Below are 71,624 nucleotides of genomic sequence, written 5' to 3'. Positions count from 1 at the left end.
CCTATCAACAACTGCCCGTCGATGATGCCACTGCTGAAGCCCAGACGATCGTCACCCACCGGGGGGCATTCCGTTGCCGCCGGTTGCAGTTCGGGGTAAGTGTGGCTCCTGGCATCTTCCAAAGCCTTATGGAGCGTCTCCTGCAAGGGCTTCCGGGCGTGGTACCATATTTTGATGACGTCTTGGTGTCTGCAGACTCACACCAGCAGCTGTTTGAGCGCCTCCGTGCCGTGCTGACCAGGTTCCAAGAGGCCGGGCTCAAGGTAAAGAGGGAGAAGTGCCAGATCGCCGTTCCACAGGTAGAGTTCCTGGGCTATCTTATCGATGCCTCCGGCCTTCACCCGACCACATCCAAGATCCGCGCTATCCAGCAGGCCCCCACCCCAAAGAACAAGACAGAGTTGCAGGCATTCCTGGGGCTGCTGAACTTTTATAACATGTTCGTGCCCCACAAAGCCACAGTGGCTGAGCCTCTTCACCGACTCCTTAGCACTAAGACGCCTTGGGCCTGGGGTCATCGGGAGACGGCGGCCTTCAACGCGGTCAAGGCTCTCCTTTCATCAGACAGTGTGCTGGTACAGTACAGTGAATCCAGGCCGCTGGTCCTTGCCTGCGACGCCTCACCTTTTGGCATCGGTGCTGTCCTTAGTCACCATTTTCCAGATGAAAGAGAAGCACCGCTCGCCTACTTTTCCAGGACGCTATCTCCGACGGAACGGAATTACAGCCAGCTCGACAAGGAGGCACTGGCACTTGTGGCTGGAGTGAAGAGGTTCCATGAATACCTCTATGGCAGGACTTTTGACCTCATCACTGACCACAAGCCACTCCTGGGCCTCCTCGCCGGTGATCGTCCAACTCCACCGGTCCTCTCGCCACGCATGCTGCGATGGACTGTTTTCCTGGCTGCCTACCACTACCGGCTCATCCATCGCCCGGGGAAATCGATGGGCCATGCTGACGCCCTCAGCCGTTGCCCTCTTCCAGCATTTGTGGAAGACCCGGCTCCAGCTTCATCGCTCCTTCTGATTGAGGATCTTCCGGCAGCGCCTGTATCGGCTGCCACTGTGGCCTCCGCGTCTGCCCGGGATCGCACCATCAGCCGGGTGCTCAACTGGGTGTGGAGGGGGTGGCCACAAGGGCCTTTTGCATTGGAGTTCCAGCCCTTCGCAACCAGACAACATGAACTCTCAGCTCATCGCGGCTGTCTGCTGTGGGGAGACCGCGTCGTGATTCCCCAGGGACTCCGTCAGCGCGTCCTCGAGGCTCTGCACGTTGGCCACCCGGGAATTGTCAAAATGAAGGCGTTGGCTCGGTGTTACGTCTGGTGGCCTAATATGGACGATGCCATCACTGCCTGGGTGTCCGCCTGTCAAGCGTGCCAAGAGTCGAGGCCTGCACCACCGGCAGCTAAGGGACACACCTGGGAGACGCCAAAGACACCCTGGTCGAGGGTGCACATCGATCTGGCTGGCCCCTTTCATGGCCGGACCTTTATGGTAGTGGTGGACGCCTATTCCAAATGGCTGGAGGTCGCCCTGATGCCCTCCACCACTACCGAAGCAACGCATGGGTGTCCTGATGTCCTTGTCTCTGACAACAGACCGCAGTTCACGTCAGGTACGTTTGAGCGGTATCTTTTGGGACTGGGCATCCGCCATGCCCTAACGGCACCCTTTCATCCATCCAGCAACGGGCAAGCAGAAAGAATGGTGCGCTCGGCAAAAGAGGCACTGGCGCGCCTGGACCGGGGAGACTGGCATGAGCGGGTCGCCGAATACTTGTTCGTGCAACACATCACCTCTCATGCGGCCACAGGGCGGAGTCCTGCTGAACTGCTTATGGGCCGCCGCCTCAGGTCACCGCTCGACCGGCTACACCCGGACTTTGCCGTGGCTGAACCCCCAGGCTGTGCCAACACGCCACGGTCATTTGTCCCAGGAAACCAGGTCTTTGCCCGGAACTATGTGGGGGACATTCCTTGGGTGCCAGCCACAGTAGTGGGAGTCACTGGACCTCGCTCGTACCAGGTGGCACTCGAAGACGGACGCTTGTGGCGACGGCACATAGACCAGCTTAGGCGCAGGGTTGGGGACTTGGACACTACCGAGGTGCCCCCAACTATGCTTGCGGCTCCAGAAGAGACACGTACAGATGGCGAGGCCCCACCTACACCTCCCTCGCAAACTGCCAGCGTGGAGCCGAACCAAGCCGCTTCAGAGGGTCTGCCAGACTTACCACAGACTCAGACCACTCCACTTGCGGAGGCTCCACCCACAGCAGCGGATCCAGGGGAGTTGGTTCCAACGCCACCTAGGGTCGCACCACAGCCTCAGCAAGAACTGTGTGGCCCTCCGGACTTGGCTACCAGTCCCCGGCGGTCTGGCAGAGTTTCCAAGCGCCCAACTTATTTAAAGGACTATGTTGTTGGACATGTATCACTGTTGGTCTAAGTATGGGAAATGTAACCGATATGCTTTTGTGCCTAATTGAACCATTACGCGTAGTGCTGTATATAAGGAAACCATTACGATTGTAACTAACGCCTTATCTCGATGGGGAGGGGTGTTATGTAGTGAAGTTTCACCCTGGGCCAGCAGGGGGATACTGTATATAGTTTTCCCTCAGGTCCACGTCAGTTATTTTAGGCAGGAACTCTGGGCTGTTGTTGTTACAATGTTGACAGCTGGCTGCCTATAAAAGCAGGCCGGCTGAGCTGTTTGCAGGCAGTTCTATTCCAGCTTACAAAAATAAAGAGCTACTTGGAGAAATCGCTGTGTCGTCTGCTATGTCAACCCACAACTTAACATAACCCACAGCACCACCCTTGTAAATAAGTCCAACAGAGTTCAGTGGCTCTTCCTTCCAAACAAATATGGATCAGGGCCAAATACTGAAATTCTGGTATCGAAGAATGAAAGAATATTCAGCAGATGTTAAAGGCCTGGAGATTATTCACACCTGAAAATTACAAAGGAGAAGTTTGAGGAGAATTTGTGGGGGCAGTTTCGTTTCGTTTCAGTCTCTGGCTCACTAGAGTACTGTCATCCTGTTTAGCTTAGTGTGGCTGAAATAACTGCGTAAAGATCGGCTTCACTGGGGATGATCAAATGAAATAAGGAGGACGTGCTTTGCTAGCAAAGGCACATTTTCTGTTTCTACTCTGCCTGTTCCTAGTCACTTCCTGTTGTGACTCCTAGTCCCAAATATTTCAGCCCCCCAGCACCTGAACCCAGGAGACACACGTGACCTTGCTTCCCACCCTAACTAGTTCCACCTTGTGTTTCTAGCCAGCCTGGTGACAGAGCAGGACAAGTAAGTGCAAATCCACATTACAGAAAAAGAAGAATTTCTTGCTAGGGTGTCACTAAAGTCAAGTTATGAGAATGCCAGACACTTTGCAAATGGTTTACAAACAAGGAAAGAATGTATTATTTAGAAGGCAGCACCCATGACCTCAATACGTCATTAGAACGGGGCTAGGTAACATGCAGTCCTCTAGATGTTTGTATTTTTATTCAAAGCGTTTTTACTCGAGTAGACCCACTGAAATTAATGGGACAGATTTGACAATGTTCATTAACTTGTTTGTATTTTTATTTTATTTCATAAAACTTATACACTGCTTGATTGTTACAAAAAAAAAATCCTCAGAGGTTTACAAAAAGATAAAACCATAAAATGGGGGGGGGGGGGGCGGGGAGGGTTTACAATGCATTAAAACAAACAATAAGTTAAAATGCTAAAGCAGATTAAAGTTCACATCAGCATTTCTAAGCATCTGGGTAGGCTTGTCTAAACAATAATGTTCTTAAAGGTAAAGGTCCAGTCGTGACCGACTCTGGGGTTGTGGTGCTCATCTCGCTTTATTAGCCGAGGGAGCCAGCATGACTAAGCCGCTTCTGGCAAACCAGAACAGCGCACGGAAACGCCGTTTACTTTCCTGCTGGAGTGCTACCTATTTATCTACTTGCACTTTGACGTGCTTTTGAAATGCTAGGTTGGCAGGAGCTGGGACCGAGCAACGGGAGCTCACCCCGTCGCAGGTATTCGAACCGGGATCCTTCTGATCGGCAAGTCCTAGGCTCTGTGGTTTAACCCACAGCACCACCCGCGTCCCTTAAAAGGTAAAGGTAAAGGTACCCCTGCCCGTACGGGCCAGTCTTGACAGACTCTGGGGTTGTGCGCCCATCTCACTTAAGAGGCCAGGGGCCAGCGCTGTCCGGAGACACTTCCGGGTCACGTGGCCAGCGTGACATCGCTGCTCTGGCGAGCCAGAGCCGCACACGGAAACGCCGTTTACCTTCCCGCTGGTAAGCGGTCCCTATTTATCTACTTGCACCCGGAGGTGCTTTCGAACTGCTAGGTTGGCAGGCGCTGGGACCGAGCAGCGGGAGCGCACCCCGCCGCAGGGATTCGAACCGCCGACCTTTCGATCGGCAAGCCCTAGGCGCTGAGGCTTTAACCCACAGCGCCACCTGCGTCCCTAATGGTCAGGGGTCCATAATGGTCAGGGGTCCGCGTCCCTTAGCAGGCGCTAAATGCCAGTGGACCTACTCTGAACAAAATGTGGTTGAGTACTACTCAAAGGAATCAAATCCTACAAAGTCCTGGGAGAATAAGTGCATCGTCATTCCTCAGTGAAATCCTAACCATGTTATGGCTGTTTGTGCCTCAGGAGGAAGGGAATTCCATAGTCAGGGTGCCGCTACAGAGAAGGCCCTGTCATGCAGTGAGCTGTACCTGCCAGTGGGGCAAGGAGATTCCGCTGACCTCCCGCCTGCCTGACCTCACCACCTGAGCAGGCTGTTAGGGGCGTAGGAAGGGGGGCAGGGGGCGAGCCACCCCGGGTGCCATCATGGAGGGGGGTGACAAATTATCAACAAACAATTACTGCCCTACTAGGGCAGTTCATAAAAAACTTGCCTGCTCCAAAGGTCTTATCTTACTACACTAGGGATTATATAGCTATATCTGAAACTTCATGCTTATCAGTTAATATCTTGACCCTCCTCCACGAAAAAAAAAATGCTTACTTGGCCATTTTCATATGTCATGAAGGCTGAGATTTCAGTTCAGTGGTGCCAAAACACAATCCATCCTCTAGATTTAAGTATCTGTCCACAGTCGCCTCCTTGTTATCAGAGGCCCATAATCCACATTCCTTTGTAAGAAAATATGAAATAACGTAAAACTATTTTTGCAGGCAAAAAAAAAAAATCAATGTGGGGGGAGGGTGGCAAGAAACTTTCCACACCAGGTACCACCTGACCTTCCTATGCCTCTGCCATCATATACCTACATCCCAAGATATACAGGGCTGGCCATGTTAATGCCAACACCTTGAATTAGGTCTGGAAACATATAGACAGACAGTGCAAGTTCCACAGAACAGCTGTTACATTGGATACCGCAGAAATACCAGATATACCATGCTGGTTGTGTTCTCTGCTAGCTGCATTTTATGGACCACCTCCAGCCCTACATAAAGCACATGGCAGTAATCTAAACAAGAGGTCCTAGAGAATGCAAAATTGTGCCCATATTATCTTAGTCTTCCTTGGAGTACAACATACATGGTAAATGGACCCCTGACCATTAGATCCAGTCGTGGCCGACTCTGGGGTTGCGGCGCTCATCTCGCTTTATTGGCCGAGGGAGCCAGCGTACAGCTTCCGGGTCATGTGGCCAGCATAACTAAGCCGCTTCTGGAGAACCAGAGCAGTGCACCACAACGCCGTCTACCTTCCCACCAGAGTGGTACCTGTTTATCTACTTGCACTTTGACGTGCTTTTGAACTGCTAGGTTGGCAGGAGCAAGGACCAATCAACGGGAGCTCACCCCATCACAGGAATTCGAACCGCCAACCTTCTGATCGGCAAGTCCTAGGCTCTGTGGTTTAACCCACAGTGCCACCCACATCCCTTTTACAACATACATAAGCCCTGACTATTAGCTGTGCTGATAGTAGCTAAAGTCCCACAACAGCTGGAAGAGACCACATTGGTTACCAGTGTGATTGGCCTCTTCCCATCCCCTCTGTTTCCTCCATTTAGGTCCTGTCAATTCCCAAGATGCCATCCGTTTCCATGATACGGTCTGAAGACACAGGGCCTTCTCTGTAGTGGCACCCTGACTATGGAATTCCTTGTGAAGACCCACAAGGCTACCACTTTGCTGCATCTAAGCCTCCTGTATCTGGTCAGTGCCCAGCTGGGAGACCACCTGGGAACCACGTGTACAGTGCCTTGGATTCCATGGCATAAACATAAGAAAATAAGTAAATAAATATGTTCCTTAAGGCCAAGGGATTTTTAAAAAAACTATGTGTGTACACAATACTCAGAACAAACAGAACCACCACCACATCTAGCGTTATTCTGATTTCAGAGAATCATTGCATCAATAATTCTGTTTCGTTTATTCATGGATATTTCGGCATGGGACTGTGATCACAGCAAATTCTGGGATCTAGCACAAAGCCTGGTAAGAATGGAAATCCGGAACATTTTCCAAACCCTTACAAGATGTCAGCAGCGTAGCGTGGGTTGTCAGCACCCGGGGCAAGGCAAGTAATTTGCACCCCCTAACCCGGGGCAAGGCAAGTAATTTGTGCCCCCTAACCTGGGGCAAGGCAAGTAATTTGTGCCCCTAACCCCTAACCTGCAGCCGCTGCCAGCTTCTTCTTGCTGCTGCCTGGGCTGGGGTATTTACGGTAAGGTAGCCACGGCGGCGGCGGCGGGTCCGTGTCAGGTGATCTGAGGCGAGTTGCCGCTGGCGCTGGCGCCCAAACGACGCCGCTTGCCCGGAGGAGGAGGGCAGAGAGGCGAGGAAAATGCAACATGACCCAGCAGCTGCAGTAGCAGCGGCGGTGGCGGGGCTGTGAGGAGGGGCTGCCTGGCGCGCCCTCCATGGCCCTGACACGCGGGGACCACGGCGAGCGCTGAGAGCCGCTGCCTGCCAGACGCCTTCAGCCCGGACGCGCGCACAGCTCGTCGGTTCCGCGAGACATGGGGCTCTGCTACAGCCTGCGCCCGAGGCTCTTCGGTGACTCTGGAGGCGGCGAGCACCCCCCCCCAGATGTTGCGCCCGGTGCAGCCGGCCCCCCCTGCACCCCCCACGCTACGCCACTGCAAGATGTCACTTTCTGGTAACGAACAACTGCCTAAAATCTCTTCCTCAGCTACCCAGTAAGCATAGGTGTTTGCAGAAATAATGTTTTTAGGGGATGGGCAAGGTCTATGACGTGTAACTACAGCTTGTTGCCTTTATACGACTGAATTCCACACACCAATCCATTGTGTTGAAAGGAATCAACAAGATACAATGTTGGGCTGTGCCTGTTGGTACTGTATGGGATTATACATTTCAGAACTATCTTTTAACAAATGGCTTTATTTGTCCGTTTAACAATTGACAGAGCTGGGCCCTGGAATGACATAAAGCTTTAGTCTGTTCATTGAACAACAAGACTGTAAGACTCTAAGCCAAATATAAAACAACAACGTAAAGCTAAACATTTATACAGAAACTGCCTGGGCTGTGGTGAATGCCAGAAGTCTGAAACCAGCCAGACTTCTTTGTCAATGCTTGTCTCCCATTCACTTAAAGCAAAATATGATACAAAGTCGGTCATTCCCTAAATAAAAACTGGAGTCTTCCAGGGGCTCGGTCAAAGCAGTCAGTGACACCTCTTATAAATTTGTCCTTTGACTTTTCTCCCTGAGCAGTCAACAATCACAAGCCAGGCAACTAAACTTCACTTGTTGTGGAATGCAGCCATGTCTTCACCCTACACAAAGTGGCAAAAAGATCATTCAATTGTGTATGTTGTAACTGGGAGGGAAAGAGTTGTAAAAATGCCCATTGTAATAACAGAGTGTGGACTCCTCCACACTTAGCTCGGGTCCGTAACTTCTAGGCATGGGTCCAAGAGGTTTTTCTTTTGTCCCACCATGTTATGGGAAAATGTTCCGGTGGCTTTAATTATATAAACTGCACATCACTTACGTTGTTCAGGTCATTTCCACTGAGATTAAGGGCTTATCCACATTTAGCTTTCCTCCACTCTTTCCAGGCAGGGCTCACAATTTAAAGCTCCGTGTCCGAGTGCCCTTTTTTGAATTGACATTTGTTCTGGTTCAGCTTTAAAGAGCAGGTTTTCGGGGCCTAAAGCTCAGGGCAAAAAGAAAAACCACAGTCAGACACCAACAAGCATGGACCTCTGCCTGGAATCATAGAATCACAGAATTGTAGAGTTGGAAAGGATGCCATCTAGTCCAGCCCCCCTGAAATGCAGGAACCTCAACTAAAGCATCCATGGAAAAATCACTTAGCCGACTCCAGGGTGGGCAATGGTGGCAGCTCAGCATGAGGACCCCTGGGCAGAGGAAAACAGCCTCCTCACTGGCTGGCCATTAGCCTTGACCTCAGCCAGACTGCAGGGAATGGTGGGATAGCCCGCCAACATTCAAATTGTAGCCAGCCAATTGGGGCAGACAGTGGGGGCGGGGCCCTGGTGGTGGACCTGAATGAAGAAGTCTCCCCTCTGGTCCACCGCTGGAGGATTTCAGCTGGCTGCCTTTGAGGCCAGCATCACCCTGGCCTCAGGGAACCCTGGTAAAAGGCTCTGTGTGGAAGTTTCTGTCCTGAAGCCATATGGAAAGCAGACAGGCCATAGAACTTCCAGTGGCTGCCAGGGGAGGGCCGGCTTAGTTGACCTGCCTCTCGGGGGGGGGGCTATAACCAGGCAGCACCCTGTTCAAATTTCAGCCATTAGGCAATGACAGCTCCCCACATCAAATAGCGGGCGCCTTTTGTGTGGTCGTGCACAGCCCCCCAGATCCTAGGGCAGCTCCCAGTAGTATGGGCTGGCTTTGCCCTCCCCAGGCTGGATACCTGGAGGTCTCCGCCTACCTCAGCCCATCGCCCAATCCCGCCTGGGGAGGTGTTGCCAGGGCATTGGCCAGGTAGGGGGTGGGACCAGCCTGCCCACACAACAGAAGGTGAATCTTACTTGTGAAGCGTCAGTTGGCACCAGAGCTTCTCTCACCCTGCCCTCCCTCAGTTAAGCCGCCTTTTGCAGATTAACCTCTTCTCCACAGGTACGTGGGCGCTGCAACGTCATGGTCGCTGTTGAAGGGCCAGAAAGGAATTTTCCTCAATTGGCAGGTTTTGACTTCCCCGTAGCAAAACGTCACAACTTTGGTGGTTTCAGGCCTTGGGCAGAATCCTTTAGTCTATCTTCCTAAATGGGGGGGGGGCGTGAAGCAGTGACCCACGCCCCTCTTGTGGCAGTGATCCCACGGTTCCCCCTTAAAGGGGTCTTGAGGGGAGGCATTGACCATACACTGAGAGGTTGTCATTGCTCTCCCCTGTGACAGTGGCGAAATGGGGGGGTGGGCTCTCTGCTTGAACATATGTTCTCCAGAGCCAGCCCAATCCCCACACATTCTGGATAACCCTGATGTTCCCCAGATCCCCAGCCGGGGACTGGGAGGGATAAACACCCAATGCCTATGCCAAGGTCTCCCTACATCTGAAACTTAATAAAGCTGTGGCCAATTTTAATCCCAAAGCACGTTGTCTTGAGTCATCATTCCGCTCGGGGGTCGCCTGGGATTGGGGGGACTCCGCCTGTCCATGCAAAAACCTGATGTCGTATTCACACCCAGTGCCTGAGCCAAACCCTACCTACGCCTGTACTCAATAAAGTTGTGGCCAATTTTCAATTCCGGAAAGCTGTTGTGTCTTTTTGTTCCACCTGTCAGTTCCATATTCTTCAGCCCCCAAGGGGCACACTGCGTGTGGGTCTGCAAAAAGTGAGTCTAAAGGTTAAGTGTGTACAAATCCTAAGTCTTTAGGATGAGCAGATTTGTGCTTCATTTCTTGCCATAGTTGGTAAAGGTAAAGGGACCCCTGACCAACAGGTCCAGTCATGACCGACTCTAGGGTTGCACGCTCATCTCGCTCAAGAGGCCGGGAGCCGGCGCTTGTCCGAAGACAGCTTCCGGGTCACGTGGCCAGTGTGACGAAGCTGCAGCTCGTGAGCCAGCACCAGCGCAGCACACAGAAACGCCGTTTACCTTCCCGCTGGAGAGCGATCCCTATTTATCTACTCGCACTTTGAGGTGCTTTCGAACTGCTAGGTGGGCAGGAGCTGGGACCGAGCAACGGGAGCTCACCCTGTCGCGGGGATTCGAACCGCCGACCTTTCGATCAGCAAGTCCTAGGCTCTGTGGTTTAACCCACAGTGCCACCCAAAGGATGTGTCAGAAGTGGGATTTGAAGCCACGCCTCCATTCGGAGACCAGAACACCCGGAGCCTGGGAAGGATATGAGCCTTGAGTCTGGCACCTTATACCACTCGGCCATCCTGACACTGACTGCCATGGTTGAACAAGCATTAAATCCTTGTCTAACAAACATTGAGATCCGGTCCAAAATCAGAACAAACAGGTAAGATTGTGCTGGCTGTGCCTGCTGCAGTTTGTTCTGAAATTGAAATGAACTCAAGGAATTCCTTTTGTACAGATGCACTTCCATCATTTCCATCGACGAATCTTATACCTTGAGATGGTTCTGGGCCAGAAATATGGCACCTGCTGTTTCATCTGCTAAAACTGAGACTCTCATGGAAGCACATGCCCTCACAATAACCTCTTCCCTTGAAGTTGGGCCACACAACTTTATTCATGCATTCTGCAGTCTTGCAGATGTGCCTCAGCTTTCAAACTTAAAAAACGAACAAAAAACATTTCATCCCCTGCAAAAACATGAAACTCTAAAAGGTCTACCATGTTAGCTGTGAAACTAGTCTCATCACGGAGAACAAGTTGTGACTGATACTACCACAGCTTCTGTTTATTTACCTTGATATGCTCCTGTGTGTGACTTATTAAGATGCTATTCAGTTGAAACCTTTTTCCTGCTGGTGCCAGAAAGGAAATGAGAAGCATCTTCATGTGAACCCCTATGGCACAAACTTTGTGAATGCTTTCTTGCAGTGTCATTGAAAGCTTTGTACTTGTTACAAACCTTGGTAATGAATGTGCCCTGCATCCATTGTACTACTGGCTGGGGAAATGCAATGCAATAGTGAGATACAAGACCTTTCAAAACAGTAAAGTATGCTAACCACGGGAAATATTTAGAAAACCATGCAGGCCAAAATGTTATTGGTCCTGTACTAGCGTGCCTGAAGCAATAACTTTCTGTTTTGTTTTGTTTTTTAATGAATATTTATTGGCATTTTCAAAAAACATATACAAAACAAAAAACAAAAATTTAACAAAAATTAACAAAAAACATACAAAAATCCAAAACAATTAAAAACACATAAAGTATTGATTACTTATTTTCTTTTACCCTATTTCTCAGACCTCCTCACACCTCCCCTTCTAGTATTCCCATTTAAAATTATCAGCACAGCAAGTCCTTAACATATTCCTCCACTTTAGTTTAATAATTTAATCTAACATAATATTATTTTACTTTTCTTCTTTCTTCCATTTCCTCCATTTTATCTTTGCAAGCCTTATTTTTATTTAATTTAAACCCCAATTTTAACTTATCCAAATTTACACATGAATACTTATACCTCATTAATTAATCTTAAACCTTTTTCCTAAAGTCGACCAAAATTTCCCTTCCACGATTTTCCCAATTTCCATACAATTAGCCAAACAGAAAATAAAAACAAAACAAATTATATTATATTTATATACCCTTTGGATTCCCAAACTCCACCCACCCTTATCCCAGTTTCAGTCCCCAACAAATGTCCATCATTCTCTATATACTATTTAGCCTGGAGATCTCACATCCGAGGCTTTTAAATCTCTCTCAGTTCCTCTCTGCCGGTGTTTTTGATAGTCCTTAATATTAAACCCCAAATCTTGGAGAGGCTCCGACCCGACAGGATCCATGTTTCTTCCAGCCAGGCCTCCATATTTAAAAACAAAGCCTATGGGGTACTCCAAATTTTGTTTCATATACCTTTCCAATCCAATTAACCCCAAGGCTCCAACTTTCCCCTTGAGCAAATTTGTAATCCTCAGGTCTTCAGATCTCCACATAAGGAGATCTCTCCATTTATCAATCTCCAGTTCAGGCCAGGCCTTCCCCATCAATTTTTTGTTTCCCTTTTTTGTCATCATGTCAGGCTTCAAAATGCAGCTCTCCTTTGGCATCTGCGAAGTTTCAGCTCCTCCTTCCTTTTCTTCAGGAACAACATATGTCCCTTTTTCCATATTGTCCAAACTTTCAGTTTCTTCTATTTTTTCAGTTGAATGAGCTTCCTGTTCCAAATCCTTATCAAGTTCAACAATGTTATTTACTGTCAAGGCTAGGGCTGTAGCATTTTTAGCCAAAGCATTGAATTGACCTTGTAACTTTCCCAAGAGAACAAATGCTCTATCCAGTTCAGCTTGGATTTTACCTCCTCCAGCCATTCCTGTAATGTCACTAAACCCCTCTAGGCGGATTTTAGTTCCTTAAAGATTCCTTTCAGCTCAAATCCAAAAGTCAAGTTATTTTGTATCAGTCCTTCCTTATTTTCAACAAATTATAACAAATGTAACCAGCAGAAGCACAAAAACAAAGTTTCCTTTCCGTCTTGACAGCTAATTTGACAGCTGTCAAAACTCTTCAATATTTCATCAATAGGCTTTCTCACGGGACGCTCCCGGGTCTGGGGGGGTGAACTTCAGCTCCCCGGATTAATCCTTTATCCTCCAGCATTACAATGTCGAAATCGTGAAGTTAAAGTCTTTTACTAAAAAGCAAGAAAAAATTCTCTCGACCTTAGCTGACAGGTCCTTTGCTTTAGATTGTTTACAAAGGGGGGGGGTGGACTTCCTTTTTAACCCTTCCCCGCTCGTTCCTAATCCAGCAAAATTTTATTTTAAAAGGTTCCAATTTCCGTATTACTCACGGGTTAATGATTTAAAGTCCGATTGTTCCAAGGAAAAAGTCAGCGCTCTCCGATCATGGGTTGCGGCTTCACTCCGTAGATCAAGGAGTACTCTCAGCACTGCGCCGCACCCCGTCCCCGTTCCAGAGCCTCTAAAAGGGCTCCTTTACGGATTGGGGGGGGCGCAGATGGTGCCTGCCGAGTCTCTATGCTCACAGGCTTTCGCACCTGTGATTTTAAGGGTCCCCGCGTTGCCGCAGCGGCAAGACCCAGACTCTACAGAGCCGATTCCCTCCTGAGCTCGGAGGGAATCCGCCATTAATCGCTGGCGCCAACCCGGAAGTCCTGAAGCCATAACTTTCTGTCTGCATCCAGCATTGCGTAAGCAGCTCAAATTTTCACTCATCTGGTAAAGGATGTGCTTTCAGTGTGTACTTCAGCTGCCATTCAGCTTGTCCTGTACTGGTAGCTGCCTCAGTATCTCTAGTTGGGATATTTGCATGCCTTCCTCTGGTACCTGGCTATTTTTTCTCTCTTTCAATGCACACACATTGAGTGCTACATGCACAGAATAAAGTGCCATCTGAATGCAGCCTAGATCAAAGCCAGAAGCATTCCCCTGAGCTGCCTGCTCACCTCCATAAAAATGCAAAGAGTTTGAGTCTGGCAGCCACTCTCTATAGGAGTGGTATTGGAGATCACTTTAAACTTTAACTTGGAGATCACTTTAAACCTCTCATTGACTAGCTGCTTGTGTGTGTGTGTGTGTACATTAAAATAAATATATCCAAGATTATTGGGGGGGGGGTGGCATGGAATGTCCTCTCTTGCCCTCCCCACACAGACACCAGTGTCAGTAAATGTTGATTCTTCTTTTGAACTATTTTAATATGCATAAAGTCGGGACTTGATTTAAATCACACCCCCCCCCCCAGAAAGACTCATTCTTGCTGGTATTATCTTAATATTTACAACCAGATGAAGGTTTCATTTTTGGAATAAAAAAATTTCAGAGTAGTTTTTACAGTTATATAAAAAAATTACTGATTTGGTTATACTATTAGAAATAAACAGATGGATAATTATGAAACTGTTGTGAGGTTTAATAAGTTAAATGTTTGTATTTGGACAACTTTTCTGCTGTACTTTATTGGAAGGAGAAAAATAATCATTTCCTTAATAACAATTTAAACAATTTATTTAACTAAAACAATAGCATTATAGCACATGTATCCATGTTTGTTAACTGATATGGTTAAACATTTTTTTAAAAAAACAACGTAGACTGAGTTTTAGCACACATGAGAAACTTAAACAAATCCTTATTTCTTGATGAATAGCCTTTGGATTATAATGTAACTTAAATAAAAAACTATCTTTAGAAAGATATTTTCCCCCAAAAGCATTTTATTTTAAAAACCCAATTTAAATTTAAAAAGTCCAATTTGAATAAATAAAAAAATCTGGTTTAAATTTTTAAAAATCTGATTTTTAAAAAATATATATATTAAAAAATCATTGATTTTAATCCACCCTGCATACAGTTATATTGACTGGTACATACCCACCCACCCATATCTCATAATAGCCACAAAAATGAAAACTGCATCATTCCTTTCAGGTGGCATTTGGAGTGTCCAAGAGCTACTGAAGTTGATAGATAAGGTAACGTTACTGGAACCATACAATGTCTGGAATGTGGCAGGTACCCATCAGCCAACAGAGTCTTTGTTTGTGCATTGTACTTTCACTATTGAGTAAGTGTTAATTATGTTCCAAAGTAATAGAAATGGCAGAGTCAGGTGCTTAAAAAACACATAATTACTGAGGAAAAGGAGCTGTCATCAAACATAACTAGGACTAAATCATCAGAGGAGAGTAACACCTCAGCAACTATCTCAAAACTCTCTCTACATCCTCCAACTCCCTCAAGAGCTGTATTGGAAAGTTAGACCCTCCATGGACTCATAGGGCTGGCTCCTTTGGCTCCATATTTAAATAGTTATTCTCTTCTCCATCTCCCAGCCACCATTTTGAAGTTGGATGATGTTCTAGCCAGCTACCCAAGCAACAGCAACGATGAGAGGAAGCAACCACAAAGAGCATTCCAAAATCCACCTTTCTCGAACCAACCAAAATGTCAACACAATATTGTGCAAGCTTTCACACAATTCGGTGATGCGTGGGGGGAGGGAGTGAAAGGAGTCGAATGAGGCTGAAGTCAAGGAGTCTGCATCTGGTCACGGTCTTGAGCTGGAATGTGAGAGGAATCAGCAGACATTAAAAGGAGGCTCTCTTGGGTGCCGCAAAGGCTTTAGGTTGCACTAAGGGCCTCTGGGAAGGATGAACGTAATGGTAGTTAAAAACATAAAAAGAGTCTTGTGAGGTCAGGCCAAAGTCCAGCATTCTAAACCCATCTGTGACTTAGGCTTGCCTCTGTCTCAGACCCTTCAAGTGTCCCTATTTCCCAGGGACAGTCCCGGATTTACAGAAGCCATCCCAGTTTCTGATTTGATCCCAGAATGCGTGGCTTTTCCTTACGATGCCCCTATTTGCATGGGAGAGATGTTGGAGGGGATGGAGTTGTGCGACCCCCCCAAGCCAAGGAGATAAGTAAATATACAACCTTTAGAAGACATCTGAAGGCAGCCCTGTATAGAGAGGGTTTTTTAAATGTTTTATTATGTTTTTAGATATGTTGGAAGCTTCCCAGAGTAGTGGGGGGGCAACCAGGTTAGATGGGCAGGGTATAAATAGTAAAACAGTTGTTGTTGTTGTTGTTGAATAGGATGCCCCTATTTTCATTGGAAGAATGTTGGAGGGTGTGCTATCTGTAGCAAAAATGCACAGCTTCCTTGACAGAAGGAATATAGAGAAACAAAGGAGAATCCTGGAGAACTCAAAAGCTTACACACTAGTTTGTACTTTTCCCATAAAACATGGAATATGGGCATTGTTTCCCCCACCTCTTGCTCCCCCCATGTATTTATTTAATTGAACAATTTATATACCACTTAACTGCAACAGTCTCTACAAGAAATAAAATGCAAAAAAATGTTTTTTTATAAAAATCCCTTCAAACTATAAAATCTAATCTACGGGTCTTGGTGGACCACAAGCTTAACATGAGTCAACAGTGTGATGAAGCAAAAAAAAGCTAATGCTATTCTAGGATGCAAGAACAGAAGTCTTGTGTCCAGATCAAGGGAAGTCATAGTACCACTCTATTCTGCCTTGATCAGACCACACTTGGAAATACTGTGTCCAACTTATGAAGGATGCCGACAAGCTGGAATGTGTGCAGAGGAGGGCAACCAAGATGATCAAATGTCTGGAAACTAAGCCTTATGAACTTGAAGGAGCTGGGCATATTTAGCCTGGAAAAGAGGAGTCTGAGAGAAGATAATCTTTTTAATCTTTTGTTGGAAGCTGCCCAGAGTGGCTGGGGAAACCCAGCCAGATGCGTGGCGTATAAATAATAAATGATGATGATGATGATTACTTCAAATATCTTAAAGGCTGTCACATGGAGGAGGGAGCTTGCTTGTTTTCTCTTGCTCTGGAAGGTAGGACTTAATGGCTTCAAGTTGCAAGAAAGGAGATTGCAACTAAACATTCCCCAAAAAATTCTGACAGAGCTGTTCAGCAGTGGAACAGACTCCCATGAAAGGTTGTGGACTCTCCTTCCTTGGAGGTTTTTAAGCAGAGGTTGGATGGCCATCTGTCATGGATGCTTTAGCTGTAATTTCGGCATTTCAGGGGATTGGACTAGATGACCCTTGGGGTCCCAACTCTAAGACTCTATAATTCTATTATTCTATGACGTGCCCTTGCAGAAGCCATGCTGGTTGTTCTTCAGCAAGGCTTTATCTTCTATATGCTTGGTTATTCCATCCTTAACAATACTTTCCACCAGTTTCCCCAGGATAGATGTTAAGCTAACTGGCTTGTAATTTCTAGGATACTCCCTTGACCCCTTCTTAAAAATTGGTGTTACAGTGTCTTCTTTCCACTCCTTATTTACGGAGGGTAATCTGAGGAACAAGTTGTATATTTTTGTTAGAAGATCATCAATTTCACAGCTGAGTTCTTTCATTCGGCTTGTTCGGATGCTGTCTGGACCTTGTCAAGTTTTTATTTTCACCATTCATCTCTGATTGCCACCATCTGTCTCAGCTCCTCAGATTCCTCTCCTGCAAAAGTCACCTCAAGCACTGGGGTCTGCCCTATATCTTCCGTTGGGAAGACAGATACAAATCATTCAGGGGTGCCGACTTATAAAAAATATTGGGGGGGGCGGGGGCCCATACCGACTTATAAAAAATATTGGGGGGGCCCAAGACCTCCAAACCGCTGCTGCTGGGGGAACGAAAGGGGCGAGCCCCGGGCTGCCCCGACCTTAAGTGAACCTGTGAGGGCCCACCCTTTGCGGCAGCCGATTGGCTGCTGCCGTGGGCGGTGAATATTAATGAGCTAGGGGGAATCCCCGCTTCTCGCGGGGCTGACGCCAGCCCCGCGAGATTGTTGATGGGTCGAGAGCCCGCAACCCCACCCCCTCTCTAGATCGGGAGTGGCTTTGTTTTTCTTAAATTATTGGGGGGGCAGAGCCCCCCCAAACGAATTTTTGAGGGGGCTCGGGCCCCCTCAGGCCCCATGGAGTCGGCGCCTATGAAATCATTCTCTGATGTCTCCTTATCTTCCATTAAACCCATTTGACTCCCTTGTCATCCATGTGTCCTCATTTGGAGTTTAAATTTCTTTATTTATTTCTTTGAATTAATTTTATAATGAAATGATTTTAGAATGAAATGATTTTAGAATGTATATCATTTTATTATTGTTAGCCGCTCTGAGCCCGGCTTTGGCTGGGGAGGGAGGGATATAAATGAAATATTATTATTATTATTATTATTGAGAGTTTGAGGTTTCTTTATGTCAAGGAAAGGAGCAACAGAGTTGGGTCCCCTGACCTCCTTGCCCTGCTGCCCAAGTCACACGTCTGTGTTAAATAAACCTTTTTTGAATCTGTGGATTCATGTGGTGTCTTCCATCTGTCCATGCTGGATCCATGTTTGCCTCTGGTGACCTGGGTTCACGCGCCGTGCTTCACCCCACAAAGGTGGATATTCCCTAGTCATCTGAATCACTGCCAAAACCCAGTCATCTTTTGTTTCCTGTTCCGACAAAGAAGCAATATCAGAAGTTGGCAAAGGTAACTGGATCTTGTCTCTGCTGTTGGCTCATTTTCTGCAAGCTTGATTAATTGTCCTTTAGGTAATATATTATTTCTGGGGAAGAATTATCACATCCTGCCTGCCTTTCTCCCGCTGAAGTTGATAAACCAGAATTTTAAGTAAATTCACCACCACTCCGTTTGGCTCCAAATTCTGTCTGTGTTCAGCTCCCATTAGCTCTCTGGGAAGAAATTTCTGGTCTTATATTCTGGTCTCATATTATATTGTTGATCTATACACAGTGGGGGTTTTCTGGGGGTATTCAAGGATATGTAGTACCCGCACTCCCCCCCCAAAAAAAATTAAAAGTTCCTCCATGGTGAGTACCAGCACCCTTTTTTCTTTTCTTTTTTTTTAAAGCACTTGGTGTACAAAATGAGGTGAGATAAATTGAGAGACTTAACTTTCTTGGGTTCTGTAATCACTGCAGATGGTGAAAGCAGCCGCGAAATTAAAAGACGCCTGCTTCTTGGGAGAAAAGCAATGACAAACCTAGACAGCATCTTAAAAAGCAGAGACATCACCTTGCCTGTATAGTTAAAGCCATGGTTTTCACAGTAGTGATGTATGGAAGTGAGAGATGGACCATAAAGAAGGCTGATCCCAGAAGAATTGATGCTTTTGAATTATGGTGCTGGAGGAGACTCTTGAGAGTCCCATGGACTGCAAGAAGAACCTCTCCATTCTGAAGGAAATCAGCCCTGAGTGCTCACTGGAAGGACAGATCCTGAAGCTGAGGCTCCAGTACTTTGGCCACCTCATGTGAAGAGAAGACTCCCTGGATGTTGGGAAAGATGGAGGGCACAAGGAGAAGGGAACGACAGAGGACGAGATGGTTGGACAGTGTTGTCGCAGCTACCAGCATGAGTTTGACCAAACTGCGAGAGGCGGTGGAAGATAGGAGTGCCTGGCGTGCTCCTGTCTATGGGGTCACGAAGAGTCGGAAACGACTAAACAACAACAAACTTAGCCTTTCTACATCTCTCCTCATCGGCTCTGCAATGACTTCGCATACGTCTCAGTTATTATCACCTCCAGAAACCTTGAGAAAATATGCTCCCAAACTTCAAAGAAGCAGTTCTGTTTGGAAAGGGCAGTTTCAGCCACAACAAATCCTCCAAAAATTATAGCAACTTATACCTAAACGTTTTGCTTCTAAGAGGCTAAGTGAGGCAGCTGCCTCAGGCAACTGATTTTGGGTGTCATGACAGGGCAGCAAATGGTCCGTTTCAAAATTTTTGTTATTCTTGCTGTTGTCATTACCATTATCACTACTACTACTGTTGTTATAGTCTTAGTCCTAGAGAGAGATGCTTGAAGGATTTTCTGACTCAGGTTATAGCATAACCTGGCCAGCCATTACAGGGAGTCGAGATGGAGACGTTTGCCATTCCACAGGAGCCAAAAATAACATGGCTGGCTTGATTGGGAAGATGGGAACATATCTTATGACCTCTCATAGAGCAAAATGTCCTGGTCATACCTGCATTTCATCAATCCTCCTGATACAGAAAGTGCTGGCTATTGGCCTGTTTCCATCAATAATATCCTGCATTCTCATGAGTCTATGTTTTCAACTTAATTTTCCAGGTGCTTTTTTTTTTTAGGAAAAGCTACATAAAGTCAACACACAAATTATAAACATAAAACAGGAAAATAAGAAGAGGAAAGTGTGAAATGTTCAATACATTCAGAATATAGGCAGAAGTGGAGTGTCCAGATTAAGGGAAGCAATAGCATAGCATCCAACATTTCTCCGATGAAAATAGGGATGCCCCATTCCAGAATGCTAATATACCCCATACATATTACTGGGTTGCTCCAGCCACTCTGGGCAACTTCCAACATGTATAAAAACATAATACAACATTAAACATAAAAAAAGCTTTCCTATACAAGATTGCCTTCAGACAGCTCAGGGGGTCGTCTTACTCCATACATTTACTCCAACATTTCTCCAGTGAAAATAAGAACATCCTAAGGAAAAGTGAAAGCTAGAGAGTTCCAGAAAGACATCTACTTCTGCTTCATTGACTATGCAAAAGCCTTTGACTGTGTCGACCACAGCAAACTATGGCAAGCTCTTAAAGAAATCGGAGTGCCTGATCACCTCATCTGTCTCCTGAGAAATCTCTATGTGGGACAAGAAGCTACAGTTAGAACTGGATATGGAACAACTGATTGGTTCAAAATTGGGAAAGGAGTACGACAAGGCTGTATATTGTCTCCCTGCTTATTTAACTTATATGCAGAATTCATCATGCGAAAGGCTGGGCTGGATGAATCCGAAGCCGGAATTAAGATTGCCGGAAGAAATATCAACAACCTCAGATATGCAGATGACACAACCTTGATGGCAGAAAGTGAGGAGGAATTAAAGAAGCTTTTATTGAGGGTGAAAGAGGAGAGCGCAAAATATGGTCTGAAGCTCAACATCAAAAAAACGAAGATCATGGCCACTGGTCCCATCACCTCCTGGCAAATAGAAGGAGAAGAAATGGAGGCAGTGAGAGATTTTACTTTCTTGGGCTCCATGATCACTGCAGATGGTGACAGCAGCCACAAAATTAAGACGCCTGCTTCTTGGGAGGAAAGCAATGACAAACCTAGACAGCATCTTAAAAAGTAGAGACATCACCTTGCCAACAAAGGTCCGTATAGTAAAAGCTATGGTTTTCCCAGTAGTGATGTATGGAAGCGAGAGCTGGACCATAAAGAAGGCAGATCGCCAAAGAATTGATTCCTTTGAATTATGGTGCTGGAGGAGACTCTTGAGAGTCCCATGGACTGCAAGAAGAACAAACCGATCCATTCTGAAGGAAATCAGCCCTGAGTGCTCACTGGAAGGACAGATCGTGAAGCTGAGGCTCCAATACTTTGGCCACCTCATGAGAAGAGAAGACTCCCTGGAAAAGACCCTGATGTTGGGAAAGATGGAGGGCACAAGGAGAAGGGGACGACAGAGGATGAGATGGTTGGATAGTGTCTTCGAAGCTACAAACATGAGTCTGACCAAACTGCGGGAGGCAGTGGAAGACAGGAGGGTCTGGCGTGCTCTGGTCCATGGGGTCACGAAGAGTCGGACACGACTAAACGACTAAACAACAACAAGGAAAAGTGCGTCCTAAGGGACGTGGGTGGTGTTGTGAGTTAAACCACAGAGCCTAGGACTTGCCAATCAGAAGGTCGGCGGTTCGAATCCCCACGACGGGGTGAGCTCCCATTGCTCGGTCCCAGCTCCTGCCAACCTAGCAGTTCAAAAACACATCAAAGTGCAAGTAGGTAAATAGGTACCGCTCCGGTGGGAAGGTAAACGGTGTTTCCGTGCACTGCTCTGGTTCACCAGAAGCAGCTTAGTCATGCTGGCCACATGACCTGGAAGCTGTACGCTGGCTCCCTCGGCCAATAAAGAGAGATGAGCGTCACAACCCCAGAGTCGGCCATGACTGGACCTAATGGTCAGGGGTCCCTTTACCTTTTTAAGGAAAGGTGGGACATTTCAGGACAAATCAGCAACCAGGATGGCTTCTCTAAATTAGGGATGTCCCTGGAAAATAGGGACACTTGGAGGGTCTGCAATGGTACTGCTCTGTTCAGCCTTGGTCAGACCACACCTGGAGTGCTGTGCCGAGTTCTGGGTGCCATAGTTTAAAGAAGGATATTGACAAGCTGGAACGCATGCAGAGGAAGGTGACCAAGGGGATAAAGGGTCTGGGAATCAAGTTGGCTGGGGAAGAAAAGACTGAGAGGTGATATGAAAGCCATCTTCAAATATCTGAAGGGTTGTCACATGGAAGATGGAGCAAGTTTGTTTTCTGCTGCTTTGGTGTGTAGGAACCAAACCAATGGATTCAAATTAGAAGGAGATTCCAGCTAAACATTGGGAAGAATTCTCTGATGGTAAGAGCTGTTTGGCTGTGGAACAGGCTACCTCAGAAGGTGGTGGACTCTCCTTCCGTGGAGGCTTCAAGGCAGAGGTAGGGTGACCATCTGTCAGGGGTTCTTCAGAAGTGATCCCTACATTCCAGGGGTTTGGACTAGGTGACCATTGGGTTCCTTCCAACTCTACAATTCTATGCCCTGAGTGCTCACTGGAAGGACAGATCCTGAAGCTGAGGCTCCAATACTTTGGCCACCTCATGAGAAGAGAAGACTCCCTGGAAAAACTCTGATGTTGGGAAAGATGGAGGGCACAAGGAGAAGGGGACGACAGAGGATGAGATGGTTGGACAGTGTTCTCAAAGCTACCAGCATGAGTCAGGAGTGCCTGGTGTGCTCTGGTCCATGGGGTCACGAAGAGTTGGACACGACTAAACGACTAAACAACAACAACATTATCTTAGAATTGCAATATTTCAAACAGTGAACAGTTTTTAAGTTGGTGTTGTTGTTTTTTTAATTGCCCCCCAAAAAACAACACTTCCGACATATGCCCAGGTTTTCCCGGGTGCTATTCCCAGTAGTGATGTATGAAAGTGAAAGCTGGACCATAAAGAAGGCTGATCGCTGAAGAATTGATGCTTTTGAATTATGGTGCTGGAGGAGACTCTTGAGAGACCCATGGACTGCAAGAAGATCAAATGCATCCATTCTTAAGGAAATCAGCCCTGAGTGCTCACTGGAAGGACAGATCGTGAAGCTGAGGCTCCAATACTTTGGCCACCTCATGAGAAGAGAAGACTCCCTGGAAAAGACCCTGATGTTGGGAAAGATGGAGGGCATAAGGAGAAGGGGACGACAGAGGACGAGATGGTTGGACAGTGTTCTCGAAGCTACCAGCATGAGTCTGACCAAACTGCGGGAGGCAGTGGAAGACAGGAGTGCCTGGTGTGCTCTGGTCCATGGGGTCACGAAGAGTCGGATACGACTAAATTACTAAACAAACAACAATGCCCGACGAACGAATCCCAGCTATGTCTAGACATATGGCAGCCTCTATATCTGCTCTTGTGACATTTTAACCAGTCTTCTGCATGTGCCTGCATTTGTTTGTGTGTGTGTGTGTGTTCATACATGTTTGCACAAGGGAGGGCAGCAAGCGTCCCTGTAAAATATTTTTGACAACGTAACCCTCAGAACAAAATTGATTCCCTACCCCTGTCCAGTTTCTCCCGTCACTAAATTCTCACTCTCCTCCTCTTCTGTAACAAGTGGTTTCTGACTCTCTCTCTCTCTCTTTGTCTCTGTGTTGCCATTCTCCTGGTATGTAAGCAATTTTGAGGGGGGAGTGTTGAGATGTGTGAGTCGTCATTTCTTGCTCATTTGGAAATGATTTTTTTCCTGTTCACCCTCTTAACAATCGCTTGACGCATGCTCACTTTTTATAGAAACCACATCTGAGGATTTTTTTTTTTTGCATTGCGGGGGGGAGAGAAGCATTCACAAACTCTTCCACTCATCTTGTCGAGAGAGTTATTTCCTATTTTCGTCACAAAACAAACAAAGGGCAAGATTAATCATATCAGCTCTTACAAAGACTCATTCTCAGCCCTGCCCTTATGGAGAGACCGTCCATTAAGATGAATAAGGTGTGCCACACCTTCTCAATCAAATGTGGCACATTTAGTCTGGGCCACCTGTTATAAATGCAACAGCTGTGGAAGAGCTTTTCCAGACTCTCACACTGCTAAAGCCGCAATGGACCACCTGCCGAAATTGTCCAAGCGTTCCTTGTGGATTATTTTGCTGTTGTTACTTAACTTAACAGGTAAGGATTTTTTTTTTGCTTCTAGATCTTCTTCATGCTAGATTCCCAGGTTCCACGGTGCTTCCAGACAAGCTCTTCTGTTCAGCATTCATTCTGATTTGTTTCCAAGGGAGCTTAGATGAATCTGAATCAAAGCAAGCATTAGTCCACGCTTCTTAGCACATTCCCCCATCGCTTTTTTTATTGCAAACGTCAGGTTCTTCTGGAGAAGCGGACGTGTTGTGCAAGACCTCCCAATCAACTATAATTGCACAGTCTGAATTTGCCAGTGTGCAGTTGAATCCTACCCAAAAAATAGAGGTGGGTTGGAAAACAGACCTTACAAGAGAGGCACGAAACTTGCAGCTCCCTGCTTCTCTCCTACGGCAAATGAGGAGGGTACTAGCGAGGGAGAATCAGTGGGAGGATGGGGTACCTAGCAGACCCTCCAAGTGTCCCTATTTTCCAGTAACAGTCCCAGATTTATAGAAGCCGTTCCAGTTTCTGATTTGATCCCAGAACGTCCTGCAGAAATCACCAGTTTCCAGAACAAATATGTGGTTTTTTAAGGTTTCTAGCCCTCATGAAGCAAGTATTCTTTCTTTTGAAATATGAGAAGCTGGAGGAGCAGCTTAAAATAATCTAAATTTCTATTATGTGTATTTTTTTGGGGGGGGGAGTTATTTGTGAGCACCGTATATAACCCCGTATTCAAAATGGTGTGTGTGTTCTAAAGAATAATAATATTTATTTAGGATCCTGTTTTGTAGCCCCAAGGAGTTCTTCAAACTGACTTACAAATTAAAAAAACTCACTCAAATCAAGAGCAAATTTACTGCAACCATAGGGGCCAACTCCTAGGGGCCGAAGTCCCTTTGCCCCTCCCCAGTAAAATATTTGAGGAGGCCGGGATCCCTCAATGTTGATGGGAAGTGCCATTCAAATTATGTGATTGATTATGTGGCGTGGGACTTACCTGCCACCACCAGCACCCCATTTTTTATTGAAGTTGGCACCCCGACTATAGCCCCAAAAAGCTCATGCCATAAGGAATTTGTTAGGATGCTTCCAGATCAGTGTTTAACATGGGAATGGTACTGCTTGTGAATGCGGGTCTCATCCTTTCTTTCTATTTGCCCAGCATTTTGTTGACATAAAAATGTCAGCCTTTATTTCCCCCATCCAATTTAATGCCTGTTCAACCTTTCTGGCAGTACAGCGGTACCTCAGGTTAAGTTCTTAATTCGTTCCGGAGGTCCATTCTTAACCTGAAACTGTTCTTAACCTGAAGCACCACTTTAGCTAATGGGGCCTCCTGCTGCTGCCGCGCCGCCGGAGCACGATTTCTGTTCTCATCCTGAGGTAAAGTTCTTAACCTGAGGTACTATTTCTGGGTTAGCGGAGTCTGTAACCTGAAGCGTATGTAACCTGAAGCGTATGTAACCCAAGGTCCCACTGTAATCAGTGATCCATTTGGAGAATTAAGCTGTTCTCCAAAAGCAATCCTCATCTCGCTCAGCCCACAATGGCAACAATCTTGCCTTGTCTTGATAAACTGCCTCAATTTCAGCCTGGAAATTACCATATTTTTCCATGTATAACACTCCCCCCCCCCTCACACACACACTGTGTAACACGACCCCTATTTTTTGGGATTCCAAATAAAGAAATCCCCCATATGCACTATCCATGTATAAGACGACCCCCAATTTTAAACTTGAAAAAATACGGGGGGTATAGTCTTATACACGGAAATATACGGTATCTGCCCTGTCTGGTTTTCTTCCAAGCCAGGAACGCCTTGCTAGGATCAGGCCAGTGTCTGGCATGTTGACATGTGATGAAGACATAGTGGCCACTTTTGTCGGAAGGACTTTAAAGCCATTAAGGAAGGCGAGCAGGATCTTCATCCGTGTTCTACTCTAGTGTCACTTTTCGGCTGTCGACTAGCAGCTAAAGCCACTACATTTTGTATAATTTGCACGACAGTCAGGTTTCGGAATTCAAGCAGCTCCTGACACCAGTTTTACACCTGAAAACCAGGACATGCCAGGAATTTTCCTGACGTATGGAAAGCCTAAAATTCCTGCAATGCAGAGGTGTCATGTAAAGGGAGATGTAAAGGCACTCACATAGCCAAACTACTCAACAGGACTAGAATTATGCCTCTAAAACATTTTAATAAAGTTTAATTGTATTTTATAGATGCGGCCTCTGGACAAAGCACTTTGGCTCCTACAGCCTCTGGTGCACCCTCTCCAGCCCCTGCAGCCTCTGGCGCACCCTCTCCAGCTCCTGCAGCCTCTGGCGCACCCTCTCCAGCTCCTGCAGCCTCTGGCGCACCCACTCCAACTCCTGCAGCCTCTGGCGCACCCACTCCAGCTCCTGCAGCCTCTGGCACACCCACTCCAGCTCCTGCAGCCTCTGGCGCACCCACTCCAACTCCTGCAGCCTCTGGCGCACCCACTCCAGCTCCTGCAGCCTCTGGCGCACCCTCTCCAACTCCTGCAGCCTCTGGCGCACCCACTCCAGCTCCAGAAACCTCTGGCGCACCCACATCACCCCCAGAAACCTCTGGCGCACCCACTCCAGCTCCTGCAGCCTCTGGCGCACCCACTCCAACTCCTGCAGCCTCTGGCACACCCACTCCAGCTCCAGAAACCTCTGGCGCACCCACATCACCTCCGGAAACCTCTGGCGCACCCACATCACCTCCGGAAACCTCTGGCGCACCCACATCACCTCCAGAAACCTCTGGCGCACCCACATCACCTCCAGAAACCTCTGGCGCACCCACATCACCTCCAGAAACCTCTGGTGCACCCACATCATCCCCAGAAACCTCTGGCGCACCCACATCACCTCCGGAAACCTCTGGCGCACCCACATCACCCCCAGAAACCTCTGGTGCACCCACACCACCCCCGGAAACCTCTGGTGCACCCACATCACCTCCAGAAACCACTTCCACAGACACATCACCCCCAGAAACCTCTGGCGCACCCACATCACCCCCAGAAACCTCTGGCACAGGTACCTCCTCTTCAGCAACCTCTGGCACTGCCACACCAGACTCAGCAGCCACTGGAACGGGCACCTCAGCTTCAGGGGGCACTACATCCTCCGATACAGGCACAACAGTCCCCACCCCTGGTGCCAATGTTACAATGAGTTCTGGAACCACAGATTTAACTTCAGCATCAAATGCTACCACAGGTAGGATTATTTATTGGTATTACAACACAGCACTTAAGGTCCCCATATTAGACATAAATATCTGTGCAGACAAAGACATTATGTGAAGAAGGCTTTGACCTGGGTGTTTCCCTGGCGTATTATTTTCCTACATGCAGGGATATGCTTTTTCCACTGGAGGTCCAGATATAGAAGCCCTCACTGGCAGCCAGAAATGGCACAGGCTTTGAAAGGCATTACCTCTTCACAGCTGGAAGGACTAGGTTTGTGTAGCTTGGTTGTGAGAAAATGGGAGAGGAGCATGATAGTGGTCTTCAAATATTTGAAAGACTTGTCCCCGGTTGCTCCAGAAGGCACTACTAGTAGAATCTGACTGGTGGCAATTGCAGCAACCCAGATTTTGGATGGGCATGAGGAGAAACATCCTAAGGGTATGAGCCAAAAGCCATCTGCTTTCACTGTGCATCGAATGCGCTTTAAATGCATGCACGGTGCAGTCAACACCAGGGATGGGAACCTGTGGCTTTCCAATAAATTGTTGGCCACCCCTGGCCATTGGCCTTCCCTCCTCGTTATGGTAACCTGCAAAAGGAGCGTGTATGTGCATAGTTCTGTTAATGCCTGACTCATAACCCTTATCTTTTCTCTGCAGAAAATCCCAAACGGGACGAAGGCCTGCCCGCTTGGGCCATCATTCTGATCAGTATATCCGCTGTGTTGGGAACTGTTCTCGTGGTTTTCCTCGGCTTCTTGGTAAGGAACATGGGTGGTGCAAGAAAGCAGACCCTCCAAGTACCCCTCTTTTCCAGGGACAGTTCCGGATGTGCAGAAGCTGTATCAGTTTCTGATTTGACCCTGGAATGTCCCGCTTTTCCTTAAAAGGTAAAGGTAAAGGGACCCCTGACCATTAGGTCCAGTCGTGACTGACTCTGGGGTTGCGGCGCTCATCTCGCTTTATTGGCTGAGGGAGCCGGCGTACAGCTTCCGGGTCATGTGGCCAGCATGACTAGGTTCTGGTTCTGGCGAACCAGAGCAGCACACGGAAACTCCGTTTACCTTCCCGCCGGAGCGGTACTTATTTATCTACTTGCACTTTGACGTGCTTTCGAACTGCTAGGTTGGCAGGAGTTGGCAGGACCCCGGAATGTCCCGCTTTTCCTTAGGACGTCCCTATTTTCACGGGGGAAATCCCTGTCTTCATGGGAGAAATGTTGGAGGGTACGGAATAGGATGGCTCTATTTCCATCGGAGAAGTGCTGGAGGGTTTGAGAAAGTCACCCAGCAACAACAAACACTGGAATGGAGAGCAGAAATGTGTTTTTAGAAGTTGTGTGTGATTGGCTGAGAGCAGACAACAGGGTGCTGGACCACAATGGGCCATTGACCTAATTCAGCAGGAATCTTCTTCTGTCCCAATGATAGAAGTCATCGTTTTAATAGCTACGGATGCTGTTTCTTCCCTGTTTAGGGAAGCTTTTAATGTTTGATGCATTACTGTATTTTAATATTTTGTTGGAAGTGGCTGGGGAAGCGCAGCCAGATGGGTGGGGTATAAATAAATTATTATTATTATTATTATTATTATTATTATTATTATTATTATTATTATTTCTGCTCTACCTCTTATACTCATGCGATGTATCTTTCTTTCTTGATGTTTCTGCTCTGTAGATTTGCTACTCCCTAAGGGCAGAGAGCTACAACACTCAAAACCAAACCCTCCCAGTTTACCGAACCCACAGTTTCCTCCAGAGTTTTCGGAATTGCAGTCGGTGGTGAAGGAAAGGAGATTCACCCGCAGCCGTTCACAGCGATAAGCTTCTTCAGAGCAGCTTTGCAGAATTCGGTCCGCTCCCGAAGCTTTCTTCCCGAGCATCCTCCAGTGGGCAGAAGACTCCTCCAGTGGGCAGAAGTGGAATCCCCAAAACATTTAGTCGCAAAATGACTCTAGAAAGGAACCCAGTGAAATCTATAGGGATTATTTGCCTGCTTTGTTTCTACCTTGTGCAGCCAACTGAGCCCACTTGATCTGAGAGCCAAGCATGTTGTTCAGCAGAAATAAAGAATATGGACAGGAATGTGGAAGCACAAAGCTGATGACCTGAGAAATAGCAGAGCTTAAATGGAGAACTTGGGAAACCTGGTTTAAAATCCTTGCTCGGACACAGGAAGTATACTGGCTAATCCTGGCCAGTTAACTCCCATACTCAGTACTTTGTTTTCTGGGGGTACTGTATCCTCCTCTTTTTCCTAGAAAAAAAGCACTGGTTAAAAATGTGGCACTTATTTTCTAGAAGATGCAGACCTGGATACCTGGAATACCACCAGCCAAACATATATCTATATAATATAATTTCCCACCCCCCCTCCAAGTTCCTTTGCATATTTTTTTTAACCATCTGGTGAAGAGTGATGGAGCACTTGAAAACTTGCATACTCCATACTATTTCGTGGTATTGTTATTGTTCTAATAAAAAAGTATTGCCCCAAGATGAATTTTTGGAAGTTTCTAACGGGCCAACCTAGCTACCTCTCTATATTTTATTTTTTGTGTGTGTGTGACAAGTTTGGGCTCTGTTCTGTAAAACACCTGCCTCACATCTAAACAACACCACCGGCTACGAATCCCAAATGGAGGTGTTCTGGAATGCACAATCTAGCCAGGATGTATTTATTCAAATATATATATATATATATTTGTCTGTGGAAGATTTTAATAAATAAATGCAACAATACTGCACTGTCTAATTATTGGCATGTTCTGGTAATTATTCTACCTGAAGGAGCGTCTCAACCCCCATCGTTCTGCCCAGACACTGAGGTCCAGCTCCGAGGGTCTTCTGGCAGTTCCCTCATTGCAAGAAGTGAAGCTACAGGGAACCAGGCAGAGGGCCTTCTCAGTAGTGGCACCCGCCCTGTGAAACGCCAGAAGTCAAGGAAATGAACAACGATCTGACTTGTGTGCGGTAGTCACTCTCTGCAGAGCTGGCAGCGGCTTGCTAGTCATCGTGGGAGAAGGAGGTTGATATTTACCTTTGCTGTCCTAGTCACCCAGCCACATGTCCCCCAGTCCTAGTCTTCCTAGATCATAGAGGAGAGGTGAAGCAGGAATGTCTGGTCCTGCACATCATGTTGTGCCCTTGCTGTGTTCTCTGCAAGCACCTCTCTGTAAAGTGTTCCTAGTCTAGAAGCACAACGCAACGAGGGAGGTTTGGCCAAAGCTACTCAAAGACGAGAGGAGGAAAGAGCTATACAGAAGGTCATGTTCAAGCAAACTCAGAGGGGATGTGAGGAGCACTTTAAAACAATCTCAGTGTAAAGTCCTGAGCTCATAACCTCCTTGGCTGAAACCCTTCATTTAACTTGCAGCAATACCTTTATGGCTAGCACAGGGTTGTATATAGCCTTGAATATATCGCCTGTACACAAGTCTAAATATTATTTTTATTAATAATAATAATAATTGTAATAATTTATTATTTATACCCCACCCATCTGGCTGGGCTTCCCCAGCCACTCTGGGCAGCTTCCAACAGAATATTAAAATACAATAATCTAATATTAAATACAATAATCTATATTATAGATTAACAGCCTTGGGCTTGTCCACGTTTCACTCCCGCTCTTTACTGCTGAATTGGAGCAAATGTTCATCGGGTTTTCTGCGGATTGACGTTTGCTCCAATTCAGAGGTAAAGATCAGGTTTCCTGGGTATAAGGGAGTACTTGGAGCACCCCACAATCACCTAACCTTGGCTCCCATAGGTTCAGATTGGGGGTCACAAGCAAGAGACTATACCCAGGAGATAGAAGCAAAACAGTAGCCTGTAGGCACCCCACTAGCACAAAGACGAAGCAGCCAGCAGCCCCAAACAATGTTTACATCTGTATTTCAAAGTTTTCCATAATACATCTCAGGATGCATCATCAAGACATCATAGATATGTCACAGAAAAATGTGTGGTCTCAGGTAGAATCTGAGATCCAGATGTCAGGAGCTCGTCCTACACTTGAGTAGGACTCTGGCAGAGACACATGCCCGACTGGCATGTTCTCTCCCTCCTGGTTGTTCGTTCAGGAACTTCAAAAGCTTTCTTCTGCCCGAACATCACAGCGACCGATGCCAACCGACACCGGCACACTTAGGGATCTGTAGAGTTTGCGCATCATGCATAACAGACCTCAGCAACTCAGCATTTTGGCTAATCTACTTTATTTACATATAAACACACACGGAGCACTGCAACATGGCTCCCTCTCTCTCTAGCATCAGACAGCAAAGGGGGAAAAAACAAAGGACAATAGTCCCACTTCACGGAACACAGTAACACAAACATCCTGTCTCCATCACTTCCCACTCTTTGGAGTCAAAACATACACCGTCATGTGATAGACAAATATCCCATGACTGCAATCATGGAGCAGGAATTCTAATACCAGACATGCCCCGTCACTCAAAGATAGTCTTTCACACTTACTCCACCACAGTACAAAGGAGAAAGCATTTACAGTTCCCTGGTCCCTGAGTCAAGTCTGATACTCTTGGGCAGGATATCGCCCTGATCTCAGTGATTATGGTGGGCTCACTAACCTCTCCTCTTGTACCTCACTTCCCTGGGTTCTAAATGCCACTGGAACTGAGAAGATTGAAGAGTGGTTTCTTAAGAATTTCAAAAGTTTTCCCACTGAGCCAGTACATAGATGCGTTTATCAGTGAATTGCTACATTTAGTAATGTGCAGCAGATTCTCTTTGTCTTTGGCTCATAGTGTGGGAAGGAGAGGCTCTTCCAATTTCCCGGTAACACCTGGGGGAAGCAGTGGGGCACACTAAAAACTGCTCAGACCTTTCTTGACATGGGACAAGCCTAAATCAGTTAGTATGTGCAAGTCACTGATCTCTCATGGGTAAATTGGGGGGAAGCAGCCTTATCACTGGGAAAGAATCTCTCACACTCACTGGATTCCTATGTGGCGAATCTGGGTCACTATGAGGAATAGGAATAGGAAGGATAGCACAGGAACTCCCAACCCAACCCCTTCTCTGATGGCCCCAGAGTGAACCATAGCCCCCAAATTCCTATCTTTCACTTTAAAAAGAGAGAGCAAATTTCTAGCATTTTTGGAGCCCGAGATATGACGCAAAATGTACGGACAACATTCTTTTCGGTGGAAGTTAGGCTGCTCCACCTTTTCTATCTTTCCCCCCCCCCAGAACCCCCCACCCTCAAATTTCTGCAGGCAACCGTGTGTGTGAGAGAGAGGGACAGATTAGAGGAGAGAGGGAGTTTGGGAGAGAGAGGTAGGGGTATGTGAGAGGAGGGAGGATAGTGAATATTTGCAGTGCGTTTGTAGCACACGTTGCTGTACAAATATACCAAAGAAAATGTTGTTGCGCAAATATACAGACTGAGTAGGTGGGAAGCACGCTTAAAGAAACTCTTCAAGTGTCTGAGTGCAAACCACTTGCAACTGCTAGCAACCTTTATCCTCAGCTGCATACAAAACCCAAACTGTTCTCTCTTGCCAAATTCAACCCATTCTTCCTTTCAGCTTATATATTATAGAATCATAAATCAGAAAGTTGGAAGGGAACCTGAGGAACATTTAGTCCAATCTCCTGCAAGGAAGGAATCTACAGCTGTATTAGGACCCAGATTACTCTTGTTCTTTTAATTCATTTTAAAGGGGTTTGAACATTGTGTTTTAAATTGCTGTGACCTGCCATGTGGGTGAATCGCAGTTTAATAGCACTAATATAAAGAAAAGAAGAAGAAGAAGAAAAAGAAGAAGAAGAAGAATTTGGATTTGATATCCTGCTTTATCACTACCCTTGAGAGTCTCAAAGCGGAACATTCTCCTTTCCCTTCTTCCCCCACAACAAACACTCTGTGAAGTGAGTGAGGCTGAGAGACTTCAAAGAAGTGTGATCATCCAAAGGTCACCCAGCAGCTGCAGGTGGAGGAGCGGGGACGCGAACCTGGCTCACCAGATTACGAGTCCACCACTCTTAACCACTACACTACACATACAGTCATACCTTGGAAGTTGAACGGAATCTGTTCCGGAAGTCCGTTCAACTTCCAAAATGTTCAAAAACCAAAGCGCGGCTTCAGATTGGCTACAGGAGCTTCCTGCAACTAATTGGAAGCCGTGGAAGACCCATCGGACGTTCAGCTTCCAAAAATAGTTCGCAAACCGGAACACTCACTTCCAGGTTTGCGGCGTTCAGGAGCCCAAACGTTCGAGAAATAAGCTGTTAAAAAACCAATGTATATGCATTTACTTCCCAGGTTTCCTAAAGTGAAAAGCACGTGAACAGATTCATACAAAATCCATATAACAGTATAAAAATGTAGACGTATTAATATAGTTATAAAATTATGCTGCAGAAATGAAGTACTGCACAGAATTTGTCCTTTAATGTATATTATGCATATGAAGTATGTATTTTTAATACAGTTCTGTGTATAATTTTGCATGCAATTAGCCAGGCTTCTTTTTAATAATAAAACAATCCCAGCAATGAACAGTTGGCTGAAAATGAGCACGTGCTGAATGCAAGAGATGATCGGATGCAGGCAAAGCTCAATCAACTGCCAAATTCCATGTATATAAACCCATTTAAAGTGGATTTATCCCTAAAGATAGGTAAAGGGTAAAGGGACCCCTGACTATTAGGTCCAGTCGTGACCGACTCTGGGGTTGCGGCGCTTATCTCGCTTTATTGGCCGAGGGAGCCAGCGTACAGCTTCCGGGTCACGTGGCCAGCATGACTAAGCCACTTCTGGCGAACCAGAGCAGCACACGGAAACGCTGTTTACCTTCCCTCCGGAGCGGTACCAATTTATCTACTTACACTTTGATGTGCTTTTGAACTGCTAGGTTGGCAGGAGCAGGGACCGAGCAACGGGAGCTCACCCCGTCACAGGGATTCGAACTGCCGACCTTCTGATCAGCAAGTCCTAGGCTCTGTGGTTTAACCCACAGCACCACCTGTGTCCCTCAACAACTGCTTTACCCTGCGGGGCCACCAGGTGGCGCATTGGAAGATGGCTGACAATAACATCTCTCCGACCCACACGAGGTAATTAAGAGGGTGCTATGGGAAGTAGGCAACCTTCCCAACCCCCCAAGGAGATGGGGGGACTGCCTTGCCAGCAGTGTCCATAATGCACCCCCGGAATCAAAAGAAGGGGGTGCCAGTCACTTGGCACAAGCCCTCGGTTAAGTCGGCTCTTCCTGATGCTTTCTCCAATCGCGCTCTGGTTCGCTTCAGCTCGAAAATATAATTGGAGATATATAATTGGAAAGAAGCTGAAGCACATACATCAAGCGAAGGAAGGGAGTTAAGACTGCTGATTAATGCATCTCTGTGACCGGAGCGACGGGCGTCACAAATAAATCAAGTGATGAACCACCATTAAGAGACTGGTATGTTTGGAATGAAATGGAAGGGGGTGGAGGAAAAAACTTTTCTTTTCTTTGCCTTATGTGAGTATTAATAACCCTCCACCCCAGAAAGTTGAATCGTTGCATATTATGAATCACAATCAGGAACTCAAGAACTGTGTGGTGTGAATTATGGATCAAAGAGAGGACTGGTAAATATCGGAGAACGGAGGAAATTTTTATGATGCAGTTTAAAATGGCGTCTTGCCAAGACAGGCTTGTCTAAGAAAGACGGGGGAGGAGGACCAGGATTATCGGAATGTGAATGACGAATGGAATGTGATCTAAACCTGGCAGAGCCCTCGCATATATTTGGCAAGCCTGGAAAATTAATGGACAGACCGAGGATAAATTCTTTACGGAGGTGTGGAATGGTGTCTGTCCCTATGTGATATGATTTTTGGGAAGTGTAAAACCCACACAGAGGATGTTTGTCTCCAATCCGCTTGTGAAGATTATCAGAGATTGCAAAGAAAGGAATATACGATAACAACAAGAAGATGAAGAAAGTAAGAAAGAGACTATCTGGACAGAACTGGATAGAACTGTCTAATTAAAGCAGCAATATAAGTGATGTTTGGACCACCATTCGGAGCTTGGAGTATGGGCACCCCCAACAAAATTTTAAAATTTGCTGTATAATTCGGAATTAATGTGATTTGGAAATGATGTGATTTGATTGGCCTGTTAATAAAAATTATATTTTAAAAAGAAAACAACTGCTTTACCCTTAGGCTAATGGATTACTCAAAATTAAAGTGTGAATGCGGGGCAGCGATCCCCACTTCCCCTCCTAGGAGTGCTTTGAAATGGTTCCATGCAGAAGTGTTCATAGGTTGGCAGGAGGTGAGAGCAAACAACAGGAGCTCACCTCATCACGGGGATTCGAACCACCAATCTTCTGATCGGCAAGCCCTAGGCTCTGTGGTTTAAGCCACAGCGCCACCCGCGTCCCTATCCCAGGTTATTTCCAAGTATACTCAATTACCAGATATTGAAGGAGGAGTAATAAAACAATTCGCTGCAAGGGTGGGGAGAAAGTGCGCATACAACGAAGGGGATAAACATTAGGAAGCATAGAAAAAATTACATGCCGTTCTCATTTTCAATGGGACATTAGTAATGAATGGGGCTCAAGGCATACTTTCCACTCCTTAAGCCACTCCTGGCTCCAGACTTCCTGAAACTTGACTGCGGCCCACCTTCCGCGCAGATTCAAAGTGAGCCTGAGGAGCATATCTCGGTGTCGCTCGGCCGTCACAGCGCTGAAAACCTGCTGCTATTCTTAGGTTCCACTCCCCGCAAATGCATACCTCTCCAGCACAAAGGTGATGCAATGCGTTCCGGACACTTTATTTTTAATTTCCCATCAAGGGAGCCGCACCTCGGTAAAGGCAAGAGGGTGAAAGTATGCAGACAGAGACAGGCACGGAGGAGATCTGCAGCTCAGCTATCCTCCCTCAGCAAGGAATCTGGATCCAAACATTCGTGCAGCTTCGCTCCTGTCCACCCTGCAAAGCGGCAAGATGAAACTGCTGGGGATTCTGGCAGCAGGGATCAATTACCTGATCCTCCTGCTCTTCTCCATCTTCTTAGCAGGTAGGCCACTGGAGCCGTCTTAGTGGTGGTCAGCAATCTGACCGGTCAGGGAGAAAAGAAAAGAAAAGAGTAGGGGGCGAGCAGGGTCCCTCCTCCTGCTCCTGCTCCTGTTGCTCCTGTGATGCCATAAAATGTGGAGGTTATTCTCACTGTGTCTCACTGTCCATCCAGGGTGGTTGGAGGAACTGCTTCTTCAGATGACCTGTTTATTGGTCCTGGTTTGCTTGTCCAATGCTTACACAGAAGAAGGGATGGACAAACATCAAAGATGCTCAATCAGCATGGTGTAGTGGTTAGAGTGTCGGACTAGGACCTGAGGGAACAGGGTTCAAGAGCCAGTGTGGTGCAGTGGTTAAGAGCGGTGGACTCGTAATCTGGTGAACCGGGTTCGCTTCCCCGCTCCTCCACATGCAGCTGCTGGGTGACCTTGGGCCAGTCACACTTCTCTGAAGTCTCTCAGCCTCACTCACCTCACAGAGTGTTGGTAGTGGGGGAGGAAGGGAAAGGAGAATGTTAGCCGCTTTGAGACTCCTTAAAGGGAGTGAAAGGTGGGATATCAAATCCAAACTCTTCTTCTTCTTCTTCTTCAAATCCCCACCCAGATAAGAAACTCACTAGCTGACTTTGGGACAGCCATTGCATCCCCTCCGACATGTTGAGTCCCCAAACAGGGATGCAGGTATATTCCCGTCCGTGATATAGCATGAGTCATGTGACCCAGATGACATCACAGCGCTCCCAACATATGCTTTCTTTTCATGGCCATGCTCTCAGAGTGCCCCAGACCACACATTTTGCGGCGCCATGCAAGATCTGGAAAAGTAAAGCGTTTTTAGGACAAAATCTTCTGGGGCAGGGGAAATTGAGTGTCCTGGTTTTCTGGGACACTTGCAGGCTATACCGCTGCCCCTCAGCCTAACCAACCCACAGGGTCTTTGTGGGGATTAAATGAGGAGTTTCTTCATAAAAGTGATACACCACACTTTGTGGTACCTGTAGCTCCAGTTGTGTTAGTAGATCGTAGAATCAGAGAGTTGGACGGGACCCTGAGGATCATCTAGTCCAACCCCCTGAAATTCAGGAATATGCAGCTGTCTCAGGCAGGGATCGAACCTGCAAACTTGCCATTATCAGCACCACGCTCTAACCAACTCAGCTATCCAGGGTGATAGGTAGTCTTGGCAGATTATAAATTTAACAAGAACAGTAAGAGGCCCTACTAAATGTGCTCTGAACTGGGTATTCTTAATATCTGGCATGAGAATTGGGGAAGCTTAGAGTTTGAGATGTCAGCCCCCCAAATGTCAGCACACAATCTGACCAGCCACTGGCATAGCTATCAAGGTTTCCCTTTTTTTAAGGGAAATTCCCTTATTCCGAATAGGATTCCTCACAAGAAAAGGGAAAAGTTGGCAGCTATGACCATGGGGTTTGAGCCCAAAGAGCCAGCAAAAGTTGGCTACTAGATGTCAGTGTCGTGTGAGGCGATGCTAGCACATGTATGGTTTGTTTTTTTACAGAGGTAGATTGAAAACCAGTTTGTTTGGGTTGGGATGGGGGAAAGCTCATCTGTCAAGGAGAAACTGTCACTGCAAAAAAAAAACAAGCCCTTGTGTCTGCAATAAGATTCTTTTCTTACGGGAAGGGTGACTGACGTGAATAAAGGCAAGAGTTGAAACAGAGTTCAAGCCTGCTTTGAAAGCCAGGACTAAGGCCAAGAAGAACAAGCTGAAAAAGGGAGACACGGGGATGAAGAAAGTACTTGTCTGCACCATCAGAGTCACTATCTGCTCTGGCTTGCCCTTGGGCTGCCTCTCTTCCCTCACTGAGTCCACCTCAGGCTTTGTCAACGTGGTGCTCTCCAGATAAGAAGAAGAAGAAGAGTTTGGATTTGCTATCCCGCCTTTCACTCCCCTTCAGGAGTCTCAAAGCGGCTAACATTCTCCTTTCCCTTCCTCCCCCACAACAAACACTCTGTGAGGTGCGTGGGGCTGAGAGACTTCAGAGAAGTGTGACTAGCCCAAGGTCACCCAGCAGCTGCATGTGGAGGAGCGGAGACGCGAACCCGGTTCACCAGATTACGAGTCCACCGCTCTTAACCACTACACCACATTATACTCTCTAATATTGATATTGATGGGAGTTGTAGTTCAGAACATCTGGAGGGCACCATGTTGGTGAGGGCTGGCCTACCTCCCCACTGCCATTATCACAAGGTTGCTACCACTGGCTGGCTTGCCAAGCAGAGAGTCAATGACCATAGAATAATAGAATTTTAGAGTTTGAAGGGACCCCAAGGCTCCTGTAGTCCAACCCCCTGCAGTGCAGGAATGGTGGGAATGCTGTGGATAGTAGGAGAGGATATATTGTGTAAATATTATACTACCTCACTCACGATAGTGTCAGTAAGTGAGTACATTCCCCAGTATACAGCAGGAAGCTACCGTAGTTGGTAGATTCGTTTGAATCTGTTTACTTAAGCAATTCAATCTGGCTTGTCCAGTTTGGATCCTGGTAAATTCCCCTGTGATCCCTTTTAAAAAGAATAAAGACGCAACAGTCTTTTCTTAAAGTAATGATAAGAAGTTTACTTACGTTCAGTTCATAGTAGGTTCCCTGAAGGCAGGCTTTAGTTTGTAGTTACAAAAAAGAGAGTGGGTTCATGTTGGGAAATGAGCCCATGTGCTGCTGGCTGAGAGCCAGCAGACAGCCAAATACCGTATTTTTTGCTCTATAAGACTCACTTTTTCCCTCCTAAAAAGTAAGGGGAAATGTGTGTACGTCTTATGGAGCGAATGCAAGCTGCGCAGCTATCCCAGAAGCCAGAACAGCAAGAGGGATTGCTGCTTTCACTGCACAGCGATCCCTCTTGCTGTTCTGGCTACTGAGATTCAGAATATTTTTTTTCTTGTTTTCCTCCTCCAAAAACTAGTTGCGTTTTATGGTCTGGTGCATCTTATAGAGCGAAAAATATGGTACATCAAGATGGAATAATGTGAAGAAGAAGGGGAAAGATGGCTGTATGACTGGCCCTTTTATTGGGCCTCACAGGCTCACGCTCATCTACCTGGTCACATGCAGGGGGTGGATGTCCAGGTGTGACAGGAAGTCCTCCCGGCTGGAGTAACATCCCCCTGTGTGTCCACTCTAGGCAAACAGGAAGTGTTGTACTTGACTGTTTATGTTACATCCCACAGGAATAACGATGTCAACTATTTATGGCTTGTTTTGTGGAAAGGTTACACGATGCTGCGTCAAGCAAGTGCTGTCCCATACTTCCCAGTGCATCTTTCCCGTCACATTTCGTATCTCTTAAAAAAGGCCATTTTAGGGAGTGAAATTGGTTTGTTGCTCAGGAGCTCAAAATCAGCTTCCGCAACCTGAATTTGCTGGTATGTGACTCTCACCTGAAGAAAATAGCCCCACAAAAAGAATCCAAGATTTGTGGATTTTACAGAGGGATTTCACACCTCCCTGCACCCCATTATTTGAGTACTGTGTAATGTATGAATTAGGTTTGACAGTTCTCTCCCATTATCAGCCACCAGTACAAATACATCTGTCAGCACTATGCTGCCCCTAGTGGCTCGGAGTGGTAGCACATCAGGAGCCACCAAGAACACAATTGCACCCGCTGAAAAGATGAGGCCTACCAAAACAGCTAAAAAAGCTAAAAAAGCCAATGCAATTCTGGGCTGTATCAATAGGAGTATAGCATCTAGATCAAGGGAAGTAATAGTGCCACTGTATTCTGCTCTGGTCAGACCTCACCTGGAGTACTGTGTCCAGTTCTGGGCACCACAGTTCAAGAAGGACATTGACAAACTGGAACGTGTCCAGAGGAGGGCAACCAAAATGGTCAAAGGCCTGGAAACGATGCCTTATGAGGAACGGCTAAGGGAGCTGGGCATGTTTAGCCTGGAGAAGAGGAGGTTAAGGGGTGATATGATAGCCATGTTCAAATATATAAAAGGATGTCACATAGAGGAGGGAGAAAGGTTGTTTTCTGCTGCACCAGAGAAGCAGACACAGAGCAATGGTTCCAAACTACAAGAAAGAAGATTCCAACTAAACATTAGGAAGAACTTCCTGACAGTAAGAGCTGTTCGACAGTGGAATTTGCTGCCAAGGAGTGTGGTGGAGTCTCCTTCTTTGGAGGTCTTTAAGCAGAGGCTTGACAACCATATGTCAGGAGTGCTCTGATGGTGTTTCCTGCTTGGCAGGGGGTTGGACTCGATGGCCCTTGTGGTCTCTTCCAACTCTATGATTCTATGATTCTATGATTCAATGAAAACACATCCCAGTGGAAACACAACTCAAGTGGAAGAACAGCACGGCTAACAAGTGTGACTCTCAGCATGACTGAACCTGCTGAAGACTTAAGGTTTCACCACCCCTGCCACCTTCAAGATGGCTTATGGTCAGAGTGCCTTCTGAACTGTGCTTACCTGGTGCCAAGTGTGAACTGCAAGGGCTCCTGGGAAAGATGTTGCCATGGTTCATGAAGGAGATCAAGCATCTGCAACAACTAAATGGACTCCACTGGACTTAAGCATATACCCTCCTCTGAATTCAACCAGTGTTTAAAGTTCTAAGATTACAGCATTAACCAGAAGCTCCTATAAGCTCAGGTTCTGTTAACATCTTGCTATCGGGAGCAAATCTGCTATGATACTAGTGAAGCTCAAATTTCCAGGGCCCCTCATCTTGGAGAGACCCAGAAGCAAATTTAGTCCACATTGCTTTAAAAAAATGGGCCTAGTAAAACCAATTTGAGTCACGCGAGTCAAATTGATTAATTTTTGGTTGTCTATCTTTCAACAGTCCCAAGGTCTGAGAGTCACAGATGTTGCAGAGGTCTGGTGATCTGTAATAGAACAACCCCATTGAAGAAGATAACAAGAGTCACCCAGACCTCATTTCTGGGTGCCAAGGGGGGGGCTCCATAACAGTTCAGCCTTCAGGGCCCCCCAAAATGTAGGTCCACCACCACTTGTGATGTCACAAAAATTAGTTGTAAATAGTATATTTTGGGTCATGACCTTGCAAGGGGAGGAGAGGATATTTACAAAAGAGTAGGGTGATTTACTGGCTTAATAATTATTTGCCTGGATTCCCCTTTCTTAATAATAATAATAATAATAATAATAATAATAATAATAATACAGTGGTGCCTCGGGTTACATACGCTTCAGGTTACATACGCTTCAGGTTACAGACTCCTCAGATTAAGAACTTTACCTCAGGATGAGAACAGAAATTGTGCTCTGGCGGCGCGGCAGCAGCAGGAGGCCCCATTAGCTAAAGTGGTGCTTCAGGTTAAGAACAGTTTCAGGTTAAGAACGGACCTCCGGAACGAATTAAGAACTTAACCTGAGGTACCACTGTACTGCCAGAAAGGTTGAACAGGCATTAAATTGGATGGGGGAAATAAAGGCTGACATTTTTATGTCAACAAAATGCTGGGCAAATAGAAAGAAAGGATGAGACCCGCATTCACAAGCAGTACCATTCCCATGTTAAACACTGATCTGGAAGCATCCTAACAAATTCCTTATGGCATGAGCTTTTTGGGGCTAAAGAACTTTACCTCAGGATGAGAACAGAAATTGTGCTCTGGCGGCGCGGCAGCAGCAGGAGGCCCCATTAGCTAAAGTGGTGCTTCAGGTTAAGAACAGTTTCAGGTTAAGAACAGACCTCCGGAACGAATTAAGTACTTAACCCGAGGTACCACTGTAATAATAATAATAATTTATTATTCCTACCCTGCCCATCTGGTTGGTTTCCCCAGCTACTCCAGGGAGCTTCCAACAAAAGTTTAAAAATACATTAAAACATTGGTCATTAAAAACTTCCCTAAAGAGGGAAGTAGAAGGGATTAATGCTCCTGAACAGCAGCTGCAGGAAACCACGGGAGGGGAGAGGGCGCTTGTGCTCGGAGGGTTTTCCATGTGTCTCTGGGTGGCCACTGTGAGAACAGGATGCTGGACTAGATAGGTCATTGGGCTGATCCAGGAAGCTCCCCATGTTCTTAGGAGTTTCATTTTTCTCCTCACTTGCCAGCCACTGGTGTTGGCACCTCAGGCAACATCACCACAGGAACCACAAGCCCACCAGCTGCACCAGTGACCAACAGCACCATTCTGCCAGTTAACACTGCCAACACCACCGGGACATCTCTTGCTACCACAGCTTCATCCACGGTAACTCATGGCAACCAGCCATCAGACGCAAGCAACGAAGCTGTACTGCTAATGAGCATCACCACATCAGCAGGAGCCCATGTTGAAACTGATATTGCCACACCAGGTATGGATAGGCCTACTAAACTTATGTTCTTCGATTCCTTCCCAAGCTCACCTTTTGAAGGCCACCTTCTGTCGGCCCCTTTCTAACACCCTCTCCGTCGCCTTCTTTCGTCTCAGGAACAGAGATGACACAGAGTCCAGAAGATCAACCGTTGACGTTCTGGGGGGTCATTCTGATCTCTTTAGCAGTGACTGCAACTATCACAGCAGGCTTCATTGGATGCTTCTTCTTCTTCTGCAGAGTAAGGCGGGCATGGCAGCTTTCATCATATCGTTGGGAGATGGGCCAATGACATAATCAGAGCCAGGATTCAAGTGATTAAGATGCTGGCAAGACACTGGCACTTTTCAACACAGCGGCTCCCTGGTAGCTCAGCTGGTTAAGTGCTGATCACGCAAAGGTTGCAGGTTTGATCCTGTTGGTCTAGATCAGGGATGTCCAACAGGTCGATTGTGATCTACTGGTAGATCCCCATGGTGTTTTGGTAGATCGCGGTCGATCTCTGGCTCCCTTTCCTCTGCGCTGTTAAATCTGTCTCCTGCGCCGACCTCATCCCAGCTTCCATTGCTGTTTGAATTCAGGAAGGGAAGACAGAGCTCCCTCTGTGTGGCTGTTTTCATCCACAGAGATGTTTTTGTGAGGGACTTAACCCCAACCTCCCTTGCCTTCCTCCCCCCCCCCAACAGAACTCCCCTCACCCAGAAAGCCTGCACCTTAACCCCCCAAAAACGGGGCTTTCCTCCTCCGAAAGAAAGCTCAACTTTGAGCTGAACCCCTAAAAAATGGGGGTAGATCACTGCCAGATTTTAATTCTGAAAGTGGATCGCAGTCTCTTGGGAGTTGGCCACCTCTGGACTAGATTATTCTCAGGGTCTCTTCCAACTCTGCAGTTCTATGACTGGCCCTAATGCCATGTGCTAAGCCAGCTAGATGCTTGCTAAAATAGTGTACAGTGGCAACAAGGAGAGATTGTCGCAGCATATATCATTTTGTTCGCAGATAAAAGTAAAGGTAAAGGGACCCCTGACCATTAGGTCCAGTCGTGGCCGACTCTGGGGTTGCGGCGCTCATCTCGCTTTATTGGTCGAGGGAGCCGGCGTACAGCTTCCGGGTCATGTGGCCAGCATGACGAAGCCGCTTCTGGTGAACCAGAGCGGCGCACGGAAACGCCGTTTACCTTCCCACCAGAGTGGTACCTATTTATCTACTTGCACTTTGTGCTTTCGAATTGCTAGGTTGGCAGGAGCAGGGACCGAGCAATGGGAGCTCACCCCGTTGCGGGGATTTGAACCGCCGACCTTCTGATCGGCAAGTCCTAGGCTCTGCGGTTTAACCCACAACACCGCCTGCAGAGCAAAATAGATGTGAGTTGTTTATAGAATTTTTTTTTTAAAAAAAACACCTACTTATTAGCAGCCACAAAGATTGGGGAAGCGGCACTAATGGAAAGGGTATTCATCCTTTATATCCTGCCCCCTCTTCCTTTCCTCTCCCACCCTTCACAGAATCTGCCATTTGTTCGACTTTGGAGAAAGAGGCATAGAGCATGTATCAACTGCAGGAGGAAGTTAACAGCATTGGAGAGGTGTAGAAATTAGACTGGAGAAAGAGCATGAGAGGAAAGAGTTAAACATGCTCTCTCCCCCCCCCCCACCTATGCCACTTCCTTGATCATCCACATGAGGCCACTAATGAGTTCTTGTTTTTAAAGAAGTAGATCCCAGTCGTAATTTTGTACATCTCACCTAATGCAGTGCAAATAACGTCTTCAGCAGAACAACAGCAAGGAAGAAAGGGGTTAAATGCCCTCTCCATCTGTTGTGATCCCAGTCACAGAATCACAGAATTGTAGAGTTCGAAAGGACCCTGAGGGTTATCTAATCCCCTGCAATGCAGGAATTTCAGCTAAAGCATCCATGACAGATGGCCATCCAACCTCTGCTTATAAACCTCTGAGGAAGGAGAGTCCAGGACCTCACAACAGAGTCCTTTTTACCATTAAATAGCTCTTACTATCTTTTCTTGTAACTTGAATCCATTGGTTGGGGCCTACTCTCCAGAACAGGAGAATACAAGCTTGCTCCTTCTTCCATGTGACAGCCCTGTAGATATCTGAAGGTGGCTATAAAGTCTCCTCTAAGTCTCCTCTTGATTCCCAGATCTTTGATCATCTTGGTCACCTTCCTCTGCACACATTCCAGCTCGTCAGTATTATATGGTGGTGCCCAGAACGGAACACAGTGTTTCATGTGTGGTCTGACCAAGGCAGAATAGAGCATGACTATTATTTCCCTTGATCTGGACACTATACTTAAGCCCATGTTAAGCTTTTGGTCTACCAAGACCCCTAGATCCTTTTCACATGTACTAGTGGCAATCTAGGTGTCCCCCATCTTATATCTGTGCATCTGGTTCATCCTGCCTTAGTGCAGAAGCTTACATTTGTCCCTACTGAAATTCATTTTGTTAGTTTGGACGCTGTTCTCCAATCTGTTAAGGTCATATTGAATCCCGATTCTATCGTCATTGGCTCCCAGTACGTTTCCGAGCACAGTTCAAAGTGTTGGTGCTGACCTTTAAAGCCCTAAACGGCCTCGGTCCTGTATACCTGAAGGAGCGCTCCACCCACATCATCCAGCCCAGACACTGAGGTCCAGCGCCGAGGGCCTTCTGGTGGTTCCCTCACCGCGAAAAAAGTGAGGTAACAGTGTACCAGGCAGAGGGCCTTCTTAGTAGTGGCACCTGCCCTGTGGAATGCCCTCCCAGCAGATGTCAAGGCAATAAATAACTATTTTACTTTTAAAAGACAACTGAGGGCGGCCCTGTTTAGGGAAGTTTTTAATGTCTGATGCTGTATTGTTTTTAATATTCAGTTGGAAGCCGTCCAGAGTGGCTGGGGAAACCCAGCCAGATGGGTGGGGTATAAATAAATTATTATTATTATTATTATTATTATTATTATTATTATTATTATTATCTTCTTCTTCTTCTTCTTCTTCTTCTTCTTCTTCTTCTGTGGCATTCTTCTTCTGTGGCGGTGGGGGCGGTGCGCACTGGGTGTCATCACTGAGGGGGGTGACATTCGGCGCACCGCCCACCCGCAACTCCTAAGCCTACCCCAACCCGTCAGGGGAAGGGGCATGAGGAGATTTCACCCCTCCCATATCCAAGAATCTCCTGACAAGTCTGCTGATTCTCCAGAGAGGAGGAGCAGTGTTCTGCTTTCTACTTATTCAGCTCCAGCAGCTGCAGACACTCAGTGCAGCATTCATTTATGCTTAGACCTATTTAGCTCTGTATATAGTTTTGTATTATAGTTGTAGTTTTAGAATAAAAGAAGATATTCTACAGAGCTGCTCTCTGAGTCGTTTATACACTGCTAGACTCTGCTATACTCTGCTGTGCGACGACTGTATTGTGGAAGTGAATCTGGTGCTCACAACTCTAAGCTGTGAGTCCACAGCACTTTGACCTGTTCCTGTGCAGAAGGTGGTCTCTGGAAGTGCTACCCCAGCTCGCCTAGCCCAGTCGGGGTTGAAGTGGATGAGTCCAGTTGGTGACGCTGGTTCAAGGGCGATGCTGACAGGGCGGAGCTGCGCCCCCTTGCCGGCAGCCTTCCCCCCTTCCTCCTTTGTTTTGACAGCTCGGGGGAGGCTTGGGAGTCATGGGCGGGCAGGCGGTGCACCGTTGCCCCCCCCCCGCCCCCGCTCATGGGTTGCTTCCTGGGGGGAAGCCTCCCCAAAGCTGTCAAAATGAAGAGGGAAGGGAGGAAGGCTGCTGGCAAAGCATCGTAGCTCCCTCCCCACCACCACCCAGGAAGCAGCCTGCCATGGGCAGCTCACTCCGCCACCACCCCTGGCAGCTCGCTCCGCCCCCATGGGCACCGCTCCGGGTGCCGGAGCAGCTAGCTCCACCTCTAGGTACCCCTCCCAGTTTGATGCTATAATTATGGTCTCCTCCCAGAAGCTGCTATTTGTACTTGCTCATTAAATACAATGTATTTAACATGGCACATTAAATATAATGTATTTAACAACACATCTAATTTGGCTGGAAGGATCAGGATTCCTGACTTATTTCAGAGTTTTGGAGAAGAAATGTACTTACAGTCATACCTCATGTTACGTCCGCTTCTAGAGAGTGCTCCTGAACAGGAGCGAGTGATTGTTCACACATTTCCCACAGGTGATGATGATGATTCTGATGATGATGATGATGAGTTTGATCTTATTGAGTTCAGTAGTACTGATGATGACAGCGATAGCTCAGACAGCTCAGTTGTCACAGTCATTGAGAGGAAATCTCACGTAATGACTAGACCCTCAGAAGAGGAGGATGAACCACTGATTAAGCTTAGTACTGGTTCTTCAGAGAGTTCAGAGGCTGAACCAGAAAGCAAGGGAGAGCAGCACCTCTTACGTAGGTCTGAGAGAGCAACGAAGGGTGTACCACCCAAGAGGTATTCAAAAGAGTTTGCCAACCAAGCTATTGCATGTGTTGCTGTTGTAAACGACCAAGGTCAAATTGAAGCTGTGTCTGAGTCAGAGACAAAGGCACAACAGAGAGTTGCTAACCAAGGTAATGCAGAAGCACTCATTCCTTGGAGGTCACACAACCAGAGAGGTACATTGGTAAAACCAATGGCGGGTAGTTCCAAGGGTGGAACTGAAACAACAGGGGAGTGTTATAAATATAACAACTGTTTGTTTTCTTCTCTGGATGACGCTTTGCTCGCAGCACGCATTGATACTTTAGGGGGAGTATGTTATTCTAAAGCAGCAATGCAGCAGCAAGCAAAGGCTATAGCAGCCAAGTCTGCTGCTTGTGGCTGGAAAGCCAAACAGGAAGTATGTGACTGTTGCCATGGAAACAAAGGGGCAGTCCATTCTGTACTGAGCACCGGATGTTAGCTCAGTGTGTGTGTCATATGACCTGTACAGGATGTACATGGGTGGAGTTTGGAGTTTCTCTCTGTTTGTTGAAGAGAGCAGACATGTTTTCTCTGTACTGAAGTAAAGACAGGAATAAAAGCAATGTAGATTCATTTCTGTCTGAGTCTGATTCCCCTCCCTGGGGATATGCTGGAGAGCAGGGAGAAGGAGAAGCAGTTGGACTTCCGGGTTAGCGCGATCCGAGTAATGGCGGATTCCCTCCGAGCTCCGGAGGGAATCGGCTCCATTGCAAACGGGTCTCACCGCGACGGCGACGCGGGGACCCTTAGAAACCGCAGGCGCGGAAGCCTGCGGACCTGGTGACTCGGCGGGCACCTAAAGCGCCCCCCCGACCCACGAAGAGCCTTTTTAAAGGCTGCGGAGAGGGTACGGGGAGTGGCGTGGTGCTGTGAGTAGACCGCTACTGCAGTGGAGCGAAGCCGCGAGCCATGGCCGGAGACCGCTGACTTTCTTCCCTGAAATTTGGACTCTAATTAATCCGTGAGTAGATTGGAATTTGGACTTTAAAAAGCTTATCCTTGAATTCGGCACGATCGGGGGATGTGCTAAAGGGAAGTCCGCACCCCCCTTGCCTACAGAAAATTTAAAGCAAAGATCGGAGAACTAAGGTGGAGAGTTCTTTCCTTGGTGTTCTGTAAAAGATAAGATTTGCATGAATTTGGCAGAAGAAGATGTGTGCTGGAGAGTAAGAGTGATTTTTTAGAAGTTTTTGTTTGAACCCCCCCAGACCCGGGGGTGTCCTTTTATGTGAGCTGGAGAATAAGGAACGAGGAGTTTGACAGCTGTCAAAGGAGCTGTCAAACGGGCAGCGAAAGTGAAAAACTCTATTATTTAACACTTTTTGGACTTAATTTGTTACATTCGAACTAAAGTGGTTGGAAACAAAGTAGGGAAATAACAAAGTAAAGGACTATTGGAAAAGATTACTAAGTAACTAGAATCCCCCTAGGGGAAACATTGAAACATTGCAATGGCTGCAGATGGAAAACTACAGGCAGAGCTAGAAAGAATGTTTTTTCTTGTGGGAAAACTGGAGGAGCAGACTATGGTCATGAGTAAACAACTCATAACCTTGAACTCTAAAATAAATGACTCTGCTGAAGGTACAATGGATTTGACTGGGGAAAAATCTGCGGCTGAATCAGAAGAGATAACTTTGGAACAGGGGGAGAGCGAGCAAGGGCTAGCACAGATGGAGACTACCAACCACAAGCCTTCATTGCTAGAATACAAAGAAGAAGACCCTTGGATTACAAATCTGCGAAAGATGCGAAAGAGGAGGGAGGAAGCCCCTGGAACATCTGGAACACCTGATTTTAAAAGATATAAGAAATATGACCGGGGCTTCCTATTTGAGTATGGACTGGTTGATCTTCTGCAGCAGCTGGTGTCAAGTACTTTGGATGGAAGAAATTTTGATGAGACTGAGCTGAAATTTCCCCGAAACCTGAGGACCAATGAGGAGGGTTACCAACAAGATCGGCAAAGAGAGACTGATAAGGACTTAAAGGCCTCAGATGTGAGGAACCCAGGCTAAAAACTGTTGTTATGGATGGGGGGACATTTGGAAGGGACAGAAACCGGGGCTGGGGGGGGGGGAAGAGAACTTGTTTTTAAATCTTTATAACTTTTGTGTTTGACTATTATGACCTATTTTTAAGACTAAAGGGAAATTCGTGGAAGGAACTCGAGACGACCTTAGAAAAGGTTTTAATGTTTTATAAGAAAATTGGATAAGTAAAATCTGGCCAAGTAAAGGTCTTTTTTATAAATAAAAAAAAAAACATATATATATAGATATAGTAATAATATGTAATGGATGAGAGATTTGAATTTGCTGAGTTAATGTAATTGAACTAGGATGTATGAAGGGGGGGTGGGGGGAGGTCAAGAACTGGGGTTAGGAAAGTAAGGTTATGAAATTTTATACGTGTTGTCTTTGTCTTTGTGTGTGTATGTTTGTCTTTATAAAATGTGAAAATTTAATAAAAATATTATTAAAAAAAAAAAAAAAGGAGAAGCAGTTGGTGTGTTTTTCTCACAGCCTGAGGAAAATCGCCGGAACGGACCTCGAGTGTTTTTCCTGCCGGGAGTCGCCGGAGGGAGGTCAAAAGAATTCAGCCGGTGCCTGGAGAGATAGGCACATACCTCTGACCGAGCCTGAATTCCAACAGTTACATTCTTTCAGGATACGTCCCACAGCAACCCGGAAGTACCGGAAAGGGTTACTTCCGGGTTTCGCCACTCGCGCATGCGCAGACGCACAAAATGATGTCACGTGTATGCACAGAAAAGGCGAATCACAACCCGCACGTGCGCAGACACGCCACTGCGGGTTGTGCTCTTTTCATGTTGCGAACGGGCCTCCGGAACAGTTCCCGTTCGCAACCAGAGGTACCACTGTACTTACTGGCAATTAGAAAAATGGTTCAACAGTCTGAGTTGAAACTTGGCAGTGTAGGAAATGTGAGCCATGAATCCTTGATGAGTTGGGAGTAGAACCAATTAATTACTCACTTTGAATGAGTGACTTCATTTGATGAGTGACTTCATGAAGCTGACAGGTGAATATATATTATGCTTGATGATTTTTTAAAAATGCTTAAGTGGACACTATTTCCTGAGTTGGGCTTGTTGTTTTTTCTGGAACTCTTGTTATCCTTCTTCCTCTTTGCTAACAAGAATACCTCTTTTTCTTTAATTGCAGAGAAATAATTTCTAAGCCAAAATCCACGTTTCAGCTCCTCTTCCTTGTACCTTCCTTATTCAAGAGAATAAACAAGGAACTGCTGTTACACTTGTTCAGGGGTGCTGCAACCAGATCCTGTGGCAAGTGTGATCCCCAGAAGATCCACCCGTCATCATTTGAGCATCCTTAAACTGGAACCAGAAGTTCCATAACTCAATCTTAAGTCTTCCCAACTCCTAACTCAAGCGCCAGACCTTAACTCAAGTACAGAGAGACTTTAAAGCAATGTTGCGGAGCACCAATGTTTTCAAATGTGGAAAAAAAAATAAGACACACAAGCTATTTCTATCAAATATCTTTTGCATTGTCTTGGTTTTCTCAGCCTAAAAATGTAATGAAGTTACATAGTCGCATGCTAACGATCCCCTGATGGGTGAGATGTTCCAGTTACCACTTGGGGTACTATTTCCTTTGCCACAAAATTCTGCAAAACATTGGGGGAATCACCAAACACAAACATGAGACTTCGGTGTGCAATTGTGGAATCCAATTCCATGGGGAAACTTGCACTTCTTTGACTGCAGAAGGTGGCAATAGGGATTATCTATAGATCATAAAGAAAACCCATTAAGCAATTATGACTCACTGCTATCCTGTTCTGCAAGTGCTGATATATGCAAAAGTAGGCACCTATAATGTGTCTAATAGTAAGCACCACCACTTCTCATTCCCAGTGCTTCATTGCTACACAGACTTGCTGACTGCACAGCACGCTTCCCAGCCCACACAAAGCCTCAAGCTGCTGTTTGTTCTGTAATTTGCTGCTGTCACCTCAGTTGTATCCTCCAGGGAAGGGAACTTTTATTTGACAAGATTAGCTGAGGTATTGCAGGTTCTGTGTCTGGCAGCGTCATATAATTAATAAAATAGGCAGGGTTTTAATAGCACACTGGTGCCTTGGCCTTGACATTCTGTGCCAGCATGCAAGGTGAGTTATGCCTGCTGGGTATGAAGGTTTGATTAAACCCCAGCACCGCTGACACCCCATGACCAATCATTCTGGGTGTATCTTAGCCCTCTAATGTTTGGTGAGTGATGCTCACAACAGGTGCTGCTATTGGCTCAGTGCGCTTTCTTTACATTAGAGAATTCTGACCCCCCAAAAATGGAAATGGGAGCCACCTGCTCTGGGCACTAGGGATGGGGGGGGATTCAGTTGCCATTTAAAGGGTAACTTACTTAATTCACACTTTCAGAAACAATGCACATGCCGAAACACCCCCACCCTTTGAAATTCACGCTTCTTCAGATTTTGGAATGCAGTCCCCCAGTCCAGTAACGTATACAAAAAATGCATATATTAGGGCAAAGTATGCATAAAATTGCATATATTAGTGAAAATAATATACCAAAATTGCATTTCATTACAAAAATCTCTTTGCAAAAACAAAAAAGTATATTAGACAAAAGTGCATACAAAAATGTGCCTATCAAGAGAAATGTGCATGGATGAATTTTCACAAAAAAACTTTTATAAAATGGAAACACAAACTGATGTAGGAATGTGGAGAATCAATTGTAGAGCTGGAAGGGATCACAAAGGGCATCTGGTCCAACCAGCTGCAGTGCAGAAATCTAATTGTGCAATGCAGGGCTCAAACCCACAACCCTGAATCATATTGAGAGAGTCTCGTGCTCTACCAACTGAACTATCCCACAGGCCCTGAAAAACAGATAGAACCCAAAATTTCCAGTGTCACTCATCTCAGGCAAAGATGTTTGGTGGGCATTCAGATTTCCTCTGCCCTTAATATACGCCCGTCCCCCCCGTCCCCAGTCCTTTCAATGGGGCACACACAGAGCCAGCCCAAGTCATTTCACGGCCTAAGGTGAAAGACGCGATAACCCCATTTTAATTCTTCATGCAGAAGTCAACCAGACTGGCGTTGGACTTTTACTTCATTATGAGTATTAGGATAGCACAGTGGTGGTAAACCTATGGCACGCGTGCCAAAGGGAGTAATCAGAGCCCTCCCTGTGGGCACGCGTGCCATCGCCCCAGCACAGAAGGCGAGGGCAGCGCGTCGAGTCCTCAGCTCAACTTGTGTCTGAGTAGAAGTGCCTTGGATGAGGCGTCGGTGTGTGTGTGTGTGTGTGTGTGTACACAAAATAGAGCCACAACCTCCAGAGTGATTTTCCCTTGGGGAGCCTCCACTGTGGGTGGGGAGGGTGCAGCGCTTTGCATGCGCTCAGAAGCGCACTGCCACATTGGTGGGCCGCCGAGAGTTCTGAGCAGCCGCCTTCCTCCTCCTCCTGCTGCTGCTGCTGCAAGGTTAAGGCTTTACACACCTTCTGGTTGGAGACAATGGGAGTGGATTCAGAAGTGGAGCGGAGGCTTTGCGCTCCCCATCGGAGCTGCCCGATCCCGCTCCTACTTGTTTGCAAGCAGAAGGGCGGAGATCTCAGCTGGGAAGCACGAAGCCTCCATTTCTGCGAGATCCCCACCCTGCTCCTGCTTGCCCGCAAGTAGGAGAGGGAGCGGGCAGCTCAGCTGAGGAGCGCCTGGCTGCCTTCAAGTGGTGCAGAGGCTCTCGGATGCTGCCTCCACCTTCCCCAACCTCAGCAACTATTCGGCCTGACTGCCTTCACGGGGTTGCTGGAGATCTGATGCGGAGGTGGGGGCTCCTTTAAACTTCTCCCTTGAGGAGAGTGCAGCCGCGAACCCCTCAATGGAAAGTGTGAGGGAGCCTGCACCAGCGGCGTAGGCGTAGCGTGGGTTGTCAGCACCCGGGGCAAGGCAAGTAATTTGTGTGAAAATGTGGCGTAGCTAATTGGATTGGACCCCAATTAGCCGTAGCTAATTGAACTGCAGCCCGGCACACTTCCTTCTAGCTGCCTCCCTGCTGCGAGATCCTCCGTCCTCCGTCAGCCACAATTGCAGAGCTTTCTTTCGCAGCGTGCTGTTGCTCTCCGGTGTTTAGCAGATCAAACACACTTAGACATCAGTGTGTATACATTCCAGTCTTTATTCATGCAGTAAAACAATAAAACAGTTTTCCTGGGCTCAAAGCGCTCATGTTGCTTCTGTCTCCTTCGTAAGCAGAGACAAACAGGCAGTGAGATAAAACCACTCCCACCTTCTGGTCACGCCTCAGGAATGGAGAGACGTCACTCAGAACTCCTTAACCCTGTGAGTTCTGAAACTAGCCACAATTTGCGCCCCCTAACCTGGGGCAAGGCAAGTAATTTGCGCCCCTAACCCCTAACCTGCCGCCGCTGCCAGCTTCTTCTTGCTGCTGCCTGGGCTGCTGCCATGGGGCTCTGCTACAGCCTGCGCTCTTCGGCAACTCTGGAGGCGGCGAGCACGCCCCCCCAGATGTTGCACCCGGTGCGGCCGCCCCCCCTGCACCCCCCACGCTACGCCACTGGCCTGCACCTCCCCAGCTGAGCAGCCCCAATCCAGCTCCTGTTCCCGTGCAAGCAGCAATGCTGCCTAGCAGAGCACCCAGATCCCACTCCTACTTGCCTGTAAGCAGGAGCGGGGGGGGGGGGGGAGGTGACATCCCTTGCCTGCTCGCTTGCCGCCCAGGCCCAGCCTTCCCTCACTCAGTGCCTCCGGAGCAGGAGGGAGGGTGTTGTTGTTCCGCTTCTGAACAAAGTTCGAAAACCAGAACACTCATTTTCGGGTTCCAAGTAGTTCGAGAACTAAGCTGTTCAAAAACCAAGGTACCACTGTATTGCTCCACTCTTTCTCCACATGGATGCGCCAACCTCCCCTTCTAAACTAAAACCTCAGTATTCAGGTTAAACTGCCGTGTTGGCACTTTGAGATAAATAAGTGGGTTTCGGGTTGCAGTTTGGGCACTCGGTCTCTAAAAGGTTCGCCATCTCTGTGATAGCATCTCACATGTGGGGGCCGAAGGGTAGATATAGAAGGGGGCCACTGTGGTGTAGTGGTTAAGAGCGGTAGACTCGTAATCTGGTGAACTGGGTTCGATTCCCCGCTCCTCCACATGCAGCTGCTCGGTGACCTTGGGCCAGTCACACTTCTCTGAAGTCTCTCAGCCTCACTCACCTCACAGAGTGTTAGTAGTGGGGGAGGAAGGGAAAAGAGAATGTTAGCTGCTTTGAGACTCCTTTGGATAGTGATAAAGCAGGATATCAAATCCAAACTCTTCTTCTTCTTCTCTTATAGCTGTGCTATGTCTCACATAGAGCTCTATTCTCCTACATAAAGGTATGGCCGGGAAGAACATCTGGTGGCTTCCACCACAGCCCCTCAAGACCAGCCGCCTGAGGCAGCTGCCTCATTCTGCCTAACAGTAGGGCTGACCTTGAGCACACGTTCCTTTGCGTGTGCAAATTGCTCCACAAAGCTAACATGAATATAAAATTCTTGTGTGCATAAGCAACTCTGGCTGGAAGTGGCAGTTACTCCACTAGTAGGTACAAGAAGCTCACTTTCCACTTGACTGTCTGGTTAGATTCCTTCTGTGCCCAAAGGAGTCATTATCCAATGCCCTCGAGGTGGGGGGAACCCTTTTCCTTCATTCAGAGGGATATATGCAAATACTTCCTCTTGCATGTTTCTTCCAACTGCCAATGACTGGTTCTTTCTGTTATTTTATCATGCTTACGCATCTAGGCAACATGTTTTCTAATTAGACTGGAAAACTACAAGCAAATGGATCTCTTATCTTAAACAACAGACGGCTTATAAACCCTCTTCCCTAAGGAGCAGCTGGTAGCAGTTGACCCATGCTTGTTTACAGGACATTTGCGTGATTATAAATGATAGAATAATAGAATATCATCATTTGCTAATAAATCTGGAATGGATTTGGTACACCTCTACTCACTGGGTTTGCAAGCCCAGATTCTGAGCCACTAAACCCGCCCTGTTAACTGGTAGTAGTAGTAGTAATAATAATAGTTTATTTATACTCCACCCATCTGGCTGGGTTTCCCCGCCACTCTGGGAGGCTTCCAACAGAAGATTAAAAATACATTAAAACATCAGACATTAAAAACTTCCCTTTTGATAATTACTACCTTTCATGAGTGCATCCATAAATATTCAGGCCAGGAAGAATGGACTGTTTGGATGGTTGCAAGGGCTGGGCAGATGTTTTATTATGGCTGTGCAAACATGCAGAGAAGATTGCATTAGAGCAAACAATATATATTTCTAATGCAAATATTTTATTTGGAGTTTCTTTTATTATGCTAGAAGCAGTCAGAATTGTCTTCCCGCTTGTAATCAAGTGGGTGGCATACTACAGAAAATAGTTCTTGATAGACAGAAGAGTTGGGTAGGTAGGTAGAGAGAGACAGATAATGTATACATGTATCATATAAACAAATAGACATAACTGCACTTCAGGTAAAAATGCAACATTACAGGATAGTTCGATTGAACGGTAGCTGGAATTTGCTCTGCAATTCACCAAAGCTGAATTGTATCTTCAATGACAGGGTGAGTTATCTTCTTTTTCCAGTTGTCACTCAACTTCCAAGAGCTATTCAGGAAAGATTTACAACAGGAGCCAGTCTGGACTTGGAATGCGCATTGCTGACACTGGAATGCACATGTGTGTGGTAAATAGAAGGTATGGTTCTATATCAGCTGCAGGAGAACCCTGGAGAACCTGGCTGTGTAAAAATTAATCCTCATCAGAGGGTTGTTTAGGAGGTTTCCCTGAATCATCCCACTCTGGCAGTGGTGGCCAAGGCGCAACAGGCATCAGAGGAGATGGTAGAAAAGGATCATCAGGCAGCGGTGGCTTAGGAGGACTGGATGGTCCAGGAAACGGTTGTGGTTTGTTAGGGCCTAAAGGTGTTGGTGGTTGTGGGGACCTTAGGCATCCAGGATCAGGAGATTCAGGGGGGCCTTCTGGCCACGGCTTCCCAGGCACCAAAGGCCCCAGTGGTTGAGGACCTTCAGGCTTGGGTGGTCCCACAGGCCAAGGTTTCTCTGGAACGGGAACCAATGGATTGTCGGGTTTCGGCACAGGAGGGACTCCTCTTGATCCGGAAGGGCCAGGCCCTGGGTGACTTGAAGACATGTTGAGCCACCACAGGAGGGTGCAGAGCTAGAGAATCCAGAAGGGGAGAAGGTGAAGATCTTTTGCAACATCTGAGATTATAAAATGTGCTGATAGAATCTAGCACAAAGCAGTCATAAATGCAAGAGTTTAAAAAAGCATTTGTAGTACCATGTACTTTCCAAACAGACTGAATTCAAACCATTGCCTAATTTCCAATATGCAAAGACTCAAACCTATCAGGGAGACCTTTAATCCCCTTCCCCGGGGGATTAAATCAAGTTGATGGACTATGGCGAAATGGGAAAACTAATTGGGAAGCTCAGGAACCAAGAAGACAATAACTTTAAAAAAGAGTGGGGAAAGTTTATAATTTATATACAAGATCATTGTAAGCAGGTTAAAACATGGGCAGGAGTTTAAACACACTTGTAATGTAACAGAATGTATGGATAATTTAGAAAGACTAAAAATTGGAGAAGTATTGATATGCAGTGGAAAACAGTATCATGGAAGGGATGGGAGGAAGTCAAGAGATTCAGAGTAATCTCGATATTTGGATTCGGAATTGATTTTGTTTTATGCATATATCCTTGAAAATCAAACAAAATTTATTTCCAAAAAATAAAAAGGAAGCCCTTTAATCCCACATTTTTGCAAGTAGCCAGTTATCCAAACAGCCATCTTATGCTCAGAAATGACCTCCCTGCAGTTAAACAGCACATGCTAACATATTTCACTAGAAGTCACTGCAAGCCAATACCTTTGTAGGAAAATAATGAACTCTCTTCATCACTGTTAGAAATATTAATCGCTAAGATAAAACGTAGCCATGTATTTATTTCTTGTTACACTCCTCCTTATATTAATAACATAATATATTGTTAGGAGTCTTTATCCTTGCTATTATTATTATTTTAAAAAGATCTAAAAACCATAAAAACTGCAAATATAACTGCTCAGAGCTGTTCCACTGAATCATTTATATTATAGAAATTTAAATACCTTTACTGTCAAATACACTACAGTACCCCCAAGCCCACTCTGATACCCAGGATAATGGCTATACCTAAAGGCTGAGAGATGTTGTCTTTGGCTCCCTCAGGAAAGCAGTAGTCACTCCTCTGGGAAGCTCACGGCTTTGGTGCTTTGAGGGCTCTGCCTGGCTTATAAACCCTCAAGGACCAGATAAACCAGAGCTGTGGGAGTTACTCAAGTAGCTCCATCTCCACCCACAGTGGAAGCAACTTTCCAGGCATCCTAACAAAGTCCACTGGGGGAGGGGGTGGCAGGAAACGTGTGTCAGCGTATTGGGGAGTCACTCAGACCTGTCCAGGGCATAGGATGCTGAGTCAGAGAAAAGCCAGGTGAGCCAGGGCAATAATAGCCACTGGGAAGAGGTTTGTCAGCAGGACACGGCTAGTGATAAGGAGTTAGACTAAGATGCTCAAACAGGAGTCCCTGGAAACTTACTACAGTGGTACCTCAGGTTACATACGCTTCAGGTTACATATGCTTCAGGTTACAGACTCCGCTAACCCAGAAATAGTGCTTCAGGTTAAGAACTTTGCTTCAGGATGAGAACAGAAATCGTGCTCCAGTGGCGCAGCGGCAGCAGGAGGCCCCATTAGCTAAAGTGGTGCTTCAGGTTAAGAACAGTTTCAGGTTAAGAACGGACCTCCAGAACGAATTAAGCACTTAACCCGAGGTACCACTGTAGTAGAGAAGCTCTTTGATTTGCATTCTTATTATATGGGCATATAGTGCCTTCAATATTTTTTGGTATTTAATAGTTAACAACAATGACAATGACGACAACAACAAGTAAGAGACCAGAAGTTTTTTTTATTAGGCATTTCAGGTCAAGATGTGCCAAAAGAAGAGAAGAAACTTTTTATGTATGCTACAACCGCGGCTGGGTTAATGCTAGCCCAAAGATGGAAAAGTGATGAAATACCAAAGACCAATGGCAAGAAAAGCTGATGGAATATGCTGAAACGGCGAAGCTAGCTGAAAGACTCAGAGACAAAGACAACAGAGACTTTTAAAAAGACTGGGAACCATTGATGATGTATCTACAGAACAAATGTAAAGAAATGAACTCACTAGCAGGGTTTGAATAAACACTTACAATTAATAAAATAAATATATAAATTACATAGATGATGTTAAAACGAGAAGAGAATAACAATATTGATATAAAGAATTGAAAATGAAGATATAATATAGGAAGCAGGGGAAGTTAATATGTTAAAAAAAAAAAAACCCGGAAAGGGAAGTTGAGGGAAGTTGGGGGGGTTGGGATTGGAGAATTGTATTTCTTTTTTGTTATTTGATATGTATAATGTAAAAATTGTAAAACTCAATAAAAACAGAAGAAGAAGAAGAAGAAGAAGAAGAAGAAGAAGAAGAAGAAGAAGAAGAAGAAGAAGTGTAGGTTCTCTCCCCAAGGAGCTTACAGTTAAGAGCTGCCCCTGGCCCAAAACTGTACTGAAAGCAGATCTGAAATTTCCAGAGAAACTAATTTGATAAGATTAGTGAAGAGGTGAAATATTGGGGGGGGGGGGGAGAGAAGAAGAAGAAGAGTTTGGATTTGATATCCCGCTTTATCACTACCCGAAGGAGTCTGAAAGCAGCTAACAATCTCCTTTTCCCTTCCTCCCCCACAACAAATACCCTGTGAGGCAAGTGAGGCTGAGAGACTTCAGAGAAGTGTGACTAGCCCAAGGTCACCCAGCAGCTGCATGTGGAGGAGCGGAGACGCGAACCCGGTTCACCAGATTACAAATCCACTGCTCTTAACCGGTACACCACACTGGCTTGATATGTCTCAAAAGTGGCGAGTGTCAAATTTTCAATTTAGAAGCAAATGTTAAAGTACTGCCCCTGTAAGCCGTCATTAGAAATGTCGAGGGGTCGTAGAAGGATTTTGCTAAGAGACCGATGAGATCATGTCATCATCATGTCCAAAGTACTTTTTTGTGTGTGCTGGTGTGCAACACCGGGCGTAAGGTTGGCTCCAGTTTAAACTAGTGAGGCCATGGAAGGGGGAAACCCTGGTGATCCTTGCTGATTCATGCATGGTGCATTATGGCTCAGAATGGGGTTGCCCTGGCCAAATGCCTGCCAAGATGAGCTCTGCAACACCTTATGAGACAAACTAGATTGTGAGTATTTGCATGGCAAATTTGTCGGCTTCGCTGTCAACATCATGCAGTTGACTAAGCAGATTGCTCCCAAAGTCCACACTAATATTCAGTCTCTTAATCCAAAGCAAATTTACCCAAGGGGCTCATGTCTAATTAAACGGGCTTAGGTTGCATTGCATGGCCACTTTTATACTTAAGGTTTACGTTTTCATTTATATTAATGTCTGATGATTGCAATGAGGATTACAAAGCAGTGGAAATGCGTTTGTAATGCAAGTGGGCATCCCAGCCAATGCAGTTTTTTATCTTCGACTTACAGAGCAATTGAAGCAAGAATGACTTAAAGCCTTACAAGTGAAAAACTCCCAAAGAGGCCACAGCAGCTTTGAGACAGAGGTTTGTAATTCTCGCTAATGAGATACATTTTCCTTGCCCCTGAATGTCTGAAGAGTGTGAAGAAAACAGGGCTAGGCCAAGTTACCGTATGACTTTTAGAAGACATCTGAGGGGAGTTTTTAATGTTTAATGTTTTGTTATGTTTTTATATATGCTGGAAGACGCCCATAGTGGCTGGGGCAACCCAGTCAGATGTCGTTGTTTAGTCGTTTTGTCATGTCCGACTCTTCGTGACCCTATGGAGCAGAGCACGCCAGGCACTCCTGTCTTCCATTGCCTCCCTCAGTTTGATCAAACTCATGCTGGTAGCTTCGAGAACACTGTCCAACCATCTCGTCCTTGGTTGTCCCCTTCTCCTTGTGCCCTCCATCTTTCCCAACACCAGGGTCTTTTCCAGGGAGTCTTCTCTTCTCATGAGGTGGCCAAAGTATTGGAGCCTCAGCTTCAGGATCTGTCCTTCCAGTGAGCACTCAGGGCTGATTTCCTTAAGAATGGAGAGCTTTGATCTTCTTGGGACTCTCAAGTGTCTCCTCCAGCACCATAATTCAAAAGCATCAATTCTTCAGCGATCAGCCTTCTTTATGGTCCAGCTCTCACTTCCATCCATCACTACTGGGAAAATCATAGCTTTAACTATATGGACCTTTGTTGGCAAGGTGGTGTCTCTGCTTTTTAGGATGCTGTCTAGGTTTGCCATCGCCTTTCTCCCAAGGAGCAGGCATCTTTTAATTTCATGACTGCTGTCACCATCTGCAGTGATCATGGAGCCCAAGAATGTAAAATCTCTCACTGCTTCCATTTCTTCCCCTTCTATTTGCCAGGAGGTGATGGGCCCAGTGGCCATGATCTTCGTTTTTTTTTTATGTTGAGATTCTGACCACCCAGTCAGATGAGCAGGGTGCAAATAATAAAACTGTTGTTACTGTTGTTATGCAGCTTGAGGTGAAGCAGTTTACTTATGCCACATTTATATACTGCTTGATTATCACAAAAACCTCAAAGCAGTTCCCAAAAAGAACAAACCAATAAGATTATCAGTTAAAAGAATAGTTAAAAACAACAACATTCAAAAACAATTAATGATAAACACATACAAACACATGGCAGCTTCCACATGCTCAGATAGGTTTGCCTAGACTAAATTGCTTTCAGCAGGTGTGGAAAGAGTAGTAATAATAATAATAGTTTTATTATTTATACCCCGCCCATCTGGCTGGGTTTCCCCAGCCACTCTGAGTGGCTTAACAGTACAGTGGTACCTCGGGTTACATACGCTTCAGGTTACATACGCTTCAGGTTACAGACTCCGCTAACCCAGAAATATTACCTCGGGTTAAGAACTTTGCTTCAGGATGAGAACAGAAATTGTGCTCTGGTGGCGCGGCAGCAGCAGGAGGCCCCATTAGCTAAAGTGGTGCTTCAGGTTAAGAACAGTTTCAGGTTAAGTACGGACCTCTGGAACGAATTAAGTACTTAACGCGAGGTACCACTATATATATAAAACATAATGCCTGAAATCAATAGGCAGGGAGTTCCACTTCCTCTCTGTGCTCTCTATCTGTTTGGGTCCTGCCATTCTCTAGCAGACATTATGCTGGCCCTCAGACCTCTCACTAAGTCTAAAATAATCAAAAAGAGGATCAAGAAGTTCATCTGCCATCAGTCTGATCACTATGATTCAGCGTAACTGGCTGGTTAAAGCTCGCAGGTATTGACAACAGAGTCTGCAGAAGGTTCCAGGGCCAAATCTTGAGGCCCAACATTGGGCTAGGCAGTAATAAGAAGACAAAGCACATGTTGCCTTCAGGATTCAGAAAATTCTTTGTCCACAGTGTCAAAGAGCCGGAGGTGCCGATGATGAGTGACAAGTCCTACGGCGCAGAGATTTCTCACAATGTTTCGTCCAAGGATTGGAAAGTCATTGTTGAAAGAGCAGCTCAGCTTGCTATCAAAATTACCTAGCCAACTGCCAGACTTCACAGTGAGGAGAATGAATAAAGAGTTGCTCTTGTACAATTGTATTTAATGAAATGTCAAAAAGTTTTTTAAAAAATTAGTGAGTTCCTAAGTATGGGTGCTGCAACACTAAAAATAAATAAATCCATATTTAATAAGGATAAAATGGTCCGTCTCTCGCTGGTTCCACATGCAGAAACCAACTGGAGTGGAATCCTGTCAGTCTGCATTTCTTAGTACAGAAAATATTGATCAGATGTGTAGAGAACTTTCCTATTCAGCTTTTTGTGCTCTATAGCTCCTTACTCCTCCTTACGACTAGCTGAAAGAGAATCTATCAGGCATAATAAGCAAATATATAACATTGTGTTATGTATTGAAGATCTCACCCTGGCCACCAGGGGGGATTGTGTAGATAGTTTTCACTCAGGTCCACGTCAGTTAATTTAGGTGGGAAACCTGGGCTGTTGTTGTTACAATGTTGACAGCTGGCTGCCTATAAAAGCAGGCCGGCTGAGCTGTTTGCTGTTCAGTTCGGTTCCAGCTTACTTATAAAGAACTACTTGGAGAAATCTCCTATGTCATCTGCTATGTCCACCCACTACTTAATAGTTTGCGCATAACTCAGAACGCCTTGTCACAGGCAACTGAAATTGTGGGGAAGAGCGAGTCTTTGTGTTGTGTATGCATCATCACCTCTGCTTATAGCCTCAAATAAGATATGGTTCACATATTTTCAGGCTTTCCTGTGAAAACCGCAAATGCTCTTTTGCTTTCTGAAATCTCACATTCTTGGGCTCACCCCAAGTGCTCCTGGACTGGTTGCCAGATGTTCTCCAGACTTTGACTTGATGACAACAATGCAGGCTGTGAGATCCCTGATCCGTAAGATCACTGAAGGCGGCGAACCAAAGCTAACAATGAATCATCTGATTATTTGGGTTCTGACTGTTGACTGCGCTGCAAGAAAAGATCGGAGGAAGGTTTTCGTTTGCTTAGTGATGTCAGCTATTAGGCCACCGGTTTCATTATGACTGTTGAATGTACACTTTTTGCCAATGCTCAGAACTGTGCATGCGCTCTCCTTTCCTGAGCTCAGTTCAAGGCGCTGCTTACTTTTATTTCATTGATTTGTAAATTCATGTATAACCAAGGCTTTTTTTTTCCATCCGGAACTTGCCGGAACCCTACCCCACCCCCAAAAAAGCCTCCATCCAGGAGATTAAACATGGGATGAGGGCAAAGTTTCAATAGGATGATCAGATGTAAGGCTGGGCAGGGGTTTTGTTGTTTTATTTTTGTCTCTTTAAACATGCAGGTGGATCTCCTGGGATCTCCTCCCTCTCGCCTCAACCTCCCAGGAACTTTTTGAATTTCCTTATTCCAAATGTAGATTGCCTAGGCCTCCCTGTGTTTACTGACATAGAGGCCTAGGTGGGCCAGTTCACTTACCTCTGGCTGGTCGCCATGGAGATTCTTCGGCTACCATGTTGGGTTGCGATGGAGCTCTGCATCCTGGGAACCAGCTGGTTCTGCTACCAATTGTAGGATGCTTAGAGAGATCTGGAGATGGGGAAGGGATCCAAGCCCAGGCTGAGCTACTAGCACGGCAGGGGATGAAGCTAGCCAGCATAATAGGGTGTAGTTATATTTGCCTTATGAAGTTCATTTATTAGTGATCTACAGTGGTACCTCGGGTTACATACACTTCAGGTTACATACGCTTCAGGTTACACACTCCGCTAACCCAGAAATATTACCTTGAGTTCAGAACTTTGCTTCAGGATAAGAACAGAAATCGTGCTCCGGCAGTGCGGCGGCAGCAGGAGGCCCCATTAGCTAAAGTAGTGCTTCAGGTTAAGAACAGTTTCAGGTTAAGAACAGACCTCCAGAACGAATTAAGTACTTAACTTGAGGTACCACTGTATTTGTAAACACAGCTTTTGGCTATCTTTCCCTCCTCTAAAATCTTATACAGTCATACCTCATGTTACATTTGCTTCATGTTACGTTTTTTCAGGTTGCGTCCCGTGGCGACCCAGAAGTACAGGAAAGGGTTACTTCCGTGTTTCGCCACTCGCGCATGCACAGCAGCGATAAATCGCACTTCGCGCATGCACACGAACACCAAATCACGTGCACCTGCACAGATACAGTGCTTCTCCTTGTAGTCTTTTCATGTTGTTAACTGGCCTCCGGAACGGATCCCATTCGCATTCAGAGGTACCACTGTACCATGGTTTCGTTTTAAGAAGAAAAGAAATGGCTCACTTGATAGAGTTAATGGTCCATTTGTTGCTGTTGCTGACGGTTCTAATGGGGTGTTTTTTTTCCAGATTGTAACAACCAAGAAATAAAGTTGGTTTCTTCGATGATCCCCAGCATTGTACTTTGATGGTATACTGGCTACTCCTTGTACCATCTAGAAGAGCTGATCTCATGAGTGCACATAAGAAAATAGAGTGCGACTGTCAGGGACTCAGCGGGAGCGCAGGGAGGAGAAGAGATGGAGAGCGAGGGGGAGCAATCCGAGGGCAGCGTAGGAGAATATGACAGCAGTTCGAGAGATTCCATGAGCCTCTCCAGCGAATCGGAAGATTCACAGAAGGGGGCGCCGATGGGCAGGGCAAGGGGCGAGCCAAGGGGGACACCCCAGAAGCAAGGGGCCAGCGGGGACTCCCAGAGCAGCAGTTGGAAATCAGGAACAGCTTCCCCACCAGAGCGCAGTGGGGGGGAGGAGTTCCAGGTGTCAGAGCCCACATATGCACCACCAGCGAGAGAAGATGAGTCAGGGTTGGCCACGCCTCCATCGGAGAGCGAGTTAACGGTCAAGAGGAAAGTTGCAGGCTGGGCGCGCGCGCCAAGTTCAAAGGTACAGGCGAGCGGCACAGAAGGTAGCCCGGATAGGGAACCAGGTCCTAAAGCCCGCCGGAAGGAGGGGCAAGAATCGTCAGGGTCAGCGTCAGAGGAGTCCAGGAAAGATGAGACCCTAGCGGGCAGGAGGGCCCAGAGGAGAAAGGAACTTAGGAAGAGGTGGAGCAAGGCGAGGGTCTTAAACTGGTGTGGAAGGGGAGGAGACTCAGACGGGACTTCGCCGATCTAAGGTCGAGACGTAGAGCTGCACGTTGCGGCTTTAAAATGGAAACTGAATCTCAGTAAAGACTTTTGTACATAACTACAGCCTAGCGTTGGTCCTCTGTGAGCTGGGACCTGGAGGCAGCTCTGACAGTAAGTCCCGTCTCAAATTTCAAAGAACCTCGCAACGTGAGAGGACGCAGCGAGGGGCGAAGATTGGTGCTTCGCGAGCTCACAAAAGCAACACAAGATGACTACAGAAGAACGACTGGCAGCTTTGCAAGATGCCGTGGTACAACTCAACGCAGAAATACGAGCGGCAAGGAGGAGAGAAGAGGAATCAGATGCTGTCTGCAAGGATCTGCAAAACAGGTTGGAAATGTTGACTAAACAGGGGCCACCGGGAGCCAAATCAGAAGGGATCGGGCTCGGGAAGAGAGGGGGGAGCCTGGTGTCGCATTTCGATGGGAGTCTGCAGCAATATCCTAACTTCAGAGCAGACGTAGTTTTTGCGCTAAAGTTGCTGGAGAAGGACTTTAGAGATGAGCAGGAGAAAGTAGGCTTCATACTAACGCATCTCCATGGAGAAGCTAAAGCGTGGTTGCGCAATCTGTGGAGAGATAATGATCCAGCCCTCCAAAACGCAAAAGCCTTCATTAAGGCAATGGACGATTGTTTTTTATCGGAGATAGATGTGGATGTCGCTAGAAAAGAGATTCACGGTTTGAAACAAGGCAGAGCCACTGTAATATCATTACAGTAATATCATTCCTGCTTTTTTGCATTGGTCAACGTGCTGGGATGGGAAAAAGACTCAGCGTCCGTCAGGGACCTGTTCTGGGAGGGGCTCAACGGGGCTGTGAAAGACGAAATCGCAAGGGGGGAGAGACCGAGGAGCACTCAAGAAGTGGTCCAGAAGGCGCTGACGATTGGTGTGCGGCTAGAAGAACATCCCTGGAGCAAAGATGAAGGGCGTTGGGGACGCACGCCAGCAAGGGCACCTCCTTTCTTCCCCAGAGACTCAGCGCGCGCTCAATCCACGCCTCCACTGGGAGGGGGAGAGGAGCCGATGGAGATAGGTGGTGCCAAGGCTCAGTCAGCGACCAGAGCCCTCACACCAGGAGCAGCCAAGGTGAAGCCTCCTAGAGGGAACAGGACGTGTTACATCTGCGAAAGTGCTCAGCATATGGCAAAAGAGTGCCCCCAGAGGCTCCACAAGCACAATGCAGCCTCAGCAAAAGTAACAGAAGCAGCTCAGCAGAGGGAACCGCAGCAGGGAAACGACGAAGTCTGGCTGGAAGCAGAGCCGCTGGGGCCCAGCCAGACGAATCAGTGAAGCAGTCCCCAGGAATCTTACAGCCCACAGACCCCCTCCCGCCCAAACCAGTGGTGCAGCTCACCGCAACACTCCAGCTTCCCAATGGGCTCACCATGGAAGTGCCTATTACCATTGACTCTGGTAGCAATGCAGACTTTATAGGAGTGGATTTCATCAAGCAACATAGCATAGCGCTCCTGCCTGCCACGATGCCCCTGAAAGTAGTGACAGTCGATGGAAGAGAATTGCTGGGGGGACAGGTGGTACAGCAAATGCCGCCAATGGTGATGCGCATTGGAAATCACCGCGAAGTCATCAGCTTCAACGTCACCCACCTGTCAGACACGCCCATAGTGTTGGGCATGAGCTGGTTGGACAGGCACAGCCCGGCATTGGCATGGTACCAGCGTAAATTGACCTTCTGCTCCTCCTACTGCGCAGAACATTGCATCATGACTAACCAGGAGGACGAGGGGCAAGAGGATGACCCACAGCTACAACTGGGCATGCTGCAAGTGGTACCCGACAAGTACAAGGCGTTTTTGGAGGTCTTCTGCGAGAAGGAAGCGGACAAGCTGCCTCCCCACAGACCCTACGACTGCAAGATTGACCTCCTGCCGGGGGCAACGCTGCCGACCGGGAAACTGTACTCCATGTCTGAAGACGAACTGCAAGAGCTCAGGGAGTTCATAGATCACAATTTGAAGCGGGGATTCATCCGAGAATCCAAAGCAGTGGGGGGCAGTCCTGTGTTCTTTGTGAAGAAAAAAGACACGCCCCAAAAGAGGCTGGTAGTTGATTTCAGAATTTTAAACTCGAAAACCAAGCCCACGGCTTTCCCGATGCCCAAGATCGACGACTTGCTCGCGACGGTGAGGAAGGGACGCATCTTCACCAAGCTGGATCTACGCGGGGCGTACAATCTTATACGCATGCGGGAGGGCGACGAGTGGAAGACGGCCATGTTCACGCCCTTGGGCACCTATGAGTATAGGGTTATGCCTTTCGGTTTACAAAATGGCTCCCACTGCTTCCAAGCCTTCATGCATCACGTGTTAGCGGGGCTCCTCTACAAGAAGTGCGTCTGCTTCCTGGACGACATTCTGATCTTCTCGGAATCGCAGGCGGCTCACGAGAGAGATGTCAAGGAAGTCCTGCAAAGACTACGGGAGCACAGGCTTTACGCCAAACTGGAGAAATGCCAGTTCGACATGACGGAGGTGGATTTCCTGGGCTACAAGCTGTCCGACAAGGGAATCGCCATGGACAGCGCCAAGGTACGATCAGTACTGGACTGGAAGAGCCCGCGCAATCGGAAGGAGGTCCAGAGGTTTGTCGGCTTTGCTAACTTTTATCGCAAGTTCATCAAGGGTTTTGCTATGCAGACGGCGGCCATCACGGACACCCTCAGCTCCAAGAAGAAGAAGTTCATCTGGACGGAGCAGGCGGAGCAGTCTTTTCAGAAACTCAAACGTCTTTTCGCTTCCGAGGAACAACTGCTGCATGTGAACCCCAGCAAACCCATGAGGGTGGAGACGGATGCCTCCGACAGAGCCGTGGGGGCAGTCCTGTTGCAGCAAGACCTGCAAGGGGATTGGAGGCCGTGTGCTTTCTACTCCAGGAAACTCAGCAAGTCGGAGCAGAACTACACCATCTGGGACAGAGAGTTGCTGGCCATTCATGCAGCATTCAAGGCGTGGCGGCACTTCCTCATCGGAGCCAAACACACGGTGCAAGTTCGCACGGACCATAAGAACCTGGAGTACTGGCGCACGGCGCGGTTCCTGAACCAGAGACACATCCGCTGGGCGGAGTTCTTTGCGGATTTCGACTTCAGGATAGAATATATCCCCGGAGACAACAACATCATGGCTGATGCGCTATCCAGGAAGCCGCAGTATCTGGAGGGAGCAGCACCGGTAGCGGCCAAACACATTTTCGCACCCAAGGCGTGGGCATGCGCTTCAGCCACCGTAGACCTGGAAGCGATACGACGCGAGCTGCGAACAGATTCCTTTGCGCGATCCGAGATGGAGGAGGTGCGCAGCGGCACGGCGAAGGACGACGAGTTCCAGATACGCGACGGACTGCTCCTCCGCAAGGGGGCCATCTACGTACCGGGAGATGAACTCCGCGCGACAGTACTGCAACAGCTACACGACGCACCCAGCGCCGGACATTTCGGCAAGGAAAAGACGGTGGAATTAGTAGCCAGAGACTTTTGGTGGCCCAAGATGCGGGGAGAAGTCGCGGATTACGTCACGAGGTGCGACACATGCCAAAGGGCCAAACCAGTACACAGACCGCCGGCGGGACTGTTAGAACCGCTACAGACCCCGTCCGAACCGTGGGAGAGGGTGGCCTTGGACTTTGTCACTGACCTGCCCAGCTCGAGGGGCAAAACAGCAGTACTCGTGGTAGTCGACATGTTCACCAAGATGGCGCACTTCATTCCTTGCGGGAAGGTGGCCACAGCGGAACAGACAGCCAAGCTGTTCATAGACCACGTGTTCAAGGTGCACGGCCTGCCACGGTCTATCCTGTCCGACCGGGGGCGCCAGTTCATCTCGAGTTTCTGGCGGAAGCTGATGGGAATCCTGAACGTCAAGGTCAACCTAGCGTCGGCAAGACACCCGCAGACCAACGGACAAGCGGAGAGGGTCAACGCCATCATGCAGCAGTACCTGAGATGCTACGCTAACCAGCAGCCCTCGACCTGGGTGGACTACCTGCCCCTGGCCGAGTTTGCCTACAACAACACACAACACGTGTCCACGGGGGTGACACCGTTTTTCGCCAACAATGGGCGACATCCCAGGACCTTCCCGGGCTTAGAGAAAGAGGGGGAGGGGGAGCCGCAGGGAGCAGAGGCATTGGCAGAGGAGTTACAGGAGGTCCATGAACAGCTCCGTAGACAGTTAGACCTAGCAAAACACGCATACAAGGTGCAAGCAGACAAACACAGAAGAGTGGGGGAGGACATACGGGTAGGGGACTGGGTCTGGTTAGCGGCCCAGGCAGTGCCGGCCAGATCCTTAGCTAAGAAGAAGCTAGGACACAAGCAGCTGGGCCCTTACCTAGTCGAGGCACAGATCAACCCAGTGGCTTTCCGTTTGACACTACCGGAGGGTTCCAGAATGCACCCGGTCTTTCATAGATCGGTGCTAACGCCCTACAAGGCACCTCACAGGTTTCAGGAGCCAGGGACGGCTCCCAGTCCGCTTAGTGACGCACCCAGGACAGGGGGGTCGCCGAGGGCGGGGCCACTCAACGAGGTGACGGAGATTTTGGACTCGAGATGGGGGGAAGAGGGGGTCGAATATCTCATCGCAAGGGAAGGTGCCCCGACCAGCGCCAACAGCTGGGTGCCGTACTATGCGGTGGAGGAGCACTACCTCAAAGACGAGTTCCACGCACTCTTCCCACACAGGCCCATGCCGGAGGATTATTTTGACGAATATCTTTTCACCCCCACACTCTCAGCCAGTACGTTTCAGGGGTTCTCCTCGGCTGAGGAGACAGTTCCAGAGACTACCTCGCCGGAGGGGTCGGTCTCAGACTTGGGTGCGGAACGCTCTTATTGGTGGGACACTCAACCCGAGGAGGAGTGGCGCAGGGGACTGCTCAGAGGGCCCTGGCACGCAGACTCCCCAGAGGAAATGGGGGAACAAGGGGGCATGGACGGGTTGGGGGAGGACCCTGGGTTCGAGCACGCAGGCAACGAGATGGAAGCGGAGGAGAGCGACGTCGATGTACTCGTCACGGACTGGCAGCATGCCAGGGGGAAAGACCGGTATCCGGCATGCACCCCCACAGCATTGGAGCACCCAGAACCCACGCCAGAAGAGAGGGAGGGGGGAAGGGGGGGCTTCGAGGGGGGGATGGATGTCAGGGACTCAGCGGGAGCGCAGGGAGGAGAAGAGATGGAGAGCGAGGGGGAGCAATCCGAGGGCAGCGTAGGAGAATATGACAGCAGTTCGAGAGATTCCATGAGCCTCTCCAGCGAATCGGAAGATTCACAGAAGGGGGCGCCGATGGGCAGGGCAAGGGGCGAGCCAAGGGGGACACCCCAGAAGCAAGGGGCCAGCGGGGACTCCCAGAGCAGCAGTTGGAAATCAGGAACAGCTTCCCCACCAGAGTGCAGTGGGGGGGAGGAGTTCCAGGTGTCAGAGCCCACATATGCACCACCAGCGAGAGAAGATGAGTCAGGGTTGGCCACGCCTCCATCGGAGAGCGAGTTAACGGTCAAGAGGAAAGTTGCAGGCTGGGCGCGCGCGCCAAGTTCAAAGGTACAGGCAAGCGGCACAGAAGGTAGCCCGGATAGGGAACCAGGTCCTAAAGCCCGCCGGAAGGAGGGGCAAGAATCGTCAGGGTCAGCGTCAGAGGAGTCCAGGAAGGATGAGACCCTAGCGGGCAGGAGGGCCCAGAGGAGAAAGGAACTTAGGAAGAGGTGGAGCAAGGCGAGGGTCTTAAACTGGTGTGGAAGGGGAGGAGACTCAGACGGGACTTCGCCGATCTAAGGTCGAGACGTAGAGCTGCACGCTGCGGCTTTAAAATGGAAACTGAATCTCAATAAAGACTTTTGTACATAACTACAGCCTAGCGTTGGTCCTCTGTGAGCTGGGACCTGGAGGCAGCTCTGACAGTGACTTAAAAAAAAAACAAAAATAAACCCTAATTTTGAAATGCAACACAACGCAATGAAATTTCACAACTCTTGGAATATTTGATGTGGATAACTGAGCATCAAATATTTGCAGAATATCCAGAGACTATTTGCAAATGCTAGGAATGTACATTGGTTGTGTGCAGCCTGATTAAGAAGAGTGAATTCGGCTGATTCATGACAGATTGCTCAAGTTCCTCCTGAACTGGATTGCATCATTAACAAGCATGTCAAGGTGAATTAGGCAGTTCCCAGCATTTGTGTAGCTCCACTGCCTTAACAACAACAACAACAACAACAACAATTTATTTAGACCCTGCCCATGTGGCTGGGCTTCCCCAGTCACTCTGGGCGGCTTCCAAAAAATATTAAAATACTGTAATACATCAAACATTAAAAACTTCCCTAAAGAAGGCTGCCTTCAGATGTCTTCTAAAAGTCTGGTAGTTGTTGTTCTCTTTGACATCTGGTGGGAGGGCGTTCCACCCTAAAAGTTTTTTAGTGTTTCCCCCCTAAAAGTTCAACACACAACCTCCCCCATCTTCCCTTCTTTTCTGAGAAATGAAAGCAAGCCCACGAGAGAAATTCCCAGATTTGAAGAGGGGATTGGATGGAGAGATGGAGAGATCTTTTATTTCAACATGCAGCTTTTGATGCAGCTTAAAGGTAAAGGTAAAGGTACCCCTGCCCGTACGGGCCAGTCTTGACAGACTCTGGGGTTGTGCGCCCATCTCACTTAAGAGGCCAGGGGCCAGCGCTGTCCGGAGACACTTCCGGGTCACGTGGCCAGCGTGACATCGCTGCTCTGGCGAGCCAGAGCCGCACACGGAAACGCCGTTTACCTTCCCGCTGGTAAGCGGTCCCTATTTATCTACTTGCACCCGGAGGTGCTTTCGAACTGCTAGGTTGGCAGGCGCTGGGACCGAGCAGCGGGAGCGCACCCCGCCGCAGGGATTCGAACCGCCGACCTTTCAATCGGCAAGCCCTAGGCG

At 47.3% G+C, this 71,624-nt stretch overlaps 1 protein-coding gene, 2 long non-coding RNA genes and 1 pseudogene across 4 annotated transcripts; 3 read left to right on the top strand and 1 right to left on the bottom strand.

The window, feature by feature from the left end:
- Window positions 1–35,836: 35,836 nt before the first annotated feature.
- LOC307209075 (uncharacterized protein) lies at window positions 35,837–50,381 on the top strand. The gene is made up of 4 exons (XM_079964172.1): window positions 35,837–36,078; window positions 42,142–42,387; window positions 42,504–42,628; window positions 50,047–50,381. Exons 1-4 carry the CDS (start codon window positions 36,006–36,008, stop codon window positions 50,059–50,061), a joined length of 459 nt encoding a protein of 152 aa, XP_079820298.1. The 5' UTR covers window positions 35,837–36,005; the 3' UTR covers window positions 50,062–50,381.
- A 4,829-nt stretch (window positions 50,382–55,210) lies between these two features.
- Window positions 55,211–63,491, bottom strand: LOC307209190. The gene is made up of 2 exons (XR_013835401.1): window positions 62,270–63,491; window positions 55,211–56,120 (listed from the first exon to the last, which is right to left on the bottom strand). It is a non-coding gene; the product is annotated as an uncharacterized lncRNA (long non-coding RNA).
- Window positions 59,727–63,419, top strand: LOC307209284. Its single transcript, XR_013835511.1, has 3 exons — window positions 59,727–59,814; window positions 60,512–60,992; window positions 63,386–63,419. It is a non-coding gene; the product is annotated as an uncharacterized lncRNA (long non-coding RNA).
- Window positions 61,194–61,974, top strand: LOC307209067 (large ribosomal subunit protein eL32 pseudogene; annotated as a pseudogene). The gene has a single exon. The product of its transcript is annotated as a large ribosomal subunit protein eL32 pseudogene (transcript).
- Window positions 63,492–71,624: the final 8,133 nt, after the last annotated feature.

Source organism: Podarcis cretensis (assembly GCF_951804945.1).
Source record: "Podarcis cretensis genome assembly, chromosome: 2".
NCBI lineage: Eukaryota > Metazoa > Chordata > Lepidosauria > Squamata > Lacertidae > Podarcis > Podarcis cretensis.
The sequence above is the reverse complement of the archived record's forward strand: the minus strand, read 5'-3'. Positions and strand labels throughout refer to the sequence as shown.

Bases quoted from the DNA above. Each gene is read 5' to 3' on its own strand.
- LOC307209075 (XM_079964172.1), top strand. From the start codon at position 36,006: ATGAAACTGCTGGGGATTCTGGCAGCAGGGATCAATTACCTGATCCTC. The intron at 36,079-42,141 runs GTAGGCCACTGG...CTCACTTGCCAG, and splicing joins CTTCTCCATCTTCTTAGCAG to CCACTGGTGTTGGCACCTCA. The intron at 42,388-42,503 runs GTATGGATAGGC...CTTTCGTCTCAG, and splicing joins AACTGATATTGCCACACCAG to GAACAGAGATGACACAGAGT.